The sequence below is a fragment of the Mesoplodon bidens genome (genome assembly GCF_964165515.1).
Source record: "Mesoplodon bidens genome assembly, chromosome: 19".
Lineage (NCBI taxonomy): Eukaryota > Metazoa > Chordata > Mammalia > Artiodactyla > Ziphiidae > Mesoplodon > Mesoplodon bidens.
The window spans coordinates 46475499-46544856 of NC_138179.1; the positions used below are offsets into that span (position 1 = coordinate 46475499).

Sequence of the window (69358 nt, forward strand, 5' to 3'; positions counted from 1 at the left end):
TGCCCCTGGCAGACATCACTAATCAATCACAGCAGTCTTTTTGCACTGAGTCTGGCTGCAATCTTTTTTTTTTTTTTTTTCCAGGCTGCAATCTTGATAGTCTTTGCCCACATCTCCAAGCAGCCAATAGCAGCTGATCCAAGTCAACCCTCAAGATGTAATCCGTTTGCCATTCCTGCTTTAGGCTGACCCCATCAGGCCCCTCACCTCGGCCCATCCTCAATCCACCCTCACATTTCACTTCTGATTCTTTTCTGCCTCCCTGCTGGATAGAGGTCACATGGGCATAGCCAGCAGTGGTTTTCTCTGTCCCCATAGGCTGAAGCCACACAGTCCCCAGAACTTGGACCCAGGAGGCGGTTGAAGGCACTGGGGCATTGGCCCCAAGTCTCGAAGGCGGAAGAGGATCTGGTTGGTTTGCTGTCAGTCCAGAGGGCAGCCAAGCCCTTGCTGGGGAGAGTGTGGTGCGGGGCTTGGGGGTGATGCTCTTGTGTCCAGCACCTGTGCAGCAGCACCTGGGCCCTGCAGGCACATCTCCCAGCCCCAAAAGGGCCTGCACGCCGACCTCCCTGCCCTGGCCCCTGGTCAGGCAGGAGGTGAGTAGCGGACAGCAGGCCCAGGGCGGGGTGGCCGCCCAGCACCCCGGGGGCTGCACGCTGCAGCTGTCCTGGCTGCCTGCCGCCCTGCTGGCCCCTGAGCCCAGGATGCGAGGATGGCCAACTCATCTCAGCCCACGGTGGTGCCTCTGGGCCCTGAGAGCCTGCGCCCCTTCACCCGGGAGTCCCAGGCAGCCATAGAACGGCGGGTGATGGAGGAGGAGGCCCGGAAGCAGCGGAACAAGCAGATGGAGACTGAGGAGCCCGAACAGAGGCCGTGCAGTGACCTGGAGGCTGGCAGGAGCCTGCCCCTTGTCTATGGGGACCCCCCGCCGGAGGTCATTGGCATCCCCCTGGAGGACCTGGATCCCTACTACAGTGACAAGAAGGTCCGGGCCTGGGAGGCTTCCCTCCACCTGTCTGTCCATTGTCAAGCCATCTGCCTGCCCCAGGCCTCACAGCTCTCTCCCTGCCGCAGACCTTCATCGTGCTCAACAAGGGCAAGGCCATCTTCCGCTTCTCCGCCACACCTGCTCTCTACCTGCTGAGCCCCTTTAGCACCCTCAGACGCTGCGCCATCAAGGTGCTCATCCACTCATATCCTGCCCAAGTGGGGCAAGCGCGGGGGCGGGGAAAGGCAGGGAGGGGCCGGGGGTGGGCGGGAGGCCCTCTCGCCACCTCCCCTCCCCACCTGCCCCCTCGCTTTCCTTGACTCTCCCCCCAACGCTGTTCAGCATGTTCATCATGATCACCATCTTGACCAACTGCGTGTTCATGACCATGAGCGACCCGCCTTCCTGGTCTAAGCATGTGGAGTAAGTCTCCCCTCCCCCGTCCCCCCGGTCCCAGGTGTCTGCCCGTCCCAGGTGTGCACTCTGAGGACGCCCCGAGTGAAACTGCTCTTGTCTTCCAGGGAGACAAACACTGTCACTGCCACCCCCATCAACAAACACCTTAAGTCCCTGGAATGGCACACACTGTCACGCTCACCAATGTCCTCAGGCCCTGGGTGGCATATGTCATTTCTGTGCCCTCCTTCCCAGGAGGTCCGTCACTGTCACCCAGGTGTGACACGGCTGGCCCTGGCCGGCCCTTTCCCTGCCAGGTACACCTTCACAGGGATCTACACCTTTGAGTCCCTCATCAAGATCCTGGCCCGAGGCTTTTGCATCGAAGACTTCACATTCCTCCGGGACCCCTGGAACTGGCTGGACTTCAGCGTCATCATGATGGCGTGAGCAGGGCCCCGAGGGCATCCTGAGGCTGATGAGGGTGAGGGGAGGGGACCAGGCCTCAGAGAGGGCAGCTGAGTGGGCCAGCCCTCCGAGGGTGGACTGCAGGGCTGCGGGTCCAGCTGGCAGATAGTGGGCTGCATGATCCTAGGAGCTGCCATTCCCGGGGTCTGGCTGCGAGGCTGTCCCGGTGCCCCTACACATAGCACATATGACCACACACAGCAGCCCTGAGCCCTAGTCCCACGGGCCCCCACCCAGGAGAGCTGGGCTACCCTTGCTAAGCCCACTCCTCAGCAAAGCTCCTGCACTGTCTTCCCCACCTCTCAGGCCCCGATAGGAAACTTGCTGTGCCTGACCTGTCCCCCTACATCTCCACGGTAACCCCAACTACGAGGATTCCTTGGGAATCCTCATTCTGGGCCTGGAGAACCTGTGACTTCTGCCCTACCGCCCACCCCTGGCTCTGACACAGCCCTCGCCCCAACCTCCCCACCCAGGTACCTGACGGAGTTTGTGGACTTGGGCAACATCTCAGCCCTGAGAACCTTCCGGGTGCTGCGGGCCCTGAAAACCATCACAGTCATCCCAGGTACTGGGGAGGATCAGGGACCCTCTGCCCAGGCCATCAGGCCTCCCCTCCTCACCCAGGCCTGGAACCAGGCACTCAAGTTCTACGGCTCAGGGTCACAACCCTCCCAAGTGGTGTAGGACCCACACAAAAGCCTGGACATAGCGAGGCCCCTGTGGCCAGAGAGGAGAAGGGGCCCCAGGTGGGAGGATGGGTTTTGAGAGGCAGCATAGCAAGGTGGTTAGAGCACAGATTCTGGAGCCAGACTGCCTGGGTTCAATTCCCACCTCCACCACTTCCTAACTTTGACCTTGGGTAAGTGGCTTCCCTGTCTGCCTCAATTTCCGTATCTCTGAAATGTGGATAATAACAGTACCACTCATCCGGTCGTTATGAGAATTCAAAGCCTTGAGAGCAATAAGGTGCTTAGAACAATGCCTGGCACAGGGTATGTGTATTCAATAAAATAAGCAGACTGGGCAGAGCAGAGACCTCCACCTGAGAGAGACACAGAGAAACAGTGATGGAAAGTCCCATCCCCATGGGCTCAATAATGAACACGCCACATACCCACTGAGCAATCAGGCCAGGGCAATTCCAAAGTGATGCATCAAGAAGCATGAAATAACTAGAATCTGGATCATCCGGACCCTCAAAAAAGCATGTGGAGAAACTGGAGAAGGTTCATGAAAGGAGAGAAAGATGATCTGAAAAGGCGTGGAGAACAGACTCTGGGAGGAGGGGGAAATTGTGAAGTCTTAGTGCTAGAAAATACCTTAGTTCTCCTCTAGTCCAAAGCCCTCGTGAATTGCAGTTGAAGAAGGAGGGACCCCGGGAGGGAAGAGCTTACTGAAGGCCACACAGCACGTTGGCCCCTGAGTCAAGGCCACAATACCTTCCCTGGTGCCATGCTTCCAGCATCCTCAGGGCTCAGAGGGCTTTTATAAGGAGGCTGCTGAGCATCTGTTTTCATACCAAGATAAGAAGAAGAAATAAGCTAATACTGAAGCAAGAGACACACTGATTAGGCCCAAGGAAGAAGTTATGGTTCTTCTATAAACGATGGAATCTGAGCCTGGAATTCCATATGATTTGGCTATGCCTTTGCCCGTCCAGAGGAGTGCAATGCAATATTGCAAAGTCAGCCTAGAGCCTCTCAGAGTGAACCCTGCTGTTCCTTGGGTGTTAACAGGCACTAAAAGAGAAAGGGGGCTTCCCTGGTGGCGCAGTGGTTGAGAATCCACCTGCCAATGCAGGGGACACGGGTTCGAGCCCTGGTCCGGGAAGATCCCACATGCCGCAGAGCAACTAAGCCCATGCACCACAACTACTGAGCCCACGCTCTACAGTCCGTGAGCCACAACTACTGAAGCCTGCACGCCTAGAGCCCGAGCTCCGCAACAAGAGAAGCCACTGCAGTGAGAAGCCCACAAGCCCGCGCGCAGCAAGGAAGACCCAACGAAGCCAAAAATAAATAAATAAATAAATTTATTAAAGAAAAAAAGAGAGAGAGAAAGGGTTCTGTGTCAAATAAGGTGAAACGTGGCATTAAAGTTTTTGTTTCTGTAGGACTTTTCCGAGCCTTTGATAGGCTAATCTACACAAGGACCCTCCAAGAGAGCACTACAGAGCTCAGCCTTCCCCAAACATGATTGAACCCCTTTTGTGTAGGGCACAGCTTGCGAGATGAGCGTTCTAAGGAAGACACTTTGGGAGTGCTGACTTAGTGACACTTATTAAGCTCCACTGTGTGACTGGGTGTTGCTCTCTGAGTCGGGCAACACACTGTGAAGGCTTCATAGTCCCTTCTTCTAGTGGCTGAGGTTCGGTGGCCATTCAAGGCTCCAGATGGAGGTTGTAACCAGAGAAGGATGGGGCTAATTTGGGAAGGCTTCGGGCAAGCAGTGCCCCAAGTAAGTCAAGGCTTGAAGGAGGTGGAGTAGGCAGAGGCTCGGAGGGGCTAAGTCGGTGAGTTACCCCCTGCCCTGCCCAGCCCCAAGCCCTCACCCTCTCTGTGATCAGGGCTGAAGACCATTGTGGGAGCCCTGATCCAGTCGGTGAAAAAGCTGGCAGATGTGATGATCCTCACCGTCTTCTGCCTGAGCGTCTTTGCCCTGGTGGGGCTGCAGCTCTTCATGGGAAACCTGCGGCAGAAGTGTGTGCGCTGGCCCCCACCCTTCAATGACACCAACACCACGTGGTACGGCAATGACACCTGGTACGGCAATGACACCTGGTACGGCAATGACACCTGGAACAGCCAGGAGAGCTGGGCCAGCAACATTACCTTTGACTGGGATGCCTACATCAATGACGAAGGTAAGAACGGAGGGTCGGTAGGCCAGTGGGGTCTTTCCCAGCCCCGATGGCAGCCCCTTGTGAGACAAAGAACATGGAGAAGATCTGAGTGTAAATCCATCACTTACCAGCTGGGGTAACCTCTGACAAGTCACTTCATCTCTCCCTCCCTCAGAATCTTTACCTATAAGATGGAGACAACAGTATCTTTCTCAAAGCGTTTGTGTGACAACAAATGCCAAATTACTTTGAAAATCCTAAAGCTTTTGCTCTAAAAAGCAGCAGTCCATAGTCCCTAACCTACGTACTCCTTGTTCTCCATCACACCACATGCTCGCACCCTGGCAGGGCCACCACCAGGCCCCCGCATCCTATTCACATACCCAGACTTCATAGACTCGCACGCACAAGGCAACATTCTCATGAAGCCACTGTTACTGCACACTGTGCCTTCTGGCAGCTGAGAAAACGGTACCCCTCCTTCAACCTGGCATCCTGGATTCTAGCCGCATCCCCGCTTCAGCTGAGGGTCCTGCACAGGCACATGGTAGCCCCATCCACACGCATGCATGTCCCCCACCCCGTATCCCTCTGTGCCCCTGCTGCACCCCACACTAGACACTGAGCTGACGGCAAAGTGTATCTACCCAGAGACCTTGGAACTTGGAGCTGCCCTTAAAGGAGAGGGAAAGGGCACCCAGAGAGCATCCATTTGGTGCGTGTGGTCCACACAGATGTGTCCACAGGTGCACAGTGGGTACTGCGCCCACAGTGTCCATGTGGTGACATGTTTCCTTTGTGGACTCTGACTCCCAAAGGGAACTTCTATTTCCTGGAAGGCTCCAATGATGCCCTGCTCTGTGGGAACAGCAGCGACGCTGGGTGAGTGACACTGGTGGGGGAGGTGGGGGTGGTGGAGGGCAGATGTCCCAGGGTTGTCAGAAGATGGGGGATGATTAGGGATGAGAACCTGGGGTGGATGGAAATGTAAAGAAAATTCATGGGTATGGGGGGAACACTTTCCATTTTTTGGGATGCAGACAAGACGGAAGGATATTTTTCTCTTGGGATCCCCCCATCTATCTCCCGGCTGGAGCTCTCCTTTCTCCCTAAAACCAGCCCCCATCCTATCCCCAGGCGCTGCCCTGAGGGTTACAAGTGCATCAAGGCCGGGCGGAACCCCAACTATGGCTACACCAGCTATGACACCTTCAGCTGGGCCTTCCTGGCTCTCTTCCGCCTCATGACACAGGACTACTGGGAGAACCTCTTCCAGCTGGTACAGCAGCCCCCCGCCCTGCCCCTCAGCCCCACGTCTACCTCCCTCCATCTCCACAGCCTCCTCTGGGCTTGGTGGGGCCCCTAACAAGGCTGTCCCCTCCATGGTACCCCCTAAATGCCCCTACATACGGGTTCTCAGAGCCCTCTGACGCTAGGTACCTGCCCAGATCTGAGCCCCAGCCCTTTCTTCCTTTTCCTCATTTGACTTAAGAGCTGAGGTCTGAGCCGGGCACAGACTCCCAGGCCTCACGGTAACCGGTAGGGCAGCTTAGACTCCAACTCTGCCCATACACAGTTATTTACCTTCTGCTGTTTGCAGGTGGGCAGGTTGGGTCTGGAGCAACAGTGCCTTCTGGTTCCTGGCGATGTTTCTAACATGATGATGTTAATAATAATATTTAGTAATAATAATAATGGCTACTATTTGCTGAGCTCTTACTAGATGCCAGGCCCTCTGGGAAAGCTAGGATTCAAGCTGATCCCAAAGCCCATGTTCACCAATTTTTATCCTGGTTCTCTGATCTCAAGATGTCTGGCTGAGGTCCTCAGTGCTTTCTGAGCCAGAAGATCAGGAAGGTCTGCCTCCTGAGTATATATTTTGAAGCACCCCAGAATGTGGCTTAGCCTGCCAAGGGTGGCCATACCTTGCCTCCAAAGCCCTCAAACTGCCTGGCTCTGTGAAGGACCCTCTCTATTTACCTACCTGGGCAATGGATGTATGGAGATGGGTGTGGGTGAAAGCAGGCAGGTGCCATGTGACGCTTTCCCTCCCCCACTCCCAGACCCTTCGAGCAGCCGGCAAGACCTACATGATCTTCTTCGTGGTCATCATTTTCCTGGGCTCCTTCTATCTCATCAACCTGATCCTGGCGGTGGTGGCCATGGCATACGCTGAGCAGAATGAGGCCACCTTGGCCGAGAATCAGGAGAAAGAAGAAGAGTTTCAGCAGATGCTGGAGAAATTCAAAAAGCAGCAGGAAGAGGTAGGGAAGGTCTGGACTCAGGGAGAGGAGGCCGAGGACCCAGGGATCTCCCTGCCCCTCAGCCTCGGTGCTCCTGGGCAGGCTGAGGGGGGTCGGGGGAGGCATGGGGTAGGGCCTGCGAGGCAGAGGACGGGGAGCAGAAGGCCCAGGCTGGAGCTTTGGTGGGGTGGGAGGCGTGCAAGCAGTAGAAAGAGTATTTCTCAGCTCAGTGCCTCAGTTTCCCCATATATAACAAGGAACCTGGAGTAGTTAAACCTGACGTAGCCTTCCAGCTCAAATTCCTATGGTTTTATGATTCTTTATGGGCAGCGTACAGGTCCAGGCTGAGGGAGAGGTGGGTCCTGATGAGGCCCCAGGGAGCAGCTGCACATTTACCCATCATCTCATGAAGGGTCATTCAAGGCTTCAGAGTGAAGGGTCTTCAGGATGTGTGTCCTCAGTCACTTTGGTCCCTACCCTGTCACCCCACCACCACCGAGGTTGCTGCCCCTGCCCACAGTAAGCTGGGTGCAGGCCAAAAAGAGGGGGCCCCAGCCTGAAAGACTCAGGAAGAAGCTCTGAGAGTCCGTTAGTCCATCCCCATGGCTCAGCGATGGACTTTATGTCCGTCACCCTTGCTGGTCCACAGGCCAAGACCGCTCAGGGGCTGGAAGGTAGGGAGGCAGACGAGGACCCAGCCCACGGCAAAGACTGCAACGGCAGCCTGGACACATCGGCGGGGGAGAAGGGGCCCCCAAGACCCAGCTGCAGCGCAGACAGCGGCATCTCAGATGCTATGGAAGGTGAGTGCCTGGCACCCCCATACCCACCCTACTCTGCCTGTCCTGCCCATCAGGCCACTTGGGCTCCCGGGGTGGGGGCCGGGAGGGCCCAGCTGGGCCCAGCTTCAGGACAGTAACTTAATATTGGCATCGAAGAAATGGCTGTGATAAATATAGTCGTGGCTTACCCTGGCCCAATTCTGGCTGCAAGGCCAGGCTGTGGCGGGAACTGGGGGCTTCCGGGAGGCCTTGGGGGCTGCCAAGACAATGGGGAAGGACAGGATAATAATACTAACCAGGGAGGCCCGATGTTCCGGAAACTGGAGATCCTGTTCCTCAAATATCTCCTCGGTAAAAGTTAAACATCAAAGGTCACCCTGCCCAGATAGAGTCACAGACTCCCCCAAATCCCTGTGCTGCCCCCCAGGCCTCAGTGGGAGACTAGGATAAGGTAACGAGGAGAGGGTGGATAGACATACAGACGGATGGATGGATGGATGGATGGATGGATGGATGGGTGGGTGGGCTGAAAGATTAATGAATGGGAAGAGACATGGGTATGTGGATGGATGAGAGGGAGGGAGGAAGGCAGTAAGCAAAGAGGGAGGAAAGGGGGAAGCAAGGGAGGGAAGATGCAAGGAAATCTGACATAGAAGGGATCGGGTCCCCTCCCCAGGTGGCTCGCCTTGTGCCAGGAAGGACTTGGAGGACTTTGCAAACCTCTAGAGGGCCCCATCCCAGCTGACCTTGTGTGACGGGCATCCAGGTGTCTGTGTGCCCTGCCAGAGAATGCCCCAGGGAACGCTGGGCAGCGCTGGCCGAGGAGGTCACTCAACGCTGTCCTTGCTGGGACTGTGGTGGGAAGTTTGGGGCCTCAGACACAGTTTGGGGCACCTGCAGTAGCACCCGGGTTGGGGGTAGGGGTGTTGCTGCCAGAGCAGAATCTGCAGCCTTTGAGAGGTCCGGTTTACTAATTCTTGGATGGGGGTGCGACTCAGCCGCCCCCAGCCTCTGGGGTGCCCCAATCACGCACTCACACCCAGGTGTCTATGGGGCTGCCCCCGGCTCCAGTCCTCTTTCCTCATCTATGGCGTGGGGGCACTCATATACTTAGCTCATCCATTTCCGGTGGTAATTAAATGAGAGCATGCCCAGGCTGAGAACCCCCATGGGCAGCAGAGGCCTGGAAGACCAGGAGGAGAAGCAGCGTCACCCATGGGCCTTACGGAGCCCCAGGGGTTTAGAGCTGGAGTGGCAGGAACAGGGGATGTTTTCCAAAAGCTACCCTGGGGGGAAAGGAAGGACTGGCTGGGGACAGTCTGGAGGGGCCGGCGTACTGGCAGTGGGAGGGAGAGCCCTCGGGGGGAACCATGGTTTGCTCCTGAGTGGTGCTGGCCAGCAGCAGGTGGAACTGGGACCCAGCCCCCCTGCAGTGGCCTCCCGCCTCTCCCAGGGGGCCCTCGGGCCCCTCCCCAGCCGAGATCGCAGCCCTGGGCCGTAGGCAGAGGACGGGAGTCACCCCATCGCGTTGCGGGGTGGGGAGCTCCAGGAAGGCGGAGCTGAAGTAGAACGCTGGGAGAGGAGCTTGGGGTAAGGCTGCTGAGGGTGTGGCTTTTTGAGGGTCAGCTAAGGGACAGTGTGTTGGGGGGCGGGGCACTGAGGGGTGGGGCCATGTGGGCGGCGTCTAGAGGGATGGGTCTTGAGGGTGACCCACTGAGAGGCGGGGCTTGGAGTAGGCCTCCCTGAGGGGGCGGGGCTTGAGGTGTGATGCTCTAAGGGGCGGGGCTTGGAAGGTGGGACCAAAGATCTAGGTGGAGGAAGGAGCACGTGAGGGGGGGACCCTCATCAGGTATCTGTTTCCACCCTGCTCCCAGAGCTGGAAGAGGCCCACCAGAAGTGCCCACCATGGTGGTACAAGTGTTCCCAGAAAGTGCTCATATGGAACTGCTGCGCCCCGTGGATGAAGTTCAAGAACATCATCCACTTGATCGTCATGGACCCCTTCGTGGACCTGGGCATCACCATCTGCATTGTGCTCAACACCCTCTTCATGGCCATGGAGCACTACCCCATGACGGAGCGATTTGACAGAGTGCTCAACGTGGGCAACCTGGTAGGGAGCGGACGAGGGAGAGGCTGTCCTTCCCGCGCAGGGCAGGAGAGGGGCCGCGGGGCCCGACGGGCTGTGTGGAAATACGGGGCGCGAGTAGGGGGCATAAGGGGACAGGCTGGGGTTATTTTCCCAGCATATGGGTATGTGGGGGCATGAGTTGATGTACCAGGGATGTACATGGGGTGATCCATGGGATGCGGAATTTGGGTTTCAGGGTACTTGGGGGCAGATAGAATGGGGATGAGGTGCTTGACCTCTTATGATCAGGATTTCAGGGGCTTTGGGGTCCAGGCCATGCCCTGGAGGCAGAGATGGGGGAGTGAGAGCATAGAGGGATGGGGGGGCTGGATGGCAAGTCTCTCCACTTTCAGAGGTTGTTGTGGGCCTAAGAGGGACCAAGGGACCTGGAAGTGGGGGCATAAAGCCATGGGCACCCAAGCTCAAGGGGCCCCAGCTCACCCTGGAGGCCCCAGGGCATAGTCCCCCAGCCCTGAGCCCCCCTGCCCGCGGCCACTTCTCCGGCTTGGCCGGGCCGGCTCCCCTCTCCAGCCCTTTCTGCTCTGCTATTGTTGACACACACTGATCCGCCTGCTTATCCCTGCCCATTAGAAGCATTATCACCTCGTTGCCAGCCCCTGTGGAGCCTGACAAAGGGCAAAAGCTGCCTCCTTCTCCAGCCCAGCCCCACCCTTCCCAATTGCCTTTGCGATCTTTCCAGGATGGCGAATGGGCAAGACGCTCTCCCTCCCCTGAGGGCGTGGGGAGCCCAGGAAGAGTCAGACTTGGGGCCTGGGGCAGGACGAGGACTGGGTGGGCAGCACAGGAATCAGACCCTGGACTCCCCAGCCCGCGAGGCAGGCACGTCCACCCCACGAAGATGCCCGAGGCGGCCATGGCCAGGCCGGGCTGGAGGAGCAAGGGTGTGCTCTGGACCCGCGGTGCAGCTGCTGGGGTGTGTGTGATGGGCCCGGCCCGCCGCCTGCCCACCCCCTGCCCACACTCTGCTGCTGTCTGGGCACCTGCTACGGGCAGGGACAGCTCCTGGGCGGGGCTCAGCATGTGCCCGGGCAGGCTGTGGACCCGGGGCAGCTGGTGCCCGGCAGGAGGGGGGGCTGTGCCCAGGGAGCTTTTAGAGGTTCTGCAGCTCTCAGACGAGTCCAGGGCTCTGGGGGCTCAGCTCTGGCTTCTCACTGATCCTCCGCTTCATCCTCTTTTGGGCCCTGCCTTAGACTTCCAAAGCCACCAAGATTTTCTGGGTCCTGGGACGCCAGCCAACCAGGGTAGAGAGGCTGTAGGGTGTAGGGACAGGAGAATGAACTAAGCACCCCAAGACCTGGTTTGAGACATGCTTCTATATGGGCAGTGACCTCTCTGAGCCTCAATTTCTCATTTCTGGGATGAGCGTGATCAACCCTCCCAACTTCACAGAGGTTGGGATACCGACAAGGTCACAATGTGACCCACAGCATGCTCTGTGAGTGCTGAATATTATTATGATTGGGCTGAGGCCCCCAGGAAGTCACGTGACAGGCCAACAGTCACAAGGCCAGGAATGGACGGGCCCCAGTCTCTGAGTGGTTCCCACTCTGCCCTGTGGCACGGTCGTTCCGCTCCTCACTCACTCACATACACACACCTGTGGGCCGTGGGTACCACTGCCTGCACCCCCAGGGCTCTGTCACCCTCCCCTCGAGCCCTGGAGGTGGGAGTGGGTTGGGAGACTCCCGAGGTCCTGTGCCCCTGAGGCTCTGTGACAGGGGCTGCACCCCACCCTGCAGGTCTTCACAGGCATCTTCACAGCAGAGATGGTGCTGAAGCTCATCGCCCTGGACCCCTATGAGTACTTCCAGCAGGGCTGGAACATCTTCGACAGTATCATCGTCACCCTCAGCCTGGTGGAACTGGGTCTGGCCAACGTGCAGGGGCTGTCGGTGCTCCGTTCCTTCCGTCTGGTGCGTGAGACCCTGGCACCCGGGCTGGGGAAGGGTGTGGTGAGGATGCCCGGAGGAAGGGAGGAGAAACCACCAAGAAGCCAGAGGGCTGGAAGTAAGGCCCCCTCTGCCCTTTGGTCACCACTCTGCCTCTTAGAACCTTTCTTACTGGAAGAAAGGAGAAAGGTGCCCTCCCCCTTATCACACAGAGCTGCTGGGGGACCAAAATGACAGCCCAGGAGCTGACATTTGGACTTGACTCCTAAGTGACCTTGGGTGGCAGTGGGGTGGGAACTTCAACCCATATTGCAGAGCTGAAAGCTGAGGCTCAGGAAGCTCATCAGTAGTGGAATTGGGACTCCGAATTAGCATCCTTTCCACTACCCCATAGGGGTCTCTCATGCATCCACAAAAGTATAGAGAAGGTAAGATACACCTCTGTGTACCTTTCACCCAGTTCCAACAGCTGTCAACATTCTATAGTTCTTGTGTTATCTGTCCCCCCCCCCAATTTTTCTGTGGGGAGTATCTTAAAGCAGATCCTGAGATTTCATTTCACTTGCAAATACTTTAGCCTGTATATTTAAGAGATAAGGACTCTTTCTTTTGATCATTCGAAGAGGATTAAGTGGTAGGATGTGAGCATTCCCATTTAACAGAGAGGTAAACTGAGGCCTTGCATCCCTCAGTGGGTGGGAGTTGAGCTGTTCAAAAAGAGTTCTTTCTGGGAATTCCCTGGTGGTCCAGTGGTTAGGACTCTGCACTCTTGCTGCGGAGGGCCTGGGTTCAATCCCTGGCCAAGGAACTACTCTTTCTCCTGTAAGGATGGGGCTCTCTTGGGGCTGGGCCAGGGGTCCCCGGGCCTCACCGGCCCCTACCCTCCCCCTGCCCGGCAGCTGCGGGTCTTCAAGCTGGCCAAGTCGTGGCCAACGTTGAACATGCTCATCAAGATCATCGGCAACTCGGTGGGGGCACTGGGCAACCTGACGCTGGTGCTGGCCATCATTGTGTTCATCTTCGCCGTGGTGGGCATGCAGCTGTTCGGCAAGAGCTACAAGGAGTGCGTGTGCAAGATTGCCGCGGACTGCACCCTGCCCCGCTGGCACATGCACGACTTCTTCCACTCCTTCCTCATCGTCTTCCGCATCCTGTGCGGGGAGTGGATCGAGACCATGTGGGACTGCATGGAGGTGGCCGGCCAGGCCATGTGCCTCACCGTCTTCCTCATGGTCATGGTCATCGGCAACCTGGTGGTGAGTGAGGTCGGCTGGGTGGCTCCCCCACCCTCGCCCAGGACATCCAAGTGTCCAACGTGTGTCCATGCCTTTATTTCCTTTAAATCAGGCTGTCGTTGAAGGGCCCTTTTCCCATGAGGTTACACTGTGTGAAACCTCCGATGCTTGTTTTCTACCTAACCCCAGCCCCAAATGGCAGTTTTGTATGGTTTAACTCAGTGGCTCTCAAATTTTAACCTGCTTAGGAGTCACCTGGGAGTTTCTCAAAACCTAGATTCCTGGCCCCATGCCCCAGAGTCAGATGCAGCAGCTCTGAGCCCTGGCCCAGGAACCGGCATCTCTAACGAGCTCTGGGTGATGTCACTGCCGCTGGTACAGGGACCACACTGCGCGTAGTACTGTTGAGACCTAGTGTTTTGGGTAAAGTAACATGATAACTGGAGTCAGACTGACCCATGTTGCAGTCCCGGCTCCTCCGCTGTCTATGTGACCTTGAACGAATCACTGCTCTCTGGTTGGCTGAGTTCTCTAACTTCACGTGGAAGAAAATGGTAGGCCCCTCAGGGGGTGGCCGGGAGGACTGTGACCGAAGCAGGCACAGTGTGGGGTTGGTACCAGGAGCTCCTGGCCCTTTTGTCCTCCTACCCTCTCACCCTCTGTTCCCAGGAATTAGGCCATGGGTGTTGGGAGGATCTGGAGATGGCATGGGCTGCATCCATCCTGCCACTTTCTGTGTGCGGGGCTGGTGCAGGGAAGGAGGGGCAGGGGCCCATGAGAAACGGGGTGTGAGGCCATGGCCCCGCTAACCAGAATTTCTGTGGCTGGGGCCGGGGGAGGCATCTCTCCTCACCCTGCCGACTCTGCTCCCCCCCTTCTCGGGGTGGGGTCACTCCTGCCAGGAGAGCAGCGCCCAGCTGCCCCCTGTGGTGGCCAACGCTGCCCCGGGCAACAGGAGGTGGGAAGACGCACGTCCCCACGTTCCGCAAAGGCCTGTGGAATCCTTGAGCTGCTGGGTCAGCGCTTCTCAGATATGGCTGAGCTCCGGCTGGGGGCAGGGGCGGACTGGCGGCGGGGGGTGTCACCTTGACTGAGGAGGGGACCATGGGAGGGTGTCCCAAGCCCCCAGGGACAGCCAGACAGCAGAACCCAGGCTGGTGGCTACTGGGAGGGGGGTCTTAGGGAGTGGGGAGAGTGAGGGAAGATAAAGAGTGAGGGCAGATGTCCCAGCAGAACTTTGGGGCAGGATTCGGGATGGGTGCGTGGGAGCAGGCTCTGAGTAGAAGTTTGTGAGGTCAAGTTTAAGGGCCTGGAGGTGACTAAAAGGGTCTGCAGGGGGTTTCTGTCTGTGTGTGTATAAACTCAAAAACATTTCAGGCCCCTACTTTGCCACTTGATGACTGGGAAACCTTGAGCAAGTTATTTCTCTCTGGCCTCAGTTTTTCTCATCTGGAAAATGGGGATGATGGGAGTGGTGACCTACTCCACTGGGTGGTCGTAAGGATTACATGACACATGTCCAAGTGCTTAGCAAAGCACTTGGCCCAAGAGGCCAGGGGAGTCCAAATGTTACAGGCATCGGGGGAGCAGTGGCGGATTCAGTACCCATCACCAACCAGCATCACACTCCTGGTGTTGGGCTCTGCCACGTGCCGGTTCCTGTGCCAGGGGCTTTACGTGTATTATCCCTAATGCTCTTGACGACCCTGTGCGGCAGGTAATGTTGGCTCCGTGCTTCCAGGAACCACACAGCTAGTGTGAAACGGAGCCCGGACTAGAACCTGGGTCTGTGTAACTCCAATAGCAATAGCGTCAATACCAGCAGCAATGGTACCAATGATGAGGTTAGCATCAGCAGTACCAGCAATGACAGCTTGACCTCTACTCATGTTTATTCAGCATTCTGGGCACTTTCCTGGTATTGATCTCTTAATGCTCACCACCCCCTATGAGGGCTGTGCTGTTTTATCGAGCAGAGTCTCAGGGAGGTTGATTAGTAACCTGTGCAGGATTTGAACCCAAGCAGTCTTGCCCCAGAGTCTGGAACCACTGCACTGCACTGCCTCTGTGTGTGTGCCACCCGCACCCTCCCATCACACACACATGCACACGCCTGCACACACAGACAGACACACACACCTACCCACCCTGATGCCCTTCTCCGGCCCAGCTCTGTGGCTCTCCCACTTTGCTCAAAGGAAGCGGAGTGACCAAGGGGGGCGGCACTGCCAGGTCCTTGGGCACTGTCCCTGCCCACCACCCTCCCAGGCCTCATGGAAGCAAGTGTCTGCCAGAAGGCACCGGGGCACCCCGCCAGGCTGTGTGTGGGGACCCGGGTCCCCTGCGTCCATGGCACTCAGGCACTTCCTCGGGGCTACTGTGAAGAAGAGGAAATGACCAGGGCATAGGGAACTCACCCCTCAGAGCCCCCCAGGGGAACTTGCTGTCACCCCCCCTTCCCTCCAACCCACCCCCCATGCCTGGCCTGAGGCAGCTATTTCTGTCCCAGGCAGGAGCCGTGTGCAAACCCTGCTGACCCAGAGAGCAGCTAATTCCCATCTCAGATGTGTTTCTGGCAACTGGACACCTCCCGCCAGAGAGCGAAAGAAAACCCAGTAAATTTTGGTGGGGGGGCAAAGGCAGAGAAGTAGCTAGAAGGCATGGCAGTGGGGACGAATACCCCCAGCACATATATACAATATACTACATATATATATATATATATATATATATATATATATATAAAGACCACATTTAAAAAATTTTTTTATTTATTCTTAATTTTATTTTTGGCTGTGTTGGGTCTTGGTTGCCGTGTGCAGGCTTTCTCTGGTTGCGGCGAGCGGGAGCTACTCTTCATTGCGGTGCGCGGGCTTCTCATTGCAGTGGCTTCTCTTGTTGTGGAGCACGGGCTCTAGGCGCGTGGGCTTCGGTAGTTGTGGCTCGTGGGCTCTAGAGCGCAGGCTCAGTAGTTGTGGCGCACGGGCTTAGTTGCTCCACGGCATGTGGGATCTTCCCAGGCCAGGGCTCGAAACCGTGTCCCCTGCATTGACAGGCGGATTCTTTTTTTTTTTTTTTTTTTTTTGCGGTACGCGGGCCTCTCACTCTTGTGGCCTCTGCCGTTGCGGAGCACAGGCTCCGGACGCGCAGGCTCAGCGGCCATGGCTCACGGGCCCAGCTGCTCCACGGCATGTGGGATCTTCCCGGATCGGGGCACGAACCCATGTCCCCTGCATCGGCAGGCGGACTCTCAACCACCGTGCCACCAGGGAAGCCCAACAGGCGGATTCTTAACCACTGCGCCACCAGGGAAGTCCCTATGTATATATATTTTAAAGATATTATGTCAACATGATAGTTAAGACAATGACAAAGAGACTTTGGAGGACACTGGTGAAGGCCAGACAGTGAGATGCATGGAGAAGATGGCCAAGGGTGGGAGCTTCACATTACGGTCCTCCCTTGGTATCTCAGGGGATCGGTTCCAGGACACCCTGCAGATTCCAAAATCTGAGGATACTCAAGTCCTGTAGAAAATGGCGTAGTACGGTTGGCCCTACTTCCTCATGTCCACTCATACAGCCCCACCCTGAGACCCCCAGAGTAATACCTGCCTCTGGCTGACAGGCGACAGGACCCCCACCCCAGCCAGGCTGTACCTTCCTCCTCACTGCCCTGGGGTGGGAGTAAGCTGGTGGAAGTCAGGGCCACTGCACTGTGTAGCCTCTGGGGCAGCCATTCACATTGTAGTCTAAATAAATGATGTCCTCTGAAGTTGTACAATGATTGGAAACCTGGGTTCTACTTCTGACTGTGCTGTTTGTCCTCAGGCAAGTCACTCCACCTGTCTGGGACTCAGTTTCCTCAGTCATAAAATGCTGAGCTGGCCTCAGAGTTAATCACACTCCTCCCTGTACCTTGTAGAGTCTTCTATTATCGTACACATAACAGCCAACAAGTTTTGAGTGCCTACTGTGTGCTCTACTTGTATTGACCTTTTAATCCTCACAACAACGTGAGGAGGTAGGTATTGGAATCATCGCCATTGTACAGATGAGGAAACTGAGGCACAGAGCAGTGATAGGACTTGCCTCAGGACACACGGCTAGTAAACTGGGGTTCAAAGCCAAGCAGCGTGGTTTCAAAGCCTGTGCACCCCAGTCTCTGCTTTGTGCATACCCACTGCATTGTATCTGTCTGATCAAATGTCTGTCTCTAGGCTGAGGGCAAACTGAGGCCACTTGCTTCTACACGCAGTGGGAGGGGCTCAACGAATGTCTGTCCGCTGGAAAATAAAGTTGACAGGGGTAGACCAGTAGCCTCTTAAGTCCCTTGCAGTGGGGCTAAGAGAAGAGAACCAGGTGGAGCAGGGAACCCCAAAGGAAGAAAAGGGAGTGAACAGTGGTAGGTGAGATGCCCCTTCTACAGCAACAGGGGACATGCATCTGGGTATCGGGAGCACAGGGTCTATTAAAAGTCCCATTTACCAGACAAGAGAAGAAGGCTCAAAAGATTCAGGCTCCCAATAAGTCCTGGAAGCTTGGAGACATGAGTCCTGTTTTTCGTTCCACATCCCCTGGCAGTGGAGGTGGAGGACAGAGTCACAGAAAGAGTCCCTGTCACCCAGTGGGCCTCCCCGAACCCTGCCTCTGCCTTGGTCAGCAGAGTCCTATCATGTGCGTAAGACTCAGTTTCCCTATCTGTAAAGTGGGCATGACAGTAGCACTTCTCACCTTCACAAGCAGTTGTGAGGGTTCCGTTAGGTGACGTCCTCTTCACAGCCCACCATGAGGTGGGTCTGGTCTGGAGACCCGAGGCCCCTCGTGCTGGCTGAAGGTGGCACCCTCAGGGGCCTAGAGGCTGAGCTCAGGCTCCCCCCACCCCCGCTTCCCAGGTCCTGAACCTCTTCTTGGCCCTGCTGCTCAGCTCCTTCAGCGCGGACAGCCTGGCGGCCTCGGACGAAGATGGCGAGATGAACAACCTGCAGATCGCCATCATGCGCATCAAGTGGGGCATCGGCTTCGCCAAAGCCTTCCTCGTGGGGCTGCTGCATGGCAAGATCCTGAGCCCCAAGGTTATCATGCTCAGCCTCGGGGGGATTGGGGAGGCTGGCGAGGCCGGCGAGGCTGGGGAAAGCGTCTCAGAAGACGAGAAGAAGGAGCTACCGCCCGAGGAGGATGAAAACAAGGACCTCAAGAAGGACAATCATATCCTGAACCACATGGGCCTGGCTGACGGCCCTCCCCCCAGCATTGAGCTGGACCACCTCAACTTCATCAACAACCCCTACCTGACCATCCACGTGCCCATCGCCTCCGAGGAGTCTGACCTGGAGATGCCCACAGAGGAGGAAACGGACACCTTCTCGGAGCCTGAGGATGGCAAGGTGAGCCTATCGCAGAGCCTGGATCGAGGGATCGGGAGTCAGACAGACAAGACTCTACATTTTTGTGTGACCTTGAACATGGCACAAATCCTCTCCAAGCCTCAGTTTCTCCATCTATAAAATGGGGTAATGGTACCTACCTTGTGGTATTACTGTGAGCATTACATGAGATGCTGTGTGCAAAGCACAGTCAGCTCTCTGTGAATGGTGACTGGTATTACTATTAATCCAATTACTATGGCATGCCCTGCCTGTCCTAATACCCTAGGCCTCTCCCTTCACCCCTGCCCCACAACTCCACCTGGGTCCCCTCTCCCCAGCAGGTGGCGCTCTGAGACAGCATGTTCTCACCTGAGGCACCCTAGCTCCAGGGCTGGAATCCAAGAGGCCTCTCTTAGACCCCCTCTGGGTTTGAAGCTCCTGCCAAGTCCTTGCCATTATCATCTGTTTCTGTTTAGACCCCACCTGGAGGGCTGGGCCCAACCTCTGAGTGTGGGCCAAAGTGCCAGGTCTGGGCTGAGGAGAGGGGTCAGGGGCCCAGTAAGGTTGGGTTCAAGGGGAACAGAGAGCCGGGAGCTGGAGCCGCTACACCCCTCCCCCATGCAGGGGGCCTGCTGCTGGGTTGAGGTTCCCTTCCCTGCGAGGGTGGGGGAGGCCCTGGTGGTCGCCCCCAGAAGCTCAGGCTGAGCCCCCTTGCCCACCCTCCAGCTCCAGCAGGGGAAGGACTAGCACATAAGCTCCAGTGGGGCCCCCTGCCCGTCCCCACCCTGTCGGCGAGGGCCCCGCTGGCACCAGAGCCTGAATAAACTTTGCCCTGAAAGCTCTTGACTCCTTGTTCCCCCCAAATATGTGGCACACTGACTTACCAGGGAGCCGAGCGCCTGCTAAGCTATAAATACCCAGGGAAATGTGGCAGTAACTTCGGTATGAGGAGTGCGAGTGGAGGAGGGCTGGACAGCAGCCGGGGCCAAGGCTCTGGGGACTCTCACGGGGAAACAAGTACGGCTCCCAGGGGGCTGTGGGAGTTGGGGTGCATGGGCAGGGCAAGTGGCTCAATGGGTGCCGTGCCCAACCTAACGCCCGGTGCCTCGGTTTCCCTTTCTGTCGACTGGGCACAAGGCCCTCCCTGGTTTTCTGGCCACTGTCGTGACAGCCGCCCCCTGCCCCTCCAGGCTACCCTCTCCATCTTCCTCTTCAGGGACCTCACCCCCAGCCATGAAGGGGGCCCCTTGAGGAGTGGAGGCTGGGGGCAGGAGGCCGGCCTAGATGCAGCACTGGGAGGAGGTGGGAGAGGCCTGGCCAGGCTGGAGCACCAGCCGTCCCACCCGACCCACTCCCGTTAGGTTCCCTTGACCCCAGGCTGGAGCTTTGGCTGCAGAAAAATTTCCATCCTTTTTGGATTTCTCAGCCAAACAGACCCTGAGGATAGGAAGGCTCGGACTTTGCTCCATCCTGATCTCCTTCCTTCCCCAGGCCTCATCCCTGTCCCACTCCAAGGGCAGGACCAAGGCCTGTGGTTCTTCTGCATAGGCCCCAGTGGTGGCTGCGTAATCCAGGGCTGAATGAATGAGTGAATGAGTCTGCTCCACCCTCTCTTTCCCTTCTCCCTTCTGGTCTCCCATCTTGACCTCCCCCACCCCACCTTGTGGGAGGGCCTGGGGTCACGTGACCCTGTGGCCTCTGCAGAAGCCGCTGCAGCCCCTCGACGGGAACTCCTCCGTCTGCAGCACTGCTGACTACAAGCCCCCCGAGGAGGACCCCGAGGAACAGGCCGAGGAGAGCCCTGAGGGGGAGCAGCCTGAGGAGTGCTTCACCGAGGGTGAGGGCCAGCCCGCATGTGTGACCCCACCTCTCCTGGGTGCCTCCCCTAGCCCGGCAGACCCCGTAAGGGGCCCGAGGCCGGCAACAGCCCCAGCCCCAGCCCCAGCCCATTGCCCCCTTGGGGACATCTCGGGGACACACGCATCACCAAAAGCAGGCAGGGCCTTCCTCCTCTGATGCTCTCCTGCCCTACCCTGCGGCACCTCAGGAGAATAGAATGCCGGGAAGGGGTGTCAGAGCTGGGGATGCCTCCCAGCCCCTGAGCCTCTGATCCCTGCAGTGTCGGCAGGTGACTAGCATCAGCCGGAGGGCTGCTGTGCAGAATCCCCACAGAGCCCTGAGTACGGCCAGCACTGCACGAAGCAGGCGCTCAGCAGTGGCTGCTCTAAGACTGTCCTCCTCCTCGGCTTCGTCTGCCAGATAGAGGCCTGCCTTGCCCTTCAGGGACATTTTTGCCCGGAGGGCCTGGGCTGTGGCATAGTGAAGGCTGCCTGGGCGAGGTGGGGGAGGACGGGGACAGCTTGACGGCTATAGACCTGTGCTGGCTGCCTGCACCCCTGTGCTCTGGAATGCCTCTGCATGCGGTTGTGTGCCGGGGTGGGGGGTGGGGGATCCTGGGCAGGTGGCGGGACTGTGCCTCCTAAGGTGGCCCCCAGGCCCATGACCGGTGCCCCTGCCACCCGCCCTCCCCAGCCTGTGTGCAGCGCTTTCCCTGCCTCTACGTGGACATCTCCCAGGGCCGAGGGAAGATGTGGTGGACCCTCCGCAGGGCCTGCTTCAAGATCGTTGAGCACAACTGGTTTGAGACCTTCATTGTCTTCATGATCCTACTCAGCAGTGGGGCCTTGGTAGGCGCTGCTCTGGGGACCGGGCACTGGGCAGAGGCAGGGGCTAGGCCTGGGCAGCCCCGAACCCAGAGAATCCTAAAGAACTCACCAGTCTTCCAGGATGTGTTGTAGACTGTGTTAACTTTCTTAAAGAGACAGATGGGCTCTGAATCCCTGTGCATCCTTAGCTGACAGGTCCCAACCGGGGATCAGGTGGGGAAGGCCTTGGGAACTGGGGGTTGGGAGGGCAGGATGGGTCAAGGTGAACCCCCCATGACAGACCAGTCAGGGTTACTATTATTAGGCCTGGGGAAGGGGAGCTGAGGGGCTTCTCCCCACCGGGAACTCACGGGCTCACCCGCATGATGGGCACAGGGAGTCTGCCCACGCCTGGCCCCGGTGCCAGACCCCTGGGAACCAGCAGCTTCAGGCAGGTAGGGATGTGGCTGCTGCCCCGGCCTCCTCCGGGCCCTGACCACCCCGCCCTGCTGGTGCCCCCAGGCCTTCGAGGACATACACATCGAGCAGCGGCGAGTCATCCGGACCATCCTGGAATACGCCGACAAGGTCTTCACCTACATCTTCATCATGGAGATGCTGCTCAAGTGGGTGGCCTATGGCTTCAAGGTGTACTTTACCAACGCCTGGTGCTGGCTCGACTTCCTCATTGTGGATGTGAGTCTACCCCACCCCCGGCCCCGCAGCCAGATCCCAGGCGGTCCTTGTGGCTGAGGCCCTGCTCTCCCTGACCACCCTCCCCTCCCATTACAGGTCTCCATCATCAGCCTGGTGGCCAACTGGCTGGGCTACTCGGAGCTGGGACCCATCAAATCCCTGCGGACGCTCAGGGCTCTGCGTCCCCTGAGGGCACTGTCTAGATTCGAGGGCATGAGGGTGGGTGCCGAGGGGGACTCTGAATAGGGCTAAGGACTGGGGGAGCAGCCACAGCCTGGAAGGGGGCTGGGGGTGTCTGTACTCCGGCCACCACCAGGGGTCCAGGTTTGGAGGTCCCCAGGCATCCTCCCACACCAGCCCAAGTGCCCATTCCCGCCCTCAGCCCCCTCCTTCGCTCATCTCTTCCACCACTGGGGGCAGCAGAGGCTGCAGCAGCTCCCAGGAGGGGCCTGAGGGCACCGAGGCAGGAGGAGAGGAAGGAAAGCAGGTCTGTGGGTTTATAGGTGTCCCTCCCCAGCCTCAGACTGGGGCTCCCCAGGACTCCAAGCCTGCCCACCCCTCCCTCAGGCCCTTGAGGGCGGAAGTGACAGGTAAATACAGGGTTTGGGCAAGACCAAAGGGACTTCCCCAGGCAAAGGTCGGGGGTGGGGGTGTGACTGTTAGGAGCAAGACCCACGCTGGAGGGACGGACTTCCATGAAGTAGCTGGTTGCAGGTCAGCAGGGCACTCAGCCTGGGGGCTCCCTCCTGGTCATGCAAGAGGCCAGCCAGCACTGGGCCCTCCCACCCCTGGAGCCGGGACCCCTCCCCACCAGGGGAAAGTGACCTGGCAGCTGGTTGGTGCCCCAGCCAGGGATAGAGCTCCCCTGGGCATCACCGGGCTTGTGCCACCCACTTTGCTTGGAGGTCACGGAACGGCTTCCCTTGAAAACAGATAATTCTCAGATTCGGTTCAGCGTGAAATAATGAGGTTGGCCTGGGTGGCCGCCGCTGGCAGGGCACAGGAGTCCAGTCCCAAGGGTCCTGCTGCTTCAAAGACTGTTGGCTTCTTTTCTGGGTCTGCGTCTCTAATCCTGCGAACAGATGAGCAGGGGAACAGGTCACGGGGACTGAGTTTCCTATGGGGGCCAAGGAAAGGGTGTTTGTCTCCTGCCCGGTGACCCGTGGCCGGGCTGCTTCCAGAAAAGCCCAGCCTCCACTCTGGGCTGATGGCTCCAGCCAAGCGGAGAGCCCTCTTCAGCCGCCAGGCCGGCAACCCACTACCTCTACTCCTTGCTTACCATCCCCCCACCCCCAAGTAAAGCCCAGCAGACTTCTCCCCCAGGCCTGGCTCAGATGGGCCTTCCTCCAGGAAGCCTTCCCTGAGCAACAAGGCCCAGCCGTGTCTGGTCCCCTGGTTACTGTGGGTGGGAACCCTCTCCCAGAGGAGCCTGGGTGTCCCCGTGTGCCTGGGAGAGGATCTGGAAGTGACCCCCTCGCTGGCCCCCAGGTGGTGGTGAACGCCCTCCTGGGAGCCATCCCCTCCATCATGAACGTGCTGCTCGTCTGCCTCATCTTCTGGCTCATCTTCAGCATCATGGGCGTCAACCTGTTTGCCGGCAAGTTCTACTACTGCGTGAACACCACCACCTCCGAGAGGTTCGACATCTCCGAGGTCAACAACAAGTCCGAGTGCGAGAGCCTGATGCACACGGGCCAGGTCCGCTGGCTCAACGTCAAGGTCAACTACGACAACGTGGGTCTGGGCTACCTCTCCCTCCTGCAGGTGGTGAGTGTGACCCGCTGCCCCTGCCTGAGGCTGGGATGGAGGTGCCCCCGCATTCTCGCTGTACCTGAGCGCCCTGCCGCTCCTTGTTAGGGGGCCGCCCACCCTGCTTCCAGGGCTGTGGGACCCAGAGGTAGTGTCTATACCTCTCCGGTCTCTATTTGATGCCTCCCCAGGGGAGCTCAGGGCAGGCAGCCTCTGGGGAGGACCAGGAGGGGGCAGGGAGGGAAACTCAAGGCTGGTGGAAGCAGGGGGCAGCCCCCTCCCCTCACCCCCAACCACACTCTCTCAGGCCACCTTCAAGGGCTGGATGGACATCATGTATGCAGCCGTGGACTCCCGGGAGGTGAGTGGGGGTCCCCGAGATGTAGCTGGTGAGTGAGCCAGGGGAGAGGACTCAGATCCATCCCCACCCCATGCTGCCTCCTCAGGAGCCCCTGAGACCCCACAGCCTGGGAGTGGATGGACCCACAGTGAGATGGGGAGCAGGGAGCAGGCAGGATGTGCCCCCAGCCCACCCAGCCCACCCTGTCCCATCCTGTGGCCCCTGCAGAAGGAGGAACAGCCCCAGTACGAGGTGAACATCTACATGTACCTCTATTTCGTCATCTTCATCATCTTCGGCTCCTTCTTCACCCTGAACCTCTTCATTGGCGTCATCATCGACAACTTCAACCAGCAGAAGAAGAAGATGAGTATCCAGCCCGACCTTCCCCGGGCCCTCCCCTCCCCAGGCTCCCTTCTCCCTCCCTCCGTCCACTCCTTCCTTCATATGTTCACAAATGCTGCCTCTGCACTTGCTATGCTCTCGCTGGCTGGCGGCATGATTCAGCAAGGCTGGGTTCACATCCCACCAGACGACCTTGGACAAGTGAGATGTGGCCACCTCGAACCTTGGTTTCCTTATGTACAGAATGAGGTTCGTGCCGCCTGCCATGCCGGCTCATTCTGAGGACCCAACGAGACATTGATGGGAGGTGGCCCAGCGGGCAGTGAGGCTGCGCTGACCCCTTGCCTCTGTCGGTCACCCTGTCCCCTCCCCTCCCTTCTCTGGATCCCTGAGTCCCCCTTCCCCTGCCTCCCTCAACCCCCATCTCTGGCCGCTCCAGGCAGGTCCCACCGGCACCCCTGCTGGGGTGCGGGTGGCTTTAAGGGTGGTTCCTGAGAAGGTGAGAAGGGGGAGGTCCTGGAAAGGGCGAACGGGGACACCCCCCACCGCAGCCTTATGGGCCCCATCCCGCTATACTTTGGAGGGAAAGACCTCTTCATGACAGAGGAACAGAAGAAATACTATAACGCCATGAAGAAGCTTGGCTCCAAGAAGCCTCAGAAGCCAATTCCCCGGCCCCAGGTACCAGCCTTCCGGGCCCCTCCCCCTGCAGCCTGTATGAGACTCCTGCCTAAGGGGGCCACGGGGGCAGGGGGCAAGATGCAGCCTGCGCTCTGCCCACCAAGCTGTGTCCCTGGCGTGAGGCTGGGTCCACCTGCCGGGAGGGGTGCCTCTCTGTAACTGTACAGACACTCTACACACAAGCAGCAGCTACCTGATAAACTCCGGTCATTGGTTTACCCTTCGCCTGGCCCTGCACAGCTCCCCAGTGTCCAGTCAGCTCTTCAGCTGGTGGCCTCTGGGGCAAGGGCCCCTGGAACGGGGAGGAAGAGGATGTCCAGACAGCCCCCCAGTGAGCAATGACTTCAGGAGAAGGATGAGGGGCTGCTGGGGGACCTTGACGGGAGGAAAGGTCCCAGAGTGAGGAAGGATGCCCGCGGACCCCACAGATCGGCCTGTTCTGATGGGTCTTGCCGCCCCTGCCCTGGCCGACTCCACCACAAGACCTGACACCTCTCCCTCTCTCTCTCTCTCTCTCTCTCTCTCTCTCTCTCTCTCTCTCTCTCTCTCTCCCCCTCCCTCCCTCCCTCCCTCCCTGTCATGCTGTTGTGTCCTCCTGCATCTTCTGCCGGTCCACGTCCTGCCCCGACCACTGCCCCCCACACCCCTCCGTGTGCATCCCCGCACTCCCATCCCTGCTACAGAACAAGGTCCAGGGCATGGTGTACGACCTGGTGATGAAGCAGGCGTTCGACATCACGATCATGATGCTCATCTGCCTCAACATGGTCACCATGATGGTGGAGACAGATGACCAGAGCCAGCTCAAGGTGGACATCCTCTACAACATCAACATGGTCTTCATCATCATCTTCACGGGCGAGTGCATGCTCAAGATGTTGGCCCTGCGCCAGTACTACTTCACCATCGGCTGGAATATCTTCGACTTTGTGGTTGTCATCCTGTCCATTGTGGGTGAGCAAGCAGGGCCAGGCTGGGCTGAGTCATCCAGGAAGGCCCGGTGCTCCCATCCTCATGTCCACACACACACACCTACTCATGCACCTGCCGTGCTCACACTCACACTCACACATACACACATGCGTGTGCACCTGGTGTCTACACTTAATGCGCAAAAGCATGTACGGTGGGCTCCCAGGCAACCTGTCACCTTCACACGCATGACTACACCTGAGAAACATTTACTTGTCCAGTGGGGGCACACTCAGGTGCCCATGTGCTTCGGGAAAAACATAAGAAGATGGTTCCAGTATCCTTACACACAGGAGAGCTGTGTGTAATTGTGATAGTAACTAGCTATCATTTATCAGTCATATACTATTTGCCTGACACTGTGCTAGGCACTTCACAGGCATTAGCTCCCTGATTATTCCTGACAAATGTCCTGAGGCTGGTACTCTTGTCACCTCCATTTTACAGGCGAGGAAACTGAGTCACAAACCGATTAGGTGACACGCCTGAAGTCACACACCCAGAGCTGTCCTCCCCCGCCCTCTCATCCATGGCATCTGCAAACAGCCTTAGCTATAGGCCTACCACCATTCGCTTTGACACATCCCACCTCCATGCAGCTGTGTCAGGACAAAGATGGAGCCCAGGCCCCAAGAGCCCTGGGGGAGCCTAATGGGTCAGGCCATTCGGGCTGTGCTTTGAGCGGTGAGCTTCTACTGCTCCTTTCTAGGGAAGAGCCCAGCGGGCTGGGCCCCCCTGAGCCGCACATGCCCCCTGCTCCCCGACCCAGCCGCCCACCCTGAGGGCAGCAGTCCTCACCGCTTCCTCCCCGCAGGCCTCGCACTCTCTGACCTGATCCAGAAATACTTCGTGTCACCCACGCTGTTCCGTGTCATCCGCCTGGCGCGGATCGGGCGCGTCCTACGGCTGATCCGAGGGGCCAAGGGCATCAGGACGCTGCTCTTTGCTCTCATGATGTCACTGCCCGCGCTCTTCAACATCGGCCTCCTCCTCTTCCTGGTCATGTTCATTTACTCCATCTTCGGCATGTCCAACTTCGCTTACGTCAAGAAGGAGTCGGGCATCGACGACATGTTTAACTTTGAGACCTTCGGCAACAGCATCATCTGCCTCTTTGAGATCACCACGTCAGCCGGCTGGGATGGGCTTCTCAACCCCATCCTCAACAGTGGGCCCCCTGACTGTGACCCCACGCTGGAGAACCCGGGCACCAGCGTCAAGGGTGACTGTGGCAACCCCTCCATCGGCATCTGCTTCTTCTGCAGCTACATCATCATCTCCTTCCTCATCGTGGTCAACATGTACATTGCCATCATCCTGGAGAACTTCAACGTGGCCACGGAGGAGAGCAGTGAGCCTCTCGGGGAGGATGACTTCGAGATGTTCTACGAGATGTGGGAGAAGTTTGACCCCGACGCCACGCAGTTCATCGACTACAGCCGCCTCTCCGACTTCGTGGACACCCTGCAGGAGCCGCTGAGGATCGCCAAGCCCAACAAGATCAAGCTCATCACACTGGACCTGCCCATGGTGCCAGGGGACAAGATCCACTGCCTGGACATCCTCTTTGCCCTGACCAAAGAGGTCCTGGGAGACTCTGGGGAGATGGATGCCCTCAAGGAGACCATGGAGGAGAAGTTCATGGCTGCCAACCCATCCAAGGTCTCCTACGAGCCCATCACAACCACCCTCAAGAGGAAGCACGAGGAAGTGTGCGCCATCAAGATCCAGAGGGCCTACCGCCGGCACCTGCTGCAGCGCTCCGTGAAGCAGGCTTCCTACATGTACCGCCACAGTCAGGACAGCAGCGGGGATGCAGCACCCGAGAAGGAGGGGCTGATTGCTGACACCATGAACAAGATGTATGGCCCTGAGAACGGGAACAGCGGTTTGCAGAGCAAGGGGGAGTGGAGGGGCTCGACATGGGGCCCCAGACCTGCCACGGGGCTCCTGTCCATCAGACCCGCAGACACAGCCCTCCCTCCCGCCCCACCCCCGGGGCCGACGGTGCGCCCAGGGGTCAAAGAGTCTCTTGTCTAGCAGACGGCAGTGAGGTGGCACAGCCCCAAAGCTCCCCTGGGGCGCCTGCCCCTGAGGGAGCTGGGACTTTGCGTCTGGGACTGATCCAGCTCCCTGTCGGGGACAGGATTTGGCCGTGCCGGGCTGTCACCCAGGCCGTGGGAAACGGGAATTGAACCTGAAGTCTCCACGCTGAGCCCGAGGCTGTTGCCTCCATGACGTTACCTTCGAGGCGCTCTCACCTCCTCACGGCCCCGGGGGAGGTCGGAACATCAGAATCTCTGCTCCCCACGGGGGGAGGAGCCGGCCTGTGCTGGAAGGATTGGCTGCCCTCCTGCCACCAGAGTCTTAAGGGCCACTGACCTCTCCCCAGGAAGTGGCTCAGGGCCACCCCCCCCCAGCTCCCTCCAGGACAAGGAAGTCTTAACTTCAGTGAGAGCAGACGCCTGACCCCAGGGCCTGCCAGCCCTCCCCTGACTCTGGGTGCAGCATCACCCTGACAGCTTAGGAATTCTCTGGGAAAGGGAAGCATCACTGGTCCAGAAATGGCTCCACAAACCTGATGGGTCACTGGATCCTGACTCATTGGGCCGGTGTGATCCCTGACACCCTTTCTGGATTTGTCCATTGCCCAGGCCCCTGGCTCCCTGGCTGGCCCCTGGGAGAAGAGCAGAAGGGAGGATTCCACTTGGGAATCATCTTTTTCTAGGAAGCACGGATGGGTAGCACAAGTTGGATCCCACCAGCATATTGCTGCACTGGGGGCTTTCTTGGCCAGAGCACCCAGATCTCGGGTGGTGTCTGGGACCCTGGTGCTCAGGAAGAAGGTTCCCTTCCCTCCCTCCTCCCCTCCCTCCTGCATCAGCACCACTGGGGCTCCTGGCAGCCTCCCCAACCCCAGAGGTTTCCTCCCCACCCTCCAGCACACCAATCTCTTCCTCCCTCCTCATCCTTCTCCCCACCTCAAAGTGATCCTAAGAATGTTCTAGCTGAGCCCATGTTCGAGATTTCCACACTGGGGCAGGCACTGCTCACCTGGCTCAGACCCAACCTTCCCACTTCCTGCCGCCCGGAAGGCCAGGCGGCACTTCTGCTGGCGCCGCTGGCTTGGGCATGGCGGTGCCAGTCCTCCGCCGGCTGCCGAGAACAGACAGGCTGAGCTCGGAGGAGGCGGTGAGACGCCGGCTTAGGGGTCACTGGATTTACTCATCGGTGTGTATGTGCCTGTGTGCCAGCGTTATACCTATGTGTATAGCTCTGTTTGTGTGTGTGTGTGTATGTGTGTGTGTGAACCACCATGTCCCTCAGAGCCTGCATATGCATGTGTGTATGGGTATATTTGTGTACATGTGTGTCAGTGTGCCCTGCAGTGTCTGGCTGGGATGTGTGTGTGTGTGTGTGTCTTCTCTGTAGGCCTGTCTGTGTGAGCATCCCTGTGCTGTGTGTGTGTGAGCGTCCCTGTCCTGTGTGTGTGTGTGTGAGTGTGAACACACGTGGTCAGGTTTTTGCACATCGAGTCCCCCATTACCCTTAGTTCCTCTTCTTTTTCTTCTTGTTTCTCGTGAACAGTTTGATTAAAACTCAGGAAGCAGCAAAACCTCCAAAACAACCTGTGTGTATGTGTGTGTGTGTGTGTGTGTGTGCGCGCGCGTGCAAGCGCGCGTCTGTGCTCGCCCAGAGGCCAGAGCCTTCCCTTCTGTCTGCCGCGCTCGCTGGCCTCCTCACCACCCTGCCTGGGCCTCCCTCTCTCTCACCCCCGTGAGTCCACTCCTCTGCCTTCCTCCACATCTCTTCCTCACCCCCACTGCCCAGCCCCGCTCCCCGGCCCCGCCTGGGTCCTCTCTGGAATGAGGCCCCCGCTCCTTCCATCTCTTCCTGCAGCAGTTCTGTCTCTTTCTTCAGAAGTTCATCCTGTAGGGGTCAGCCTCCTCTCTGACCAGCACTCCGCCCACTGCCTTTCCCTCCTCGTTGGGGCTCTGACTAGCGAGGCCCCAAGAGCCTCAGCCCCTGCTGGACTGGACTCTCCACCGGACTGTGTGCAGATTGCAGAGCCAGTGTGGCTGAGCGGGGTCCAGGCCTCCCCCTACCTGCAGCCTCCTCCCCTGCAGACCCACACCCATTGCACCTTGTCCGGGTGGGAACAGGCCCAAGCCAGGCCAGTAGACAGGCTCCTTTGTACAGTTCTTATAATAAACCTCCCCGGTGCCTCTGACATGTGGGCTCTCTCCTTCTGTGCTTCTGCGTGCGGACATCGACGGGAGCTGAGGGCAGCAGGAAGGCCTGGTGGGGATTGAGCCAAGTGGGGAAGACTTGGGGAGCTGCCAGGGATTGGGAAGAAGGCAGGATAAGGAGAGCCCAGCTCCCTCCTCTGGCTCCGTCTGGCCGTCTCCTGCCCCCTCCAGAAGGAGACTGGGACTCCAGCCTCACAGCTGGAGTCCAAGAGGCCAGATGAGGTCAAGAGTCGTGCCCCGCTCCCTTCACTCCCCTAACAGGCAGTACCACACTGCATCTCCCTGCCCACGACAGCACCCAGGAAATGGGTGTTGGGACCCGTGTCCCCAGCCCCTCCTCTCCAGAAGCCCCCATAACTTCTCTGCCCCCCAGAGACCCTAAGGTGCCTATGGGTACATGGTGTGGCCCCTCCCTCTCCCCAGAGGTACAATTCCCCCAGGATGCTGCCTCTGACCCCTGACCCCAGAAAACCCAGGGTCCCATGGACCTATGACAAAGAGTAATGTTATGTAGTGAGCTCAGGCCACAATCCCAGTGGGTGAAATATAATTTTAGATTTCATTTTGTTTTCTGACAGCCGAGACTGTATTCCTCCAAACTAGTGAGTATTAGTCCCTTCCAGGATTTCTGTATCCCCTTTTCCTGTGTCCTGAGGTTACATGGCACCCTTGGGGGCTGGGGAGGGGAACCCCCAGGCCACCCCGACATCCCTCAGCCATGTCCTGGAGCCCCTTCCCACAGTGCGGTGGTCTTTGCCTGCAGGGGTGGGGTCTGACATCCCCGCAGGGCTCCCTGAGCCCCCCACCGGGGCGCTGACCCCCCTCCCAGAGGTGGGGGAGGGGCTCCTTCTCACATGAAAGTTCTCCAAACCTCGCCCGGGTCCCTCTCTGGCCCCAAGGACAGGAGAGCTTGGGGGTGTCCTGACCCACCCTTCCCCTGAGCCTTGAATGGTAAAAGAAAAAAGGCGAAATCCTGGGTGAGAAACAGAGATAACTGAAGTTCCTATTTCAGCATCAAGACCCTCCCCCAGGGAGGGAGACGCAGGAGGGAGGGGATGTGGGAACAGATGTATATGTATGACTGATTCACTTTGTTGTAAAGCAGAGACTAAAAAAAAAAAAGACCCTCCCCCAGTTATCGGTCCTACGCACCAGCTGCCTGAGGGTGAACCTGAGTCCCTTCAAGGCTCACGACCGCCCTACGAAGAAGATATTATTACAATTATTTCTGTCTTACCCAAATGAGGAAACTTGGTCTCTCAGAGGTTAAGAACGGGTGTTGCTTAACAGGGGTGCAGTTGACATGTGAGACAAGGAAATTCTGCTTTGTGAGAGGCTGCCCCTCCCACTGCAGGGTCTTCACTGCCCCCTGGCCCACGAATGCCAGAGGTGTCCGTTGGTCATTTGACCTTGGCAATGGCCCTGGAGCATTTCCCAATGCTCTCGGCGTGGGGCAGGACCACCCTTCGTTGAGAAGCCCCAGGTGACTTGAGGCGGCTTCCTGGCCTCCTGCAGGGTCAGGATTCACACCCGAATCCTTCTGAGCCTGCAGGTCGCCCTGGTAACAGCGAGCCAAGCAGAGTCAGTAGGCGAGGGCCGGGGGGAGGGGCAGAGGTCAGAGCCCTTCTTTCCAAACTGAGGTTTCTGCCCTCTCCCACCACCCTCCCAGGGTTACTGGGGGTCCCTGCCCTCTTGTTCCCCAAACCCCCAAGCTCCGTGTCCCTTCTCCCTACACCCCCATCTCTTATTTTGATGCTGCCTTCCTGGAAAGGTGGGGTGAGGGCTGCCTGATGTCGGGGTGCACAGCCCAGGGCAGCCGGGGGCAGAGGCAGGAGTGGGCTGACGAGGCCTCCTGTTCCAGGAAAGAAAAGGCGTCACAAGCCCTGGACAGAGCTCAGTACTGTTGTCACTGGGGAGGGAACAGCATGGCCCCAACTGTGACAAATAACCCTGCGGGCGGCGGGGCCCCCATTGCCCCCACCCCCTCCTGGCATGAATGGGAATGAAGTCCAAAGGACACATCTGCATCCCTGCCCAAGGGAGACGCAGATGTGTGTGTGTTTGGAGGACACCTACTGCGCCCCCAACCTCCGTGCCCCCTAGAGTCACCCTGGGCCGCAGGACCAGCTCCCGAGCAGCCCCACACCACGCAGCCCGGCAGCACACCCGTGTCAGCAGCTACATGCACACACACACACGTGTGTATCCCAAGCCTTCTCCGTCTTCCTCCCAACTTTGGGGGACGCTAGCCCCAAAGCTAACCAAGGCTTCCATCACCAGGAGGTACTTTGCTAAAGGAAGAGACCCCTGGATTTTCCCCCATTCCTCTGGGGGAGTCTCCAACCTCCCCCACCAGGGGCCCACGGTCCCCAAGCTGACCTCAGGTGATGTTTATATTCCTGGGCTGTTTGTTCTGTGAACTGAACATCTGACACCTTTTCAGAGAAATGTGTGTGTGTTTTTTTTTTTCATTTGGAACATCTGGAAACAACAAGAACATCTGGGACTGCCAGGAACGAGCTGTTCCTTGGATGGAACCTTAACCCTCCTGTCCCCGCTTTCCACAGCTCCAGTCCTGGCCCGTACTCCTCGGGGGGAGGGGGTGGACCCCACCATCGCAGGTGAGGCTTATGCTCAGGACTGAGGAGGCGGCACCCAGACCTCTGTCTTCCTCCCCACCAGCCCTGGCCTAGGAGGAGGGTCCATGTCTCCCTGAACCCAAACAGACCTGTCAGCAGCACAGGCTGTTTGAAAACTGGCGGGTGGTAAGGAGAATATGTAGGCAGAGGACACAGGATTTGCATCTTCCTGCCCCTCCTGGCAGTTGGAAGAAGAGAGAGAGTGAGGGGCCAAGAGAGAGCAAAGAAGCTTCCATAAAACATAAAACTCAAGAGTGGGCTCAGCTGTGGGGCTGAGGGATGCAAGCCTGCCATGTGCAGCTGTGCAGGTTGTGCACTGCACAAGGGCACCTCCCCCGCCCCGCGCCCCCAAGGGATGAGGGTTGTGTCTGATCCAGGGGCAGGGGCACAAAGTTGAGCTTAGACAAGCTCCTAGACTTATGGTTCCATCCACCACTCTGCTGACCGGCGAGACAAAGCCAGAGATCCTTTTTGTTTCAGAACCTGAAGGCTCCCCCATACTAGCCTCCTGTCCTCTGCCCAAGACCTCTGGAGCTGTGGATAACACTTCAGTGCCCTGAGAGTCCCCTGATTGCTGAGTGGTGGGTTTTCTCTAAGCTGTCAACACCTAAGTCCACCTCCTTTGGCAGCTCCCAGCAAACTCTCCCACCAAGTGAGGGAGGGGCCCTCTCGCCAGGTCCTGGACCAAATCTCCCAAGCGGCTGCCACTCTTGGCCTGTCCTTGCTCAAGAACCACTGTGGTTCCTTTCCTCCCCAGGGTCAAATCTCCATCAGCCCCCAACATGGCCACCTGCACTCCAGCCAAGAGGCTGTGCTCTGGGCCCATGGCTGCCCGCCAGCACCCCTGCCCCATCCTTCCTGGGTGCCCCTCTTCCCACAGGGTGTAGGCTGGTCCAGGGTGGAGAGGCCGCACTCGCATTCATCCACAGGACCCACGTGTATTCAGCTAAGTGTGAGGTGGGAGGCTAGGGGGCCCCAGGGCACGGGGATGGGGTGGGGACTCAGAGGCTGCCGCCACCCGGGGCGTCCACCGTGGACCCCGCTGTAGTGCCCGAGCTGGGGTGACCCTTGAGCCTTAGCAGCACAGCTGACAAAAGAGCCTGCCCTCCCCCAGGGTCCCCGGAGAGCTGGTGCCTCCCCTGGGTCCCAATTTGCATGGCAGGAAGGGGCCTGGTGGGGAAGAGGCGGGGAGGAGACAGGCTGCAGCCTGGGCAGTTACACGTTTTCCCCCCAGGAGCCTCCGCTGTCACGGGCTTGGGGCAGGAGACGGAGGGGTGAGCATGGCGGGGCCGGCGCTGTGTCCCGGGCTCAGCAACTGGTTGGTGCTTCTGCTGCTGCTTCTTTCAGGTACCGCCCGAGCCGAGAGGGCTGCTGGTTCCGCTGTTTCCACTGGTTCTGTCTCCTGCTCTCTCATCCTCCTCCTTCTGTCTCTCACACTTTCCTGCCTCCTGTCCCCCTCTGACAGCCCTGGGGACCGGGTCTGTGGGTATCAGCCATGCTGATGGCTCAGGGCTCCACGGCCCCAGCCCCTCTCCCGCCCGGAGGGTGTCAGGCTGAGCTGGGCCTGAGGGGTTGGTGGCTCTGACCGCAGAAGAGCTAGGCCCAGGAGAGAGAAAGAAGAGTGTGGTTCACCCCCAGGCCGTGGAGGGCACTGCGTGGGGGGCGGGCAGTGGAGAGCTGCCCCCAAGAAGACCTGGGACAGGCATGTTCCAGAAGTGGTGCCCTGGTCTGGAAGGCGGTGGAGCCCTCCAGCTGTAACTTCCCTCCCGTCTCATCCAGGCGCGGCTCAAGTGTCTCAAGGTCAAGGGCAGAAAGGGGGCTGGGAGTGGGAGTCAGATCTTCTGGTGACCCCACCCCACTCTAGTCTCTCCAGAGCAGGGCTGGGGGAGAGCTGAGGGGTCTTGATGCTGATGTCCTGGGCGGGGAGGACGTGGGTCTGGGAATGCAGGGGTGGGGCAGCCAAGTCCCAGTGACCGGCCCGCCCACTCCCTCCCACCCAGCAGGTGAGACGGTGCTGGAGGTCAGCAAAACACAGGAGCTCTACCCGGATCCCAAAGGTCAGCAACTTCCCCCGCCCCTTCTGGGGACAAGTATGTCTGTGTCCAAAGCCGGTCACTGTCCTGTGGGCTGTCTCATGGTCGCCCTTGTGCCCTTGTGCCCCCTGGGTCTCCCCACCCAGGACTCCCATCCCCAGGCCTCCGTAGGGTCTGTCTCCCTCTGTAAGGCCTGGCTCTGAAGCCCCTCCAATCCCCACTCCTCCAGCTGTCATCCTCAATAAATTTCAGTGCTCCAGTCCCAGCGATCCGGGGCAGCGCCAAGCCCAGGGTTGGAGTGGGGGCCAGAGAGAAACCCGCTGAGGACTCAGGCCCGTTCTCCCTGGCTGGGGAGTTGGGCTTAGCCCCAGCAGGAGACCGTAACCTCAGGGGCCCCGACAGGTCGCAGGGGTTCCTGGGGGACCACTGACTGGGAACCAGGCAGGAGGGAGGCTTCTTGGAGCAGGTGGGTGGGGACATCATGGCAAACTGAGAAAGAAGGCTTAGGAATAAAAAGAGGAGCAGGTCCACACAGAAGGGGGGAGGGAGGTGATGGAGGAGAGACGGCCAGGAGATTGATGTGGGAGGCCTTGACTGCCAGGCTAAGGATTTGCGGGGTGTCCCTGAGGATTTCGGGCTGGTGTGGGTAGCCCAGGGCAGGGAGAGGTGAGAGCACCTGGCCAGGCCAGAGGCTGTGCTCTGGGCCTTCTGGCCTCATGGGGTGAGGCTGGCATCGGGCTACTGTAATGTGCATGGAAAGGAATCAGAAGGGTCCAGGCCCTTCTAAAGGAAAATCAGGAGGGAAGGGTGGGCCATCAGGAAGGGGCGGGGTCTGGCGGCCTGGCCTGTGGCTCCTCACGTGGCTCTGGCTCTCCCACACCTCTGCCTCATGTCTGACCCACACCCCGAGAAGCAAGGACAGACAGGGGGGTGCTGAGCCAGGGGTCAGTGCTGCCCAGGACGGGGGCCCACGGCTGAGGGCCTGAGCTCGGGCTGACGGTCAAGAAGGGAGGAGCAGGATTTTAATCCCAGCCTTGGCGCCCACAGGAAGCCTTTGTTCCCGGATCTGGCAGCAACCACGTTTCGTGGCCAAGAAACGGGGCTCCATGGTGGAAATCATCTGCCACCTGGAGGTCCCGGGCAACGTGAGCTGGCTCCGGAAGCAGAAGACGGACTCGGAGGCCAAGTTATTTCTCCCCAAAAAGGGCCGCATCCTCCAGACCTATAACACCACCGAGGCCACGCTCATCATCCAAGACATCCAATTTCAGGACAACGGCATCTATTTCTGCGAGGAGGAGCGCTTCAAGGAGACCCCGAGGAGAGAGCGCGGCTGTGGCACCGAGCTTCGGGTCATGGGTGCGTGCGGGGCCCGCCCCCCAGCCAGGCAGGAGAGTGGGCGTGCTCGTGGAGCCGTCCACACCCACCCCACCCCAGCCCGGACCAGTAGGGGGGCCACAGTGTGGCGGTGACTGTGGCCCTCGAGCACCTGGGAGAGCCGCTGAGAAACAGGTCCTGAGGGGCGCAGGCCCGAAGGGGGGGCCCCAGCCTCACCGCCCCCGCCCCACCTCCCCCCAGGGTTCAGCACCTTGGCGCAGCTGAAGCGGCGGAACACGCTGAAAGATGGCATCATCATGATCCAGACACTGCTCATCATCCTCTTCATCATCGTGCCCATCTTCCTGCTGCTGGACAAGGTGACCCTGGGGGCCGGGGAAGCAGCCACGGGGCAGGCCGGACACGGGCAGGGTCTCCATCTTCCCCAGCCCCAGAGCCTGCCCATCGATTTACCGATCCAATCACTCTGTTCTCGCAGAGTGCGCCTCACCCCGACCCCTGACCCCTGACCCCTGGCCCCTGACCCTTCACCCCGGGCCAATCTCCCCGGCCCTCCCCAGCCTGGCCCAGCAGTGGATGGGGTGGGGGAAGCTAACACTCTGCTCTCTGTCCCTCACCCGCCAGGATGACAGCAAGGCCGGGATGGAGGAAGATCACACCTATGAGGTAAGGAGTGGGGTGGACCCCGCAGCTCCCGGGGCCGTGGGGGGCAGGGGGGCCGGTCAGAGACACCATCTGTGTGCGGTCAGCGAGTGGCCAAGGCCTGAGCTCTGCTCTGTGTCCGCAGGGCCTGGACATTGACCAGACAGCCACTTACGAGGATATAGTGACTCTGCGGACAGGAGAGGTGAAGTGGTCGGTGGGTGAACACCCAGGCCAGGAGTGAGAGGCCGGCCCTCCCCACGCCCCTGGGCATAGCCCGCTGGGCCCTCACTGACTGCTTGAGAGCCGCCCGGCTCCTAGCCCATCCCCTTTACCCTGGACCCCCTGTCCGCCTCCAAAGCTGGCCCACCAGGTCCGCCTGACCCTCCAGCCCTTGGTCCCGAGCTCTTGCCAAAGGGACTGGAGCGGAAGGGCCACAGGGCAGTGATTTGGAGCAGGGAGTTCTCTGGGGCTAGACTGGACCCAGCCTTCTGGGGGTGCTATGCGGGGATCCATCCCCTATTCAGGACGGGGAAGGCACAGACTTGTCTGGAACCTACAAATGGACTCAGAACAGCCCGGCTTCCTGTAGAGCCCGGGAAGGGCCCTGGCCCACCCCCACGTGGCTACAGATGGGCCACCGAGAGCTTCATCCCTCTCCCATCCTCTCCTGCTCTCTCCCGCCCTCCCCCACTCCAGGGGGCTGCTGGCCTTGAGCCCTTTCTCCCACGGAATAAACAATGTGTCTTGAGAAATGACACACAGGCTTGTGACATCTATGGTTATGGGGTGGATGAGAGTACCTGTTTGGGCGCAAATCTTTGGGCACCCGTGGACCCATGGGGTGTGAGGAGGGATGGCTGCCATGGGGCTCAGAGCCCTCTCCGGGGCTCACTCACTGCTGCTCTCTGAAGGCCCAGTTGGGACCTGTGGCCATGTCTCCTGTTCTTCCCCTGCTCTCTGACCCTAGTGGGGCCCCGAGCAGTGGAGAGGACTGAATGGACTGGCCCTTCTTCTCGGCGGGGATACCCTCACCCTGCATTCCCTTCCGCCGACAAGCAGCTCTTGAGTCCTGCTCTGTAGGGCAGAGGTCTTAGCCCTAGAAGAGTTTGCCCTCCCCCACCCACCCCAATCCTCTTGTCCTTTAAGGCCCTCCACCTACAGGAAGCCCTCCCAGAGTGCCCAGTCCCTGCCTAATCCTTGTTTGGACCCCGGCCTCCCCAGCTCTGGCGTAGCTACTACCTTGTGCTGCCCATACCGGCCTTGTTCTCCAGTTAAATTAGAAGCTCCCTGAGGGCAGGGTTTCCCCTGACTCCATCACACACCCCCTTGTCCCCTACCAAGCCTGGATATTTTTTTAAATTTGACCCAGAGCTATGCAAGAGAGATCCCTAAAGTGGGAAGCTCTGTGGTGGTGAAGTCTGGGCGTTCTTAGGTAGCCCCTTCAGGCTTTCCCAGCACAAAATCAGAGGCAAAATGGTCCCCAGCCTGCCAGCTGCAGGAGCGACAGAGAGCAGCTCAGGGCTGGGGGCTGAAGTGAAATCAACCTCTGTGTGCAGAGCCAGGCTGAGCTCCACTTCCTGTTGACCTTGGGGGGACCCCAGAACACCTCTTTGCCATTCATGCTCTGGATTCAGGTGGGAGAAATCCCTGCCCTCAGGGAGCTGCCAGTTTAACTGGAGAACCAAGGCCAGCATGGGGGGACCAGTGAGAGCAGCTCCCCCTGGCATTCCAGGTGGGGCAGGTGGCCAAGGCCCCCAAGCCTGGGGTTTCAGGTCCATCTCTGCGTCATTCAGCAGTGCCCACTCAGAGCCAGGCAGGGCCAAGCCGGGGCGGGCCTCCTCCCTCCCTGGTGTCCGGGCTGCCAGAGGAAACTGGCTTGTTTTGGCATCTGTCTCCACTGAGCTGCAGCCCTTCCTCTCCTGCTGCTTTGCATAGTGGCGCTAATTCTGGCCTCGACCTCCACCAGGGACCCTGGGCAGCCGGCTGGGGGTGGGACGGAGCCTTCACTTCTCCCCCCACAGCAGGGTCTTCCCCCTGCTTGGGGCTGCCCTGAATCTGGGGAGGCCTTGGCTTTTTTGAAAGACAACTTAATATCTTTGAATAACTGAGTTTCCCTAATGCTTTGAAGTACTGTTGGCAGAGAATCATCTGAGCAGGGAGGCCTGCCTCGACCACCAGACACCCACCCCGCAAGGGCACTGCCTTCATGGTTACGATGTAGAAGCACTCCCTGGTCCATTCTTCTGTCTTAGAGGCTTACACTACGGGTGTCCCCAGGTCTGCCTTATGGGTCCCTGGCTCCCGGAACTGACAGGCAGTGGAAACAAAGCTGGGTGATGCTGGTGGGGGCTGATGAACATCTCAGATCTCAGTTGCTTTATCTACAAAACGGGAATCATACATCTTATCCAGAGGAGTTGAACCAGATGCTGGTTTTAGAAAATTATCCTACAGTAAAATTGACTTCGTTTTCTTTTCATGAATTTTAGATTTACAAGTTTGTATAACCACCACCACAACTAAGATACAGAACGTGAATCCGACTCTTTTGCTGGGTCCCCCAAATGTTTATATATTGAGAATCTCTTAACTGCCAATAAGATTTTATTGAACACCTCCATATTCATTTACATGATCTTGCCCCACCGTTACCCTGGAAGGGGGACAGCTGCATCCCAACTTTAAAAATGAGGAAATCGAGGCCCAGGGAGATGATGACCATAATTGGCCAAAAGTCACACACAGATCTTCTGACCCCAAACTCAGCATTCTTTCTACTACATCACAGCTGCCTCCCTCGAAGGACCCTGAGCCAGAGGAGGAGGAGAGCCATAGGGAGAGAATCCTGGGACAGCTTTGCCATCTCCCTTGTTCACAAGTCGCAAAGCCCTGAAGGCCCCACTCCTTCCTAATAGGCCAGGATATTGAGTCACTGGGCCATCCTTCCAGGAGTCCAGCTCTGGGCCCCTCTTCCTTTAGAACGCAGCCCCGAGAGCCCTTGGTGGGCACATGCCCTGCTGCCCACTGGGGGAATCCAGCCCTGTCCCCCGGGGCCTGGGGTAAGCACAGGCTGGTTCCTCCTCCGTTCTAGCTTGACTTCCGGCCCCCTGGCTGCAGGTGTTGCTAGGCCGGGGGTGCTCTGACCCAAGGGTTTGGGTGTTTTTCCAGCAGAATTGGAGATTAGAGAAAAACAAAACAAAACTCGGAAAGCTGCTGCTGTTTGGGTGTCACTGGACCCCCAGCAGGTGTGCAGCCTGGCCGGATCTTCTGCAAAGGGCCTCAAAGGCCATCCAGCCGGGGGACCAGGGACTCTGGTCCGCGCATGCTCTGCTCTCTGCAGGCAACCTCAGCAGCTGGATCCAGAGCCCACATCTGTGAAATTTCTGGATTTGCCTCTGCTCTCCAGGCTGCACCTAGTTACGGCACCCTCGGGAACGGCTATTGACTCAGGAACAAACAAAAACCAAAACCAACAAACCTGCCACTTGGGGACACCTCAGCGGCCATCTCCCACCCCAAAGCCTTTACTTGGAAACCTAGGTGACTCCACAGAAAACAAAAATTAACAAAACTGAAACCCTGAATTCACAGTGTAGGTTGTTTAAACACATTTAGACAGATCCTAATGCACAGATCAAATTAAAAAAAAAAAAAAGACATCGTCCTCTCGGCCCTAAGACCACTTTCTCACATGGCAGGAGTGGGCGGGCCAGATGCCTCGTGAGGTCCTGTTTGGGGCTCAGGTTCTGCAAGTGTGGGTCTGCGTGAACATCTGTGTGTGCTCACCCTCAGCATATGCATGCGGCCCTGTCTCCTTTTTACATTTAAATTTGTTCAGGTATGTATTGCTGTGCATGGCAAGATCCCGTATTATCATTTTTTCGGTACTCGTTAGGTTAAATTCATTCTACTACGAGGAGAACATCAAGACACGTCATGGCCTGCCTTGCCATTTCTGGGAGGGATATTTGAGTTCTTTCCTTGGCACTGTCCTTTCATCCATTCAATCCACTCAGCAGATGCTTGGTGAGTTGCTAGGCCTGGGATGGTGCCAGCTGCCAGGTCCCCCCACTCCCCAGAGCTATGCTCTCACCTCTATATCTTAGCTATTTCTTTCATGGTAGTTCTCACCATGTGAAATTTCTGTATAAATTTTATCATTCTGTATTTATTTGTTTGCTATTCTCTCTCCCGTAGACTGTAAACTCCAGCAGAGAAAAGATGGTGTCCTTTGTTCATGTAGGTATAATGAACTGGTACAATACCTGGCACATGGAAGGTACAACCACTGCTTATTGAATCGGTTAATGCAGGAAGAAGAGAATGAGTGAATGAATGAAGAGGCGAAAGGCGTGAACCCAGCCTCCAAGAGCTTACATTCCCTTAAGGGGAATAAGATGGTCACAAACAGCCACAGAATAAGGTAGAAGGAGGCAGAGGTTATTTCCAGCTGACAGCACCAATCAGGAAAGCACCTCAGACTTCCCACAGTTGCTGGACACACCCCGGTATTATTATATTTCTTTTTCAATGGGCTTGTCTCCCTGGGGAATAAGCCCCCTGGTGGAAATTACTTAGTCGGTCCCGTGATGTAGATTGTTGTCTAGATTGTTCAGAGATCTTCACCTACTGTAAACAGCATCCCCATCAACCCACAGGAGTGCCTGCCCCCATCCTGCCCCCCCACCCCAGAGCCCTCCAAGGCCCTTCCTCCATGCTTGAGCCCTCTGGCAAACTCAAGGGTCCCATGAGATAAAGGAAGTGAAAACGTGATGTACACTGAAATGTGCAACACAAATGTGAAGGATGATGCGACTTGGTTCATCAAATCGGGCTCCATCGAGTTGTTGTTTTTACTGCCTCTTTTCTTGGTGTCTGTGGTCCTCACTCTGGGCTGAAGCTCCTTGCATTCAATTTCCCCCTCGCTTCATTGAACATCTTCTGAGTGGGGACTTGATCCCGCCCTGCTAGCTTTGCACTAAGGATAGTGCTTCCACGCCCAGCGGCGCCACTGTCTTTCCTAGATGAGGCTTCTAAAGAGCTCGTTGTGGTGGGAAGACTGGGGCCTTGGGCTGCCATCTTTTAGGAGCTGAGAGACTCCTGGCAAACTACTTATCTCTTTGAGCCTGAGTGTCCTTGTATGAATGCACCTCACCCTCTCTGCATCACTCAGTACAGTGCCTGGCACATGGAAGGCACTCAGAAATGTTGGTCTCCTTTTCCACCTCCCCCTGGAGAAGCCCTTGGGAATCCCCACATAATATTCTCTAAAACCATTGACCCGATGAGCTGTGATCAACGCGGTCATCAGACTCATGCTGGAATCAAAGACAGAGTGGAGCGTATCCTGGGGGCAATCCCAACCTCTGGCCTCAAGGAAAGCAGGACAGAGCTAGAGGTGGGAAGCATGGACCTCAAGTGACCAGGGGAGAATGGAAAGAGCTGCCCCCAGTCCCTCTGCGGCTCTCCCGAAGACCAGGGCAATCATGACTCTAAACAATGAGATGGACTTGAACCTCAGAAGTGCTCCTGAAGCCTGAAAGAGGCCACTTTCAGATCAAGAGTAGATCTTTGAATTTCCACAATAGGTACAGAGAACCCCAGAGATGGTCAAATCTGAAAATACGAAGGGCTTCCAAACACACCGCAATTCATGGATTCCAAGATGATGGGGGGTTCCTCCCGAACCCTTTGAGGATGACCCCGGAGATGCTGATCACAGCCTCTCCTCACTGGCCACCATGCAGAGGCCATTGTGGGGCAGCCTCTGAATCTGGAGAAGCCAGGAGTCTGGCCCCAGGTCGTGCCCCAAGAAGGGGTGAGTGACTCCCTAGCAAGAGCACGAAAATCCCAAGTCTAATTCAAAGTTTATCTTTTACTAGCAATGAATTATGTATGTGTCTCCATCACTAAAGACCCTGAAAAAGACCTTTTCTAGACTAGAGAGAAGGGTCACCAGTATCCACCCCCCACCCTCCAGTTCTTCCCTCTTTGGGTCCGATGGCTGCCACCGTGGTCACCTTTCATAAAGGTGTATCCCGGGGGTCCCCAGAATCCTGTGGGCCAACCGGAAGTGGGTTGGTGAGAGGAGACGCTCCCCTGCTCTGGCTGGTCCCACCTGTTCTTGGCAGTAAACTGCCTGGCAGGGAGCCTCAGCCACACCGCACCTGTACCCACCTTGTGTGGCTCTCAAGGGGTCCCCAAGTCGGGCTCCTGTACCCTCAGTCCTAGGGGAGGCCTGAGCTTCTCCTGTGGTCCACAGTTCACATACTAGTCCCCCCAGTATTAGCTAGAAGTCTGTCACGAGAGGTTCCACTTCAGTGTCCCTTCCCCCAGGTGACCTAGAAGGAAGAAGTGGCGGAGGACACAGGAGGCTGTGTGGGGCTTAGAGACCCTCCTCCACTTCCTGCCCGGCTCCTCCCCTTTGGTGGCTCTGGAAGGAGAGGAAAGGGGGTGTCCTCACCTTTCTTGTGGCCCCATCTTCCTCAGAGCCTGTTTCTTTAATGACACTCCCCTCTGGTCCTCCTATGGTCATGCCTGGGGACAATTCCCACAGGTCCCAGTGCCCTCCGTAGCAGATAAAGAATCAGGGGCATGGTCGGGCGATGGTTCAGGAGTGATGAGAGAAAAGAGAGCTCTATCTTCTGGTCTTAAAAGGGGGAGATGGCGAGGCACAAGCACTCAGGTTCTGGACCATGGGGGTGTGACTTTTCAGCCTTGGCTGGCAACACTATAACCAACCACCTCTAGAAAGTTTTGCTCATTCGTTCGTTTGTTTCCCCACAGGGTCAAGTGCTAAATGTTCTTAGACTCAAGGGATGGAAGGTTTAAACGGAGGGCAATATGTTCTTTCCTGCTCTTATCCTTGGGGACTAGTTGACGCTGGTGACCTCCAGATGCTGAAATAGCCCCAACCCTGGGCACCAGGAGTTGGCAAGACTGCAGTCCTAGCCTTCCTGACCCTGGCCGTGTCCTGCTATGTGGTCTCCACCATGCACCCCATGTCTCTGGGCCAGTCTCACCTGGAAAATCACGGACCACAAGCTGACTCTTAAGGGAGTACAAAATGAGGCAAAGGGACTCTTGTGATTAGGGGCAGGATGCTTGTGATCAGAGGGATTTAAAAGTTAAAAAAAACAGAGTGGCGCCCACCCAGTCCGCTTTGAAGAAAGGGCTTGGGATGCTGCAACGTGGGAAGAGCAAGGAGCTGGAGATCTGCTGCCTTGGCTGAGGTAGCTCATGCAAGTAAGCCTCTCTGAGCCTTGGTCTCCTCCTCTGTAAAATGGGGTGATAATGCTTCCTTCACAAGATGGTCCTGAGGGTCTAATGGGAGATTGCAGGGGCATGCTCTTCACAACCGGATAAGCTCTATACAGATATTAAAAGGAGGAGAAGAGGGGCTTCCCTGGTGGCGCAGTGGTTGAGAGTCCGCCTGCCGATGCAGGGGACACGGGTTCGTGCCCCGGTCCGGGAAGATCCCACATGCCGCGGAGCGGCTGGGCCCGTGAGCCATGGCCGCTGGGCCTGTGCGTCCGGAGCCTGTGCTCCGCAACGGGAGAGGCCACAACAGTGAGAGGCCCACATACCGCAAAAAAAAAAAAAAAAAAAAAAAAAGGAGGAGAAGAAAGATGGGAAGGAGACTGTGATGACTGGAGAGAGCATCTTTCAGGGTGCTGTGCCCAGAGCTCCAGTGCTGGGGGTGGGACTCAAGTCCTCAAGGGCTCTTCCAAATTTGAGATTCACTGACGGTGACAGGGCTATGGGAGGAAGCAGTTGTAAGCAGTGTCTGTTCCCGGGATCTCTGTGGCACATCCAAGGAGCAGGGACAATGCCTCAAGTTTCGGTCCTTTGCCCTATCCACCTGGGGGAGCCCCTATACTCCGGCAAAGGGGAGGGCAATGTGTGGGGCTGGAGCCCTCTAGCGGTCAGGGTTAGCCCTGCATCCAGCTGCCTCAGGCTGGATCAGGTGGCAGGAGGATGGTGATGGGGCAAAGGTGGAATCTGTGCCCAGAAACCCCAGAATCTCTTGCTATCCTTGGCCCCCTTCCCCCAAACACACATTCTCTCTGGTGGTTGGAGGGGAGCTGCTCAGGGAGGAGGAAAGAGGTAGAGAGTGAGGAAGCATCCACACAGCTCTCAGGGTACATCCATCCTGACATAGCCCCCCTTTAGGGGACCGGCTTGGGCCCTCCTCACCCTGGGGGACAACCCCGCAATGACACCCTGCCACAGTGTGCCTGGACTCGGGCTACTTCCTTCTGCTACCTCCCCCTTAAAAAGAGGACGGATTGGGTGGTCTCTCAAGCTGAGACTCTGTGCGTACAGCCCTCGGGACAGGTGACAGTGGAGAGGGGAAGATGACAAGCCTGAGGGACATGACCCCAGAGGAGGAGCGGGAACAGGATGAGTGGGAGGGGGTTCTAAATTATCCATTAGCCCAGGCCCGCCGGTGGCCCGTGCATAAATGTATAGAGAAAATAGGTGGGGGCAAAGGGAGAGAGAGAAGAGGCCAGGGTATAAAAAGGGCCCACAAGGGACCAATTCCAGGACCCCAGGACCCAGCTCCCCAGACAGCTCAGGGTCCTGTGGACAGCTCACCAGCTGTGATGGCTGCAGGTAAGCACCCCTAAAATCCCCTCGGGCTTGCTGTGTACTGAAGGGTGATGGGAGGGCCCTGCAGATGGATGGAGGCACTAACCTCGGGCTTTGGGGCTTCTGGATGTGAGCACAGATATCTACCCCCAGACACGTGACCAGGTTTTAAATATTCTCATTCCCCGGGGGCAGGGGCGGTAGAGGGCTGGCAGGAGAACCAGGCCTCTTGCTCTCTGGACCCCTCCCTCTCCGACCCTCCTTTTCTCTCCCTAGGCCCTCGGACCTCCATGCTCCTGGCTTTCGCCCTGCTCTGCCTGCCCTGGACTCAGGAGGTGGGCGCCTTCCCAGCCATGCCCTTGTCCAGCCTGTTTGCCAACGCTGTGCTCCGGGCCCAGCACCTGCACCAACTGGCGGCTGACACCTACAAAGAGTTTGTAAGCTCCCCAGGGATGCGTACTAGTGGCGGGTGGCAGGAAGGGGTGAATCCGTGCCCCCTCCACGTAGCGGGAGGAAACTAAGGAGTTCAGAGGTATTTTATCCGAGGGAAGATGCTGTCATAAACCGAGGGGGGTTCCTGATAAAGCAGCGAGGAGAACCGCGCACCAGCCCAGACCCGGGCGCGTGTTCCTTCTCCCAGGAGCGCGCCTACATCCCGGAGGGACAGAGATACTCCATCCAGAACACCCAGGCTGCCTTCTGCTTCTCGGAGACCATCCCGGCCCCCACAGGCAAGGACGAGGCCCAGCAGAGATCGGTGAGTGGCCACCGCGGACCGAGGAGCAGGGCCCTCCCTCATCCTAAGAAGGCTGCCCCATCTCTCTGCATCGGGCCTTGGGCTGTCTTCTCCCCGAGGAGGCGCGGGGTGGTGGCTGGTGGCGGAAGGTGACGGAGGGAGGCGGGAGGCCCGCGGCTGCCCCCCCTCCCCCGCTCCCGCCCCCGACCTCGCGGCGCCCACCACCCATCCATCTGCCCGCAGGACGTGGAGCTGCTCCGCTTCTCGCTGCTGCTCATCCAGTCGTGGCTCGGGCCCGTGCAGTTCCTCAGCAGGGTCTTCACCAACAGCCTGGTGTTTGGCACCTCGGACCGCGTCTATGAGAAGCTGAAGGACCTGGAGGAGGGCATCCAGGCCCTGATGCGGGTGGGGATGGCGTAGTGGGTCCCCCAGCCTGGGCCCACGCTCGCCCTCTCCTGGCTTAGCCGAGGGATGGGGGGCTCACGTGGGCTGGGGGAGAGAGCTGCCTGCTCTCTCTGTGGCAGTCCAGCCCTGACCCAGGAGAAATCTCTTCCCCGTTTCCCCTTGCGAGTCCTCCCTCCACACCCTTCTCCAAGCCTGGAGGGGAGGGTGGCAAATGGAGGGGACGGGAGGCGGCCGCTCCCAAGGGCTCCCTGTCTGTCTCTCCCTCCCTTTTTGCAGGAGCTGGAAGATGGCAGCCCCCGGGCTGGGCAGATCCTCAAGCAGACCTACGACAAATTTGACACAAACATGCGCAGTGATGACGCGCTGCTCAAGAACTACGGGCTGCTCTCCTGCTTCAAGAAGGACCTGCACAAGGCTGAGACGTACCTGCGGGTCATGAAGTGTCGCCGCTTCGTGGAGAGCAGCTGTGCCTTCTAGTTGCCGGGCATCTCTGTTGCCCCTCCCCAGTGCCTCCCTGGACCCTGGAAAGTGCCACTCCAGTGCCCACCGTCCTTTCCTAATAAAACGAGGTTGCATCACATTGTCTGAGTAGGTGTCACTCTATTATGGGGCGGAGGGGGCCAGTACAGCAAGGGGAGGGGTTGGGAAGACAAACGGCAGAGATCCTCTGGGCTCTATGGGAACCCGGATGCTGAACGATAATTGACCCGGTTCTTCCTGGGCTAGAAAGAAGCAGACACATCCCCTTCTCTCTGTGACACACCCAGTCCATTCCCCAGGTCCGTAGTCCCAGTTTGCTGGGGACTCATAGGTCAGGACCACTCCCCTCACCCCACCCCCAAAGTACTTGGAGGCGTTTCTCTCTCTCCCCGACCAGAACCACAAGACCAAACCTAGCCCCCAAGGGTGGGAAGAAATGAAAGCAAGACAGGCTATTAAGTACGGAAGTCCAGAAAACGCCTCCAACATGTGAGGAAATCATAGAACTACCTTTGTGCAGAAATTTTAAGGTGAATACACGTCCAGCCCAACTACCCTTGGGAAATGGGAACAATGCAAAAATGGCTTTGGGACAAACAGAACCAGAACGTTTGGGATCTGAATTGGGGCAAGGGACGTGGAAGAGAGATTCTAAATGGAGGGCTGCAAATTCAGCGCCAACAGGTGCCAGGTTGGTACATACATAAGTAATAAGGGCTGCATGTAAAGGGAGAAATAGCAACTAGCTCTCAGCCTGCTTGTGAGGGATACAGCCCAGAGGGGTGAGGACCAGAGCAACCTAAAGAACTCAGGCCCCAGCTAAGGATGGGGCCCATCAGCCTTGTCAAGACTGCAGGAGCAGGGCTGCCAGACCTTCTGATTCTTCGAGACAGACAGGACATCCAGACTTTCATGTAAAATCTAATGTTTAAACATTGGCAACTAGTTCTTACTGAAAACACTTTAAGGGCAAAAGTTAACCCAAACACATGTGGTCTTCAAGCTGTCAGTGGACAATTTGTTCTTAGAGGAGTGGATTGGGATAACTTGGTATAAGGGAAAAAATCAGAAAGACTTGGACTTGAACTTATGTTCGGGAAGAAGTTACTTAACCTCCCTGAGACCCAGTTTCCTCACCAATAAAATGGAGATGATAGTGTATCGCCTTACTAGTGATCTGTAAATTAATAGTTAGATGCTCAAAGTAACTCTATCATCCAAACATGATTTTACAAAGTCAATAATTCTTTTACAATGCAAATAATCAATAAATCTTCCTGAAAAGCCAGAAGTTTTACATGCCATAATGAATTTTCTTCAAAATGGGACTCACGTGTATTCATTTTGGATATTTTACATCAAGTAACTTATGTAAATGTAAACTTGGGGAGTGGTTGAAAGTTGGAATAATCAGAACCCTGGAGCTCCATTTCTTAACTCAGAAACCCTTCCTCTGCCTTAGGTCATTTTTGTCTGACTTTTAAATCATGGAGTTTTGGAGTTAGAAGGGCCTCACGGGTCATCCTAATTCCTTCTAATTTAGGATTCTTACCCTATAGCCTCCCTCACAGATGATACTCACTTGTGTAACACTGGTGTCAAGGGAATTACTATTTCCCAAGGTAATTTATCCTATTAAACCCCTCCGATTTCAGCAAAGTATTTCTTACACTCAGCTGAAATCAATGTCCCTGTAATAGCCCTCATTTGACCTTAGAATTATTTGCATAGCTCATGGTCTTTTAGAAGTTGATGTATTAAGCACAAATATTATTATCTATAAGAGTTTTAAAAGGAAAGTGAGGGGACTTCCCTGGCGGTCCAGCGGTTAAGACTCCATGCTTCCACTGCTGGGGGCAAGGGTTCAATCCCTGGTCGGAGAACTAAGATTCCGCATGCGTGTGATGTGGCATAAAAAAAAAAAAAAGAAAGAAAGAAAGTGAGCCATCTTAAGAAGTATGTGTTGAATGAATGTGGCAGGAGAGGGGTGCCTGCAGAGAGGGGTGTTACAGCCACTAGTAAGAGAGTTCTAAAGTGAGGTTGTCATGACAGCAGTAGCCTGCAGAGGGAGCCACACTCCAGAGAGCTTCCATTCAGCTCCTCCCGGGCGGGCGTAGCTGAATCGACTCAACCACTGCTGGTTGAGAATTACGAAAACGCTAGAGGATTTTGCAAAATGTTTGAATTTAAAAAGACCTTAAAGACCATCTACCCTAAACTCTTTGATTTGCCAACTGTTAACCTCCCTTTCAGCTCTCCATTTAGGCGTTGGATGACAAACTCGGCTGTAAATTAGAAATGCCGGGGGTGTTTGCTGTAGCCTTCACTCCCTGAGATTCTGATTTTAATGGATCTGGACAAGAGAATTTTAAAAACTCCCCAGGTGAGAAGGCTGAGAATCACTGAGTTGGGACCACAAAGATGAAATGTACGTGTCCACAGGTATTGTATTGGTAAAAGGGGGCAAAAGGAGATGAGAGACCTGGGCCAGTTTCGACACTTTCTGTTTCCAGTTCTTCTAACCAGTCAATTTAAAAAATTCTAATAAGCCAGTAGCAAAAAGACAAATACTGGATGATTCCTCCCATGTGAAGTACTTTGAGTAGTCAAATTCATAGAGACAGAAAGTAGAATGCTGGTTACCAGGGTCTGGGGGGAAGGGGAATGGGGAGTTGTTTAATGGGTAGACTTTTAGTTTTGCAAAATGAAAATGAGTTTCTGTTGTGAATTACACAATTGTTGTGTAATTCACAGCAATGTGAATGTAGTTATTATTGAACTGTGCGTTTAAAGTGGTAAATTTTGTTATGAATATTTTACTGCACTTTAAATTTTTAAATTGAGGTATAATTGGCATAAAACATTAGTTTCAGGTATACAACATAATGATTTGATATTTGTATATATTGCAAAACGAGCATCACAATAAGTCTAGTTAATACCCATCAGCATACGTAGTTACAAAAAATTTTTTCTTGTGATGAGAACTTTTAAGATCTATTCTCTTAGCAACTTTCTAATATGCAGTACAGTGTTAACTATAGTCACCGTGTTGTACATTACATCTGAATGCATGATTTTAAATGTTTAAAAATTATTTTCTAGTGAAAAAATCTTCCCCAAGGTTAAGATTAGTGAGATTTGCAGAAGAAAGTGTTCAACAGGCAGAGCTCCAGTAATCCTAGACTCCTTGGGTTAATGTTTTTCTGATGCCATGTAACCTTTTAAATTTAACCTGAAATGATCATTCTGAATTCCTCCCATCATTATTGCTGAAACACATATGGTGAGTTTTGTCCTTTTATACACATTTGAGAGGACTTACGCTTTGCCCTTGCTTCACAAGTCCTCAGAATTACACGACCTGGGCTTCTGGGATAAGCAAAAATGATACTGCTTTGTGACTTCTTTAATTCAGGCCCCGGCAAAGCTGAGAAACACTTTGAGTGATACCAGTATTAGGGTGACCAGTCTGTGCCAGTTTGCATGAGACCTTCTCAATTTTAGTGCCAGAAGTCCCATGTTTTAGGAACCTCTCCGCTCAATGCAAACTGGGACAACTGGTCCTCCTACTAGTAGTCCCAAATCTTAGGTAACAACAACAACAACAACAACAACAACAACAACAACAAAAACGGGAGGGCTTCCCTGGTGGCGCAGTGGTTGAGAGTCCGCCTGCCGATGCAGAGGATACGGGTTCGTGCCCCGGTCCGGGAAGATCCCACATGCCGCGGAGTGGCTGGGCCCGTGAGCCATGGCCACTGAGCCTGCGCGTCCGGAGCCTGTGCTCCGCAACGGGAGAGGCCACAACGGTGAGAGGCCCGCGTACCGCAAAAAAACGGGAAAGTAGAGGAAAGAAAAGGAAATGGAATAGAAAAAGAGGAAGAGAGAACACAATGGAAAAAGAGAAAGGAAGTATCAGTGGTGTATATGACTTTTGATGGCCCTCAGTCGTTGCCATGGATTTCTGACTCTTTTATTTTTTTGAATTTTATTTTATTTTTTTTTATACAGCAGGTTCTCATTAGTCATCAATTTTATACACATCAGTGTATACATGTCAATCCCAATCACCCAATTCAGCACACCACCATCCCCCCCCTGCGGCTTTCCCCCCTTGGTGTCCATACGTTTGTTCTCTACATCTGTGTCTCAACTTCTGCCCCGCAAACCGGTTCATCTGTACCATTTTTCTAGGTTCCACATACATGCGTTAATATACAATATTCGTTTTTCTCTTTCTGACTTACTTCACTCTGTATGACAGTCTCTAGATCCATCCACGTCTCAACAAATGACTCAATTTCATTCCTTTTTATGGCCGAGTAATATTCCATTGTATATATGTACCACATCTTCTTTATCCATTCATCTGTCGATGGGCATTTCGGTTGCTTCCATGACCTGGCTATTGTAAATAGAGCTGCAAAGAACATAGGGGTGCATGTGTCTTTTTGAATTATGGTTCTCTCTGGGTATATGCCCAGTAGTGGGATTGCTGGATCATATGGTAATTCTATTTTTAGTTTTTTAAGGAACCTCCATACTGTTCTCCATAGTGGCTGTATCAATTTACATTCTCACCAACAGTGCAAGAGGGTTCCCTTTTCTCCACACCCTCTCCAGCATTTGTTGTTTGTAGATTTTCTGATGATGCCCATCCTAACAGGTGTGAGATGATACCTCACTGTAGTTTTGATTTGCATTTCTCTAGTAATTAGTGATGTTTGAGCAGCTTTTCATGTGCTTCTTGGCCATCTGTATGTCTTCTTTGGAGAAATGTCTGTTTAGGTCTTCTGCCCATTTTTGGATTGGGTTGTTTGTTTCTTTAATATTGAGCTGCATGAGCTGTTTATATATTTTGGAGATTAATTCTTTGTCTGCTGATTCATTTGCAAATATTTCTCCCATTCTGAGGGTTGTCTTTTCGCCTTGTTTATGGTTTCCTTTGCTGTACAAAAGCTTTGAAGTCTCATTAGGTCCCATTTGTTTATTTTTGTTTTTAGTTCCATTCATCTAGGAGGTGGATCAAAAAAGATCTTGCGGGCTTCCCTAGTGGCGCAGCGGTTGAGGGTCCGCCTGCCGATGCAGGGGACACGGGTTCGTGCCCCGGTCCGGGAGGATCCCACATGCTGCGGAGCGGCTGGGCCCGTGAGCCATGGCCGCTGAGCCTGCGCATCCGGAGCCTGTGCTCCGCAATGGGAGAGGCCACAACAGTAAGAGGCCCGCGTACCGCCAAAAAAAAAAAAAAAAAAAAAAAAAAAAGATCTTGCTGTGATTTATGTCAAAGAGTGTTCTTCCTATGTTTTCCTCTAAGAGTTTTATACTGTCTGGTCTTACATTTTGGTCTCGAATCCATTTTGAGTTTATTTTTGTGGATGGTGTTAGGGAGTGCTCTAATTTCATTCTTTTACATGTAGCTGTCCAGTTTCCCCAGCACCACTTATTGAAGAGACTGTCTTTTCTCCACTGTATATCCTTGCCTCCTTTGTCATAGATTAGTTGACCATAGGTGTGTGAGTTTATCTCTGGGCTTTCTATCTCGTTCCATTGATCTGTGTTTCTGTTTTTGTGCCAGTACCATATTGTCTTCATTACTGTAGCTTTTTAGTATAGTCTGAAGTCAGGGAGTCTGATTCCTCCAGCTCTGTTTTTTTCCCTCAAGACTGCTTTGGCCATTTGGGGTCTTTTGTGTCTCCATACAGATTTTAATATGATTTGTTCTAGTTCCATAAACAATGCCATTGGTAATTTGATAGGGATTGTGCTGAATCTGTAGATTGCTTTGGGTAGTATAGTCATTTTTACAATATTGATTCTTCCAATCCAAGAACATGGTATATCTCTCCATCTGTTGGTATCATCTTTAATTACTTTCATCAGTGTCTTATAGTTTTCTGCATATAGGCCTTTTGTCTCCCTAGGTAGGTTTATTCCTAGGTATTTTATTCTTTTTGTTGCAGTGGTAAATGGGAGTGTTTCCTTAATTTCTCTTTCAGATTTTTCATCCTTAGTGTATAGGAATGCAAGAGATTTCCGTGCATTAATTTTGTATCCTGCAACTTTACCAAATTCATTGATTAGCTCTAGTAGTTTTCTGGTGGCATGTTTAGGATTCTCTATGTATAGTATCATGTCATCTGCAAACAGTGACAGTTTTACTTCTTCTTTTCCAATTTGTATTCCTTTTATTTCTTTTTCTTCTCTGATTGCCGTGGCTAGGACCTCCAAAACTATGTTGAATAATAATGGTGAGAGTGGACATCCTTGTCTTGTTCCTGATCTTAGAGGAAATGTGTTCAGTTTTTTACCATTGAGGATAATTTGCTGTGGGTTTGTCATATATGGCCTTTATTATGTTGAGGTAGGTTCCCTCTGTGCCCACTTTCTGGAGAGTTTTTATCATAAATCGGTGTTGAATTTTGTCAAAAGCTTTTTCTGCATCTATTGAGATGATCATATGGTTTTTATTCTTCAGTTTGTTAATTTGGTGTATCACGTTGATTGATTTGCATATATTGAAGAATCCTTGCACCCCTGGGATAAAGCCCACTTGATCATGGTGTATGATCCTTTTAAAGTGTTGTTGGATTCTGTTTGCTAGTATTATGTTGAGGATTTTTGCATCTATATTCATCCGTGATATTGGTCTGTAATTTTCTTTTTTTGTAGTATCTTTGTCTGGTTTTAGTATCAGGGTGATGGTGGCCTCATAGAATGAGTTTGGGAGTGTTCCTTCCTCTGAAATTTTTTGGAAGAGTTTGAGAAGGATGGGTGTTAGCTCTTCTCTAAATGTTTGATAGAATTCACCCATGAAGCCATCTAGTCCTGCACTTTTGTTTGTTGGAAGATTTTTAATCACAGTTTCAATTTCATTACTTGTGATTGGTCTGTTCATATTTTCTATTTCTTCCTGGTTCAGTCTTGGAAGGTTATACTTTTCTAAGAATTTGTCCATTTCTTCCAGGTTGTCCATTTTGTTGGCGTAGAGTTGCTTGTAGTAGTCTCTTAGGATGCTTTGTATTTCTGCGGTGTCTTTTGTAACTTCTCCTTTTTCATTTCTAATTTTATTGATCTGAGTCCTCTCCCTCTTTTTCTTGATGAGTCTGGCTAATGGTTTAACAATTTTTTTTTTTTTTTTTGGTTTAACAATTTTGTTTATCTTCTCAAAGAACCAGCTTTTAGTTTTATTGATCTTTGCTATTGTTTTCTTTGTTTCTATTTCATTTATTTCTGCTCTGATCTTTATGATTTCTTTCCTTCTGCTAACTTTGGGTTTTGATTGTTCTTCTTTCTCTAGTTCCTTTAGGGGTAAGTTTAGATTGTTTGAGATTTTTCTTGTTTCTTGAGGTAGGCTTGTATAGCTATAAACTTCCTTCTTAGAACTGCTTTTGCTGGATGCCATAGGTTTTGAATCGTCGTGTTTTTATTGTCATTTGTCTCTAGGCATTTTTTGATTTCCTCTTTGATTTCTTCAGTGATCTCTTGGTTATTTACTAACGTATTGTTTAGCCTCCATGTGTTTGTGCTTTTTATGTATTTTTCCCTGTAGTTCATTTCTAATCTCATAGTGTTCTGGTCAGAAAAGATGTTTGATGGGCTTCCCTGGTGACGCAGTGGTTAAGAATCCGCCTGCCAATGCAGGGGACACGGGTTTGAGCCCTGGTCCGGGAAGATCCCACATGCCGCGGAGCAGCTAAGCCCTTGCACCACAACTAATGAGCCTGCGATCTAGAGCCTGCGAGCCACAACTACTGAGCCCTCATGCCGCAACTACTGAAGCCCGTGTGCCTAGAGCCTGTGCTCTGCAACAAGAGAAGCCACTGCAATGAGAAGCCCAAGCACCACAACAAAGAGTAGCCCCCGCTCGCCGCAACTAGAGGAGGGCTGCATGCAGCAACAAAGACCCAAGGCAGCCAAGAGTAAATAAATAAAATAAATAAATTTATTTTAAAAAAAGAAAAGAAAAGATGCTTGATATGACTTCAATTTTCTTAAATTTACTGAGGCTTAACTTGTGACCCAAGATGTGATCTATCCTGGAGAATGTTCCGTGCGCACTTGAGAAGAAAGTGTAATCTGCTATTTTTGGATGGAATGTCCTATAAATATCAATTAAATCTATCTGGTCTATTGTGTCACTTAAAGCTTCTGTTTCCTTATTTATTTTCATTTTGGATGATCTGTCCATTGGTGTAAGTGAGGTGTTAAAGTCCCCTACTACTATTATGTTACTGTCAATTTCCTCTTTTATAGCTGTTAACAGTTGCCTTATGTATTGAGGTGCTCCTATGTTGGGTGCATATATATTTATAATTGTTATATCTTCTTCTTGGATTGATCACTGGATAATTATGTAGTGTCCTTCCTTGTCTCTTGTAACATTCTTTATTTTAAAGTCTATTTCATCTGATATGAGTATTGCTATTCCAGCTTTCTTTTGATTTCCATTTGCATGGAATATCTTTTTCCATCCCCTCACTTTAAGTCTGTATGTGTCCCTAGGTCTGAAGTGGGTCTCTTGTAGACAGCATATGGATGGGTCTTGTTTTTGTATCCATTCAGCAAGCCTGTATCTTTTGGTTGGAGCATTTAATCCATTCACGTTTAAGGTAATTATTGATATGTATGTTCCTATGACCATTTTCTTAATTGTTTTGGGTTTGTTTTTGTAGGCCCTTTTATTCTCTTGTGTTTCCCACTTAGAGAAGTTCCTTTAGCATTTGTTGTAGAGCTGGTTTGGTGGTGCTGAATTCTCTTAGCTTTTGCTTGTCTGTAAAGCTTTTGATTTCTCCATCGAAGCTGAATGAGATCCTTGCCGGGTAGAGTAATCTTGGTTGTAGGTTCTTCCCTTTCATCACTTTAAGTATATCATGCCACTCCCTTCTGGCTTGTAGAGTTTCTGCTGAGAAATCAGTTGTTAACCTTATAGGAGTTCCCTTGTATGTTATTTGTCATTTTTCCCTTGCTGCTTTCAGTAATTTTTCTTTGTCTTTAATTTTTGCCAATTTGACTACTGTGTGTCTCGGCGTGTTTCTCCTTGGGTTTATCCTGTATGGGACTCTCTGTGCTTCCTGGACTTGGGTGGCTATTTCCTTTCCCATGTTAGGGAAGTTTTCGACTATAATCTCTTCAAATATTTTCTCTGGTCCTTTCTCTCTCTCTTCTCCTTCTGGGACCCCTATAATGCGAATGTTGTTGCGTTTAATGTTGTCCCAGAGGTCTCTTAGGCTGTCTTCATTTCTTTTCCTTCTTTTTTCTTTATTCTGTTCCACAGCAGTGAATTCTGCCATTTTGTCTTCCAGAAGAACTTATCCGTTCTTCTGCCTCAGTTATTCTGCTATTGATTCCTTCTAATGTAGTTTTCATTTCAGTTATTGTATTGTTCATCTTTGTTTCTTTCTAGGTCTTTGTTAAACATTTCTTGCATCTTCTCGATCTTTGCCTCCATTCTTTTTCTGAGGTCCTGGATCATCTTCACTATCATTATTCTGAATTCTTTTTCTGGAAGGTTGCCTACCTCCACTTCATTTAGTTGTTTTTCTGGGGTTTTATCTTGTTCCTTCATCTGGTACATAGCCCTCTGCCTTTTCATCTTGTCTATCTTTCTGTGAATGTGGTTTTTGTTCCACAGGCTGCAGGATTGTAGTTCTTCTTGCTTCTGCTGTCTGCCCTCTCGTGGATGAGGCTATCTAAGAGGCTTGTGTAAGTTTCCTGATGAGAGGGACTGGTGGTGGGTAGAGCTCGGATTTCTGTCTCTTGCTTTCAGTTTATTATGGGTGTGATTACCACCAGCATTATATAGTAAAAACTAATACTTGTAAATACATGTATATGATACTATGCTAGTGTTTTTACCAGTACTATGTCATTTCTTTCCAAATATAATTATGTAATAGATAAATGCTGTTATTATCATCCCTATAGTAAGAAGCTTCACTGAAGATTTTTGTTTTCTCAGTTCTAAAAGAAAGTCACCTTGACTTTCCTAAGATGATAAATTTTGGAGTATTAAAGGTTGCTCTCTTCACCTGGAGATAATCAGGGTAGCTGCAGTTAAGTGTGAGCTGGTTACTCTATTTTCAAAAAGGATTATGATCAAAACCTTTTAGGGGGTGGGGCCCCCGGGAGACACTAAAGGCAGCTACCCTTAGAAGGGTGAGCAGCGGCCAGCTGTATTATTCTGGAAAAAAGATGTAATGAGATCCTTTGTGCTTTAAGAATTGACTAGGAGGGGCCACCTGACCCCTGGTTGTGTGGATCCCTGGGGAGAGAAAGGAAGCAGAGGTTCCAAATCTACGAGAGAAAGAGCCTACCCAAATCTGAGAAGCCTTGGAGGACAGCTAATCCAAAGCATCCAGCTCTAAGAACTGTAACCCTGGAAATCCATGCAAGGCATCACCGAAGCCGGACCAAGCCCTGGGAAGCCGATCGTCCTCCCTGGAAGATCCTCGGCAGCCCACCCGGGAACCTGGATTTGTAGTACCGCAAGGTTTGATGGACTGTGTAGGACGCTGTCAACAGTGACACCGTGTGGCAGTGAGAAGCAATGGCAGGAGCAGGCTAAGCCTCCAGCCTCCCCAAGGTGGACCAAGTCCGAATGACCCTCTTGCTCCCTGCTGTTTAGGATTCACTGTGCCACAGAGCACTGGGGCCATGAGATGGGGTTTGCAGATATGAGACAGCTACAGACCCGATGCAGCTGATCCCAAGACACTGAAATGACACAGAAGAGAAATACTTTCGGAGGTTGTAAAATCACTTTTACTTTTTATCATTTCCAACATTTCAGTGACCCATACATGACTGATTTGGGAGAAAAGATCTGGTTTTACAATTCTTCACGTCTTCTCTAGGGGGTGAATATAATCTTTCCAAAGAACAGAGAAGGAAGCTCAATCATATAGCGAACATTGCCACAAGAGGAGTCCTCCTGAAGCTTAAAGGGAAGTTTGCAGACATATAAAAATATATACTTCTTTATGTAAAAGGAGAATAAACATTGGAACTCTACCTTAAGAGCTTGTACAGGTAAAAAAAAATAATATGTTTAATGTGAACTCACAGATGATTTACTCTATAATGGATTACGAAAAGGAATTCAGAGACGTTTGGAGTTCAATTTCATGGAAGAACTCTACCTTCCATTTCAGGGACAAAACACCGGGCTAGAAAAGCTGCTTGTCTGACCCAGTGTGGAATTTCTTATGATCTATATACTCCTCTATGGCACACAGTAGATGGTTAGTGAGTTGAAGCCTAACCAGACACTGAGCCTTAATGGTGTCAACAAGCTCAGCTCTGGGAGCCAGCATTCCAGAACCCCAGGCTAGGGGAGCACAGGAATGTGTAGGCGGGAATCGGGTTCTGATTCCTATAGCCCTTTGTTTGGTATTGACTCCCTTCAAACTCCAGTCCCCAGACTAAGAAATTGGTTCCCACTTAGTCAGGAGGAAACCATGAGAAATGAGTTGTATTTCAGAGATATTTCTGGCTATCTCTTCAGTCTGATGTTTGGGAGCAAAGGGCAGTGGGAATGGGGGTGACAAGGCACAGGCAGGATCTTCTTTTCTGAATCTGAGAGTGGGCTGTAGAGCACACAGCAAGGAGGAAAAGGCCCTCTCACCAGTTGACACGGAGACTGAATTCCTACTCAGAGGAGTTGAGCTTGTGGGTGGATTGGATCCACAGGACATGAGGGCCTGAAACACTGTTTTATGGGACCACAGAGCACAAAGGATAATGTCTCTTCCTTTCTCTTCGACTCCCTCTTCCCTCCCTCAGGAAACCCCAGTAGTAGAGGGTGCCTTCACCCAAATAGCTGTTTCTAACTAACAGTTCTGTGCACTGTGCTTTTCCGCTTGTTGAACAGCAAACTGGCTTTCCTCCTCTTTGTTCTTCTCCTTCTGCCTATAGGGCAATTTCCTCCTCTCTATCTTGCAGGGCCGATAGTTCAAATACAGTGCTATGATGATGACACCCACTCCAAGGGTGACAATAATAATGACGAAGATGGTGGAACTGCCTCCTTCATCCAGTCCTGCCCAAGCACAGAAGACAGAGAATTGGGAGTGATCGAGGGCAGGAGAACCGCCCCACCCCAGCCCACAAGGCCTATTTTTCAGTCTCACCCTTCCCAGCCCACCGAAATCTTTCTTCTTTCCATGTTTGTTTAAGAATCCCAAGCCCTGGGGGATTTCCATCCTGGGCCTGGCAGCAGGGGAGCTGCAGTCACCTTGAACAGTGACAGCAATGTCTTTGCTGACAGAGCCCAGCTGGTTAGTGGCTGTGCAGCAGTAGGTTCTAGAGTGGTCCTGGGTTGCCTTCTGTGGCACTTCAAGGTCAAAGATCGTTCCATTCCAGGTACACAACAAGACTGGTGTTGGGTTTCCCTTTGGGACACAGGCAAGCATCTGCTCCATCCCTTCCAACCAGGTCTGATTGCCAGGGCAACCAGATTCCTCTAATCGTGGCTTGTCTGGAAAAACAAGTCCCCAGAGGGGCCAGCTCAGTGCGCCACATTCCCTTGTCTCCATCATGCTCGGCTCCCTGTCCCTCCCCTAATCCAGACGCTATGTCTCCTCCACCCAATAGCTTTCTTTCCCAAGGGGAGGACCATCAGTTCCCTGCTTTGAGCTACTCTTTTTCCTCCTTGGACGAGACTGAGATGCAGCACAGGGCATTTTAATGGATTAAGACTAAATGATCTGAACTGCTTGGTCAATGATGGCCCTGGGGTCCCTGCTTCCCATCTTTGCTTCTCAGTGAGTGAGAACACGGGTAGGCGTGAACCCAGAGACAACGACTTTTCTACTTTTCAAAATACAAGTTTTTATGAGGAAATTTCCCTCCTCAGCATAGGCTCTAACTATCATTTCCTATGTTCTCAGCCTTTGGCCCTCCACTGATAGTGCCTGATCACTTTAACCACTTTTTCTTTTCTCTTCCTGGTTTCCCCCTAGGGTTCTCCCTACTCACTTTCCTATGGGTAAGGTAAGCTTGGAGAGCTTTAATTTTATTTTCTCCTTTTTTTTTTTTTTAAATGAGAAAAATGTGGCAACTCTAATAATGAAGCTGCTGGCCAAGATCTCTGGAAATGGAAGACTAATAATCCTGGTTTTGACAAGAAAGATCAGGCTTCTACTCACATAGGACATGGAGTTGGATCACAGTGGTTTTGCTCCACTGCTGACCCTGAACCTCCAAAGAGGCCTCACAGGAGAAATTTCGGCCATCATCTTCCTCCCTGGCGGTAAGTAAAAGCCAGGCAGGCTCCCCAGGGGCAGGGAGATCTGGGGCTCCCTGAAGCCAAAAAGTAGGGCTGGGTGATGTTAATACGTGCCCTGAGCAGGTCACATTAATTTCTGTCCCTGCCAATGGGTATAATTCTTCTATCTCCAGGATTGGCGGAGGGAAGCCTATAAAGAAAGGAAAAAGAGAATCAAACATATTTCTCAAAACTGACAGCCACTTCTGTACTCTTGCTGCTGGTGGCACCCCTCAGGCAGGCAGACAGCAGGGGAAAGGCTCTGGATACCATTACTGCTTCTGTGCTGACCGGCAGGAGCGAGGAGATGGTGTGGGAATTTGAGAGCTTCTCCTGTAACAAGTGCCACACACATGCGCATATCTGGTTATGCCTCTGCTGCAAGGATAGCGAGATGACTTTTCATCTTACACATTTCCTCCTCACTTCAAATCAGTGTTCCTAGGAATAAGTTCAAGTGTTCACAATCACTCTGTAAGTGTGATGGCCTAAGGGAACAGGGTGAAGGCTAGAGAGAACTACTGCCGCAGCGCATCCCTGCGCTTAGAGAAAGATGACAACTAATGTTCACTTTGCAGTATACCTAGCAAAGTTTAGTAGGGATATGTGCAGTTGAATCACCAAGCCTTCACTATGGACGTTTTCAATGGCAGAGAACTGTCAAGGGAAGGGAAGAGGCAGGTCACTTACTATAGACATGCACTGGCTCTCTTGTTTTGTGTTCCATTGGACCCAGAGATACAAGGCAAGACAGCTCCTGATCCCCAGTCTCCGTGGCCCGAACACTGGCATTGGCCCATACTGTGTCTCCGTCCCAGGAGAGGAAGGGCCTAAGCTCCTGGTCTCCCAGGAACATGTGGATCATTACCTCTTCAGCTGGGAACACTCTAGCCACCTCACAGCTCATGGTCTCTGCCATCCCAACTTCCAGAAGTGAAGAGACCCAGATTTGGGGGCTCTGAGAGAATTCTGCCAAGAAATGAGGAAAAGGAAAGAAAGGAGAAAAGCCATGATAAATCACATGTCACATAGGACCCCACAATGTAGGGAGTGGGGCTAGAAGCTGTCTGTCCCCCACGGTGAGTTTAAAACTCACGTAAAGGTGGAGCTCAGTTACCCTTACACCCTCATCCTAAACACTATGGGAAATGAGTGCCAAAGGCCAAGGTAAGCTGAGGAAAATGAGCCCCAGGATTCCTTCCACACCTGGGCTCTGACTCACCAAAGATTCGGAGCACCTTGATGGCTGAGTTGCTGCAAAAGAGCCCTCCACCATGTGAACTCAGGTCCAGTTCTGCATGGCAGGAGAAATTGCACCTGTCATCCTCCCTTTGGGCTTTGACACTGATGGTGACCTCAGCTCTTGGGGAGGCCACAGCCAAGCTCCTAAAATTCTTTCTATGTAGTTCTTGGTTATCCTGGAGAAGGGTAAGGGTGAGGTTTTCCAGGGGTGTGACACTGGGCACGTGGCATGTCACTGTAAAGGTGTCATCCACAGCCACCCATTCAGGCTGCAGCTCCATGATCACTTGCTCTGGTGGCTCTTTAAGACAAAAAGGTGGGCTTGATGAGAGAAAGATACTCAACTCTCCAGAAAGAAATGGTATAGGACAGGAAGCCTGTGACAGAAGGTGACCACTACTCTTAAACCCTCTGATGAACAGTGTCAGCTTTCTGCCCTAGATGAGATGAGTTAGCCTTCTTCTTCCCATCAAAGGTGGCTAAAGCCAAGAAATGTTAACTGTTGAGGGGCCCCCTGCTTTGATAGTTGCTGCCATTCTGGAGAGCTTTTCTCTCTTACCAGAGGTGCTTCAGAGGCATGAGCAACTTCTGAGGAGCTTCTACACCCTAGCTAACCAAGCTCTGACACCCCAGAGATCACACTTATTCTTATGGCTACATCTTTGCCAACGCGATTTGCCTACCTGAAAGAGGCTCCTCACCCATTCCCATCACTTCAAAACCTAACCATTTGCAGGAATGAAGCTCAAGAGGCTCCTTTTCTGTGGAGACTTCTCCAACTACCCCAGCCTACAAAGACCCCGCTTTCCCTAATCCCTGTTTATTCTAAAAATGTGTGACAAATAATTCAACACTGATTTTATACTTTTTTGATAAGTTATAAATTAGCATCATTAGCAAACGCCTCCTATATTTGAACATATTCTCAAAGCACAGATGTCTGGATGTGCTCTATGGTCTGCTCCTAATTTAAAGGCCTACACCAAAGGGAAACAGAAATAATTGGCTCTAGAATCCCTACAGTAGGACAGAAATCTTTATTAAGGGCCACAATTTTCTCCCCTAAAATAAGTCTCTTTCTAATTACTCCCTAAAGAAGACACAGTCATGTTCCCCCACTCTTCCCTTCCTCCCCAGCCCTCAGCCCCACTCACGGTACACAGTGAGGCCAAGGCTTATGTCCTTTTGGATCCCTGCACAAGAGAAGAAGCACTGCAGGATGGAATTCTGTGTGACATCTTCCAGGAGAAACTCCTACCACTGAAGCCCTTTGCCCACCTGGGTTTTCTTTAATAAGGTCTCAATTCCACTGGGTCCCGGGTCTGGACAGGTGGTGCTGCAGTTGACCATTAGGGACTGCCCATACTTTACAAGGGCCTGATGTGGCCAAACAGAAACCTCAAATAGGTCTTCTGCAGCCCCTGAAAAGGTCAACCACATATGCCAAAGACTCTGGTGAGGACCACAAGACCCAAGAAAGAAAATACAGAGCCTATTCTATCTAGTTACAGGTTAGAGAATAGGAAACCTACCCTGAATAAAAAGGTACAGGGGACGAACAAGAAAAAGACCCTTAAGGAACAAGCTAGAATCCTGACTCTACCACCATTCCCTCCTCTCATCATCTTTCTTGGGATCTCGATTTCTCTAATAGTGTCACCATGGAAACTATGGCGTTGCTAAAAATCATGCCCAGGAAACCATTCTCTTCCTAAACTTCCAGAAATCTTGGAAACTTCCAGAATTGGCTGCTGAGGGCCCTCATGGGGTAAGTAGATCCCTGAAAAAAAAGAGCTTTGTTACTTATACCCCAAAGCAGTGTTTCTCAAATTGTGGTCTAAGAATTGCCTTCACCAGAATTATGCTGGAATGCTTGTAGATTGCAGATTCCAGCTCCACCTCAGACTGAATGATTAAGAATTTGTGAAGGCAGGACCTGGAAATACTCAAGGGAACAAAACAAGCACTCCTGGTGACCTTTGTGCACACCAAATTATGGGAACCACTGGTATAAAGGTGACTCCCAGGGTCACTCATTTCCATGGAACTTTTCACCTCTTCTTCTCAAAGTGAGACTATTCCATTTTGCTTTGGTGCTAAGGCAATAGATGTTTTTGGATGCTTAAGAGTTTAGTCTGTTAGGGAACTCTTCTCAGGAACAGTGAGAGAGACATCAGGTAAGTTTTAAATGTCTGATATAGGTGACAGGCAGTGTCCCGAAAACTTCCCTTACTCGTCCCCTTTAGCTATTCCATGTCCACCATCTACTTCATCTCCCAAATACTAGTCCCTTCTGGGAATACACAACTCTTGCAGCAATGTTACCCACTAAGGCTCCAGTTCCTTTCTTGCCATCTGGAGAACTCACTCTTCACAACTGCACTATGGGCCCTGTCCTATCGAGATCTTATTGTAGCTCATCATGACATAGAAGATGGCAACAAAGAAGTAAAAATATTCCCGAGAGCAGAATAGAACAGTCCAGGGGCAGCAGGGAGCCAAGCAGAGAAGGTATATTTCTTAGAGAGGGTTTTTTCTGATGGTCTATTATCCTGTCCCTTAATGTGGGTTTTCCCAGTTACAAGCCAGAAACACCTAGGATTCTGTGTCCTAGAACCAAGAAATAGGACTCTCTCCCAAGGGTCCAGATGAGTGAATACTAAAGTGTCGCCCCACTTAGGATTTCCTATCCTCTCTCTCATTGACCTGTGCCCTGGCACATACTAGCTAAAGAAACTTTCCCAAATAGCCTCACCTGGGGAAGGAATCAGGGCCAGCAGGGCCCAGACACCAAACAGTAGCATTTCCATCCTTATGAGAAGGGCCAAAAGCTGGAGAGGAAGAAAGGAGACAGCAATGCTGGAGAAAGTGACAAAAAAAGAGAAAAAATATATAGGAAATTCTTTTTTTGATACTGTTCAAAGTTAGCTCCTTCCCGAAAAACTTGCATGCTCTGGAGAAATTGCAGCAAGAGTATCAGTGGTATGGATGTACTAAAAGAAATTCTTGCATCTATTTCAGTTTGGTTTATGTGCATAGCAAAAAGACATAGGAAAATATGAGAAATAATGAAGGGGATATTAAATTAAGTGAGATTCCTATATAAGCTTGTATTGCACTTACCTGTTTACATGTTTGCCTCTATTTGAGTCAATAGAAGATGGCTGTTAGCATAGACATATGAACAGTGAGCTTTAGAGAGATGAAATTTGGCAGTGTTTATCTGGCACTGTCCAGTGGAAAGTGACCCTGAATCTAGAAAACATGTTCACTCGAGTCCTGTTCTCTTATGGGAGAAATGCTTCTTCAGGACTCTCTCTTTATGACCTCTATGAAATAGCCCTCAAGATGATCCATCTCTTTCTGATCTGCCTCCAGGTTCACCAAGCAACATTTGGATTATTACTTTGGCTTAGTTAAATCTTAAGTGTCCACTTCTTTTCTCTGCCAATCCATACCAAGTTATTCTTTCAAAACCCCATTCAAGCAAATTTCTTCTAAGAAAGGACTTTCTTGACTAATCCTATCCCACTTCATAATCCCTCACTTATTACACGTTATCTGTACCTCACTTTATGCCAAACATGATTTCTGAAGCTGTGTATATTAAAACGTAATTCACCTCAGTGCATTATTTTAATGATGTAATCATTACTGTACTAGGATTTCTTTAAGAACAAGAGATAATACTTTCACCATCTTGCATCTCCAGCACCTAGCACAGTGCCTAACATATTATGGATATTCCATAAATGAGTGACTATCCTCTAATTCTCCATTTTAATTTTCATACACTGGGTTGTGTACAAGTCTACCTTTACTTGTATGCTGGTCTGAAAGAGGGTTTTTTGGGGTTTTTTTTTGGTCTTTTTTATACACGCATAAAACAATAGGCATATCAAAATTTACACTCCCAAGTAAATGCTACCATTCAAAACAATCACTTTGGGAGGCTATAAATTTAATCCAGTGATGACACCATTATTCAAAACTTGTTTGGGAAGTGATTTAGAACTGGCTTCTAAGCTACATAAGAAATATCAGTCTCTTTATTAAGCTATTCTGTTGGGTGGGCCAAAAAGTACCTTCGGTTTTTAAGTAAAAATAAAAGACACATTTTTCATTTTTACCCAGAACTTTGTTGAACAATGTATTCACCCTTTTGAGTGAAAAAGAAAGCAGCATCCCTAATGGGAAACAATTTTTAAATCTTGAAATCCCTTTTGCTCACTCTGTAGACTATACCCTAAATTAAAGGTTTAAACTGTCAGCTATTCTAGGCCTGTACTCCAGCCACTAAAGGGTTGCAGGGAGAGTGGTGGGCAATGAGGGGAGGGTGGCAAACATGCATGTGCTGTTGGATGGCTTTGGCTGTGTAGCTGAACTGGACTTCCTGTCAGAGTTTGGGATGCTCACCATCAATTTACATCCCAGGGGTTCTTGCAGTTTCTTATACAGACCTGAGTCACATCCCACCCTTTGAACACTGTCTCTTTGCTATGCCTGGAATTCGCTTCCTCCTTCCTGACCACTCCTTCACCCAGTTCAATGTGTCTTTCCAACGAAGCCCACTGTGACCAGCACTTTTCAACCCCGGGTGCCCAGGCTGCATCCCAGCACACCCTCGGTCGACGCTGCTGCTTTCTTTTCCCCCTGCAGCGCCACCTTCTACCACACTCCCCCTGACCCCTTAGGTCTGGGCGTCTGGTCTACTTCCGGCCTGGATTGTCAGCTCCTTGAGGGCAGGGCCTTTTTCACAGTTGGATCCCAAGCACCCAGAATGGCTGTAGGTGTTCAATGACTATAAACGAATGAATGAATGAACTAGATAAAATATTTACAAATATGAGTGAGGGGCTGCGCCCACCGCTGGGAGACAGAGCCCAGCCAGTTGTGGCTCGGGAGGAGTTTCCTGCGCAGCGTGTACACAATGTGGCTCCGAGCCCAACAGGCCATGAAGCCTTTTAAAGGTGGATGGCATTTTACATTTTTTAACTATGTGGGGGAAATACTTCAATGAGTGTTCCTCAAAAATTCCGGAGTGTGAGGAGGTGAAGCCCACCAGGAGGCCAGACCCCCACAGATGTGACAGGAAAGGCGGGAGAAGACCCCAGCATGAATCTAAGCAAAGAAAACAAGACCTAAGTTCTCAATGAGGGCCGTTCCTCGCTGCTCCAGCAGCTCCTCGCCTCGCCCGCTTCGCTCTCAGGCGCCCACCACGTGCTCCGACCTTTTGGTAGGCACAGCCGGGCGGGGGCGCACGAGGACGCTCCTGGCCGGAGGATTTGCCTGATCTGCCTAGAAACTCGTGACGTCATGCAGAAGCTTAGCGAGGTTTGGCTGAGACAGGCGGGGCGGGCCGGAAGCTAGGACGACAGGAGTGGGTAACGGGGAAGATGAGAGCAGGGAAGCCTGTATCCTGCTTGGCAGAGAGCGCCTATTTGACTCAAGGTAATGCTACTTCATAAAAAAAAGTGAAAACAAAACGGAAATGGTGGTTGTAGCAAATAATGGCTCTTTAAGGAAAACAAGGGGTTGTCGGCACCCCTGTGCCTGTTCGTCTGGTGGTGCGTCCTGAACACGTGAGGCTCCCGCGCGGGAGTGGGCTGCGCGCGCAACCTCCTTCTCGCCTTGGCCCTCCGAGCGGGCTCGGCTGTGGAGCTCGCCTAGTGGCTCGCACAAAATCCTGCTGGGACTCCACCAGGCTCTTCCTGGGTGGGCCGGGAAAGGGGTTCGGAGGCATGCCCTGCCACTGTCTGAAAAGTCTTTTCGGCGCCGCGCCCCCCGTTTCTATACCCCGCTCTCCACATAGAAGTAACACGCTTGAGGGAACTAGCGGTTCGGGCCTCACTTCCTACCAAACGCGCCTGCGCCCTTGCTCCCGTCCAGAGCTTATCAATAAGCTATAAAAATTAAGGTGAGCTTGTAAATCCTCCTTTGTTGCCTCTTTTCACCCCGGGTCCCTTTTCCTTAGCTTCCACGTCTAACGTCTCCCGAGGGTCGTGTCTCAGAAACCTTTCCCTCAGCCCAGGTAGGGCCGTTCACATCGCCATCTTTTTGCGGCTTTGGCTCTCCCGTAATCGTTGGTCTGACCGTGAGGCATGGGCTGAGGTTCTTGGTGAAGTGAAATTTGAAGATTTGGGAGGTTATTTGTAGGAGGGCAGTTATTAGGTGCATCCACTATCTAGTTTAATAGAACTCCCTTCCAGCGAGGAGGCAGTACTTTTAACCCGGTTTCGTGAATGAGGAAACAGACTTGGAGAGGCCTCACTATTGTATGGGGGAGGCAGGCCAGGAAATTATTAATGTTGACAGTTTTTGGTGACCAGTATAAGTCTTTTTTTTTAAAATTTATTTTTGGCTGCGTTTGGTCTCAGTTGCTGCCTGTGGGCTTTCTCTAGTTGCGGCGACCGGGGGCCGCTCTTCGTTTCGGTGCGCGGTCTTCTCGTCGCGGTGGCTTCTCTTCTTGCGGAGCATGGGCTCTAGGCACGTGGGCTCAGCAGTTATGGTGCAGGGGCTTAGTTGCTCTGCGGCATGTGGGATCTTCGCGGAGCAGGGCTCAAACCCATGTCCCCTGCATTGGCAGGCGGCTTCCTAACCACTGTGCCACCAGGGAAGTCCTGACCAGTATAAGTCTTAAGAACCTTTTTTTTTTTTTTTCAGCTGCCTGTCTTGTACCCTAGTACCACTGCCTCCTCTCCTTCCATACTGACAGTTTGAGGGGGGATGTTGGATAGAATAGAAGCTTGGGGGCTAAACAAGCCAATGAATCCCTCAAAAATGTCTTACTAGCTTTAAGACTATGGGAAATTTACGTAACTTACAGTTTCCTTATCTGTCCACAGGAATGGCATTTAGTTTATTTATATGAAAGTGCCTACCATTGTTTTCGGACACTAAAAATAGGTGTGCAGTAAATGGGCATCTGTATTTTCCTTTTCCAACCTCAGAAGGGCCTTTCCTGACTACTCTCTAAAACTGCCAGGCTTTATTTTTCTTTATAGCACTTATCACTACCTGACTTTAAGGTGAATATCCAGTGGTGTTCTGGAGCAACTCGAATGGGCGAGCCGTTCTCTTCCCAGCTCTACATTTAGTGATGTAGGTTGGTTACCTGAAGACCATGGTAGAAGTTTAAAAAAAAATTTAATTGAAGTGTAGTTGATTTACAATGTTGTGTTAGTTTCTGGTGTACAGCAAAGTGATTCAGTCATATATATATATGTATATTCTTTTTCATGTTCTTTTCCATTATTGTTTACTACAATGGTGGAAGTATTTATATCACTGAAATTGTCAGAGGTTACAAATCAAGGTTTGATTTTGTTTTTCTGAGAACTGGCTGGTAAATATTTACCATTACACCACTGTATATTTCTATTTGTTTATGTTTATTGTTTTCTCTCTAGAATCTAAGTGTCATGAGGGCATGATTTTCATGTGTCTTATTTATTGCCATCACCTTAACACCTAGAACAATGGCTCACATAGTATGCACTCAATAAATATTTAGTAATTGAGTGAGCTGAGGGTCTGTGAAGAGTGGTGGTTTCACACCTTAATTTTCTTTAGGGGAGGCATGGCATAACTCCCTCAGAGGACTCTTAGCTTTGTGACACCAACCTCCTTTGACTGCTTTTCATTTTCCTTCTGCTTCTCCATCCCTTGTCCCCAAAGGTAGTGGTGAGGATGAGAATTTGGATCTGTCCAGAGAAGACATTACCACCGCCCTCTTCCAGGCAACAAGCTTGGTGCATCAACCCCACCCCTGGCAACCTCTATCAGTGGGAGAGAGTGGAGGAACTATGCTTGTCAGAGACATGCCCTCAACTTATCCCAGCCCCAGACAACTCAAAAGGCCAAAATGGAGATGACCCCTAATACCATTTTTCCAAAAAAGTGTTTCTTTTACCTCTTCATAAACTTCCCAGCAATTA

The 69358-nt window shown here is 53.4% G+C and overlaps 4 protein-coding genes across 4 annotated transcripts; 3 read left to right on the forward strand and 1 right to left on the reverse strand.

The window, feature by feature from the left end:
* Nucleotides 1-712: 712 nt before the first annotated feature.
* SCN4A (sodium voltage-gated channel alpha subunit 4) lies at nucleotides 713-27834 on the forward strand (the record flags this gene model as incomplete). Its single annotated transcript, XM_081219333.1, has 24 exons — nucleotides 713-985; nucleotides 1075-1193; nucleotides 1322-1411; nucleotides 1702-1830; nucleotides 2329-2420; nucleotides 4422-4718; nucleotides 5516-5579; nucleotides 5835-5976; nucleotides 6761-6970; nucleotides 7590-7743; nucleotides 9597-9835; nucleotides 11614-11787; nucleotides 12663-13019; nucleotides 17893-18384; nucleotides 20071-20203; nucleotides 20899-21053; nucleotides 21534-21707; nucleotides 21804-21926; nucleotides 23196-23474; nucleotides 23764-23817; nucleotides 24025-24166; nucleotides 24725-24822; nucleotides 25506-25776; nucleotides 26609-27834. The coding sequence occupies 24 exons, from the start codon at nucleotides 713-715 to the stop codon at nucleotides 27832-27834; spliced, it is 5487 nt and encodes a 1828-aa protein (XP_081075459.1).
* Nucleotides 27835-33928: 6094 nt separating this feature from the next.
* CD79B (CD79b molecule) lies at nucleotides 33929-37375 on the forward strand. The gene is made up of 6 exons (XM_081219568.1): nucleotides 33929-34030; nucleotides 34687-34740; nucleotides 35764-36075; nucleotides 36295-36413; nucleotides 36679-36720; nucleotides 36842-37375. The coding sequence occupies exons 1-6, from the start codon at nucleotides 33964-33966 to the stop codon at nucleotides 36938-36940; spliced, it is 693 nt and encodes a 230-aa protein (XP_081075694.1). The 5' UTR covers nucleotides 33929-33963; the 3' UTR covers nucleotides 36941-37375.
* A 7699-nt stretch (nucleotides 37376-45074) lies between these two features.
* LOC308607060 (somatotropin) lies at nucleotides 45075-46909 on the forward strand (the record flags this gene model as incomplete). Its single annotated transcript, XM_081218652.1, has 5 exons — nucleotides 45075-45315; nucleotides 45568-45728; nucleotides 45932-46048; nucleotides 46271-46432; nucleotides 46709-46909. The coding sequence occupies 5 exons, from the start codon at nucleotides 45075-45077 to the stop codon at nucleotides 46907-46909; spliced, it is 882 nt and encodes a 293-aa protein (XP_081074778.1).
* An 11834-nt stretch (nucleotides 46910-58743) lies between these two features.
* LOC308607061 (intercellular adhesion molecule 1-like) lies at nucleotides 58744-64231 on the reverse strand (the record flags this gene model as incomplete). The annotated part of the gene is given in 8 exon segments (XM_081218653.1): nucleotides 58744-58952; nucleotides 59148-59390; nucleotides 60061-60330; nucleotides 60870-61148; nucleotides 61402-61722; nucleotides 62576-62675; nucleotides 62679-62842; nucleotides 64177-64231. Coding segments are annotated over 8 exon segments (1641 nt in total).
* Between the last annotated feature and the right edge of the window lie 5127 nt (nucleotides 64232-69358).

Coding starts and splice junctions, on each gene's coding strand:
- CD79B (XM_081219568.1), top strand. CDS start 33,964: ATGGCGGGGCCGGCGCTGTGTCCCGGGCTCAGCAACTGGTTGGTGCTT. Junction 36,076..36,294: donor CACCGAGCTTCGGGTCATGG/GTGCGTGCGGGG, acceptor ACCTCCCCCCAG/GGTTCAGCACCTTGGCGCAG. Junction 36,414..36,678: donor TCTTCCTGCTGCTGGACAAG/GTGACCCTGGGG, acceptor CTCACCCGCCAG/GATGACAGCAAGGCCGGGAT.